This window comes from Lactuca sativa, chromosome 2, assembly GCF_002870075.4.
Source record: "Lactuca sativa cultivar Salinas chromosome 2, Lsat_Salinas_v11, whole genome shotgun sequence".
Taxonomy (NCBI): domain Eukaryota; kingdom Viridiplantae; phylum Streptophyta; class Magnoliopsida; order Asterales; family Asteraceae; genus Lactuca; species Lactuca sativa.
The window spans coordinates 75,383,318-75,455,406 of NC_056624.2; the positions used below are offsets into that span (position 1 = coordinate 75,383,318).

Below are 72,089 nucleotides of genomic sequence, written 5' to 3' on the forward strand. Positions count from 1 at the left end.
TAGCATAAGAATACTATAGGAGTATTCTGTACCACTAAAATATACATATGTGAGAACTAAAAAGGGTCGTTACTAGTGGATCAATAGTTGCTAAATGGATACTTTCCGGTTACCTATGATTAGGTCGTTATAGACTTAGAATCTGTGATCTTTGCTTTACTTCCTGTTCCTTGTTTGGTTGTGGATTTAGAGTTAGGGTCACTTATTCGACGGACTATCCTGCCCCGGTCACATGTAATTAATATGCATTATGCAAGTATTGGTCTAACTCGTGACGATCACATTATAAGTATTTTAGGTTAGTACGTCTATTAATCTTCCTTTCCCCTTTTCTCGCGTAGATATCATGGCTGGCTTCCACCTTCCCGGCGATCCGTACTACCCAAACCAAGGCAATGGAGGATGGCTCAACGAAGAGTCGGACGATGATCACCAGATCCCTCTCGATGACCACCGAGCAGAAGGCTTTTCGGATAGCTCCGACTCTGAGCCAGAAGTTAACAACCTACCTCCTGAAGCTCCGAACCCCAACCCCCGTCCGGCATTTCAGGGTCCCACTCCCCTGTGGGCAATATCCTTGAACCGATGGAGCGAGGAGCAAGGCCAGCCTTTACCTTTCAATGGAGACCAAAGCTTCTACAACATAAGCGAAGGAGGATCAGCGGATCGGGTTCTGCCCATCATGGTCCGAAGGATTGCCAGGAATGTCGAGCAGGGTCAAGCAGCCATTGGTCGAGTTGTAGAAGTGGATGCCAACTCGAATCTCAACACTGTTCGCATCCGCCAACTTGAGGAAGCCATGGACAGGACAAGGAGGACCAACGAGGCTCTGCAGCAACAGCTAGCTGCATCCCGAGCCGAAGTTAGGGAACTCCAAGCACGTCAAAGGGCTCATGAACGACACCTTCAAGAAGTTATGCGTCAGCTAGCGGATCTGAGGATTTGCCCAACAAGTAACCGTCGCCAGTAAAAGACGTCTAGTTACCTCACTCTTTTGTTTAAAGGACTAGCCTTCCCTCTCTATGTTTCGTAGATTACTTGTCTGTAAACATTCCTAGCTTAAAAGTACTCTAATTAAACCTCTAGAATGCCAACATTTTCCTTATGGTTTGATGTAAGACCTACTGTTAGGTCATTTTGATGAACTTGTATTACATCATTAATACCAGTAAATTGGCAGTTAACTACTCTATTACTATGACTCTCATTCTGATCCTTGGATTATGTTGATTTAATCCATGAAACACTCTATTCATATTCGCAATAGACTCTTACTATTTCTATCATTTCTATGATCTTCCAGTGAAAGATGCCTCCACGAAAGCATCCAAACAGAGGAAGACCGGCAACTCAAACCCCTCCTCCGCCACCTCCTCCTCCGCAGTTCGATCCAGTGCTGTTCCAAACGGCTGTGACTGCAGCTGTAACAGCAGCCATGGCTCAAATGAACTCCAATGATGCGAGCGGTGGTAACTCTAGATTTGGTGAAGTCCATCAAAGGGTGCAGGGATGCACTTACAAGGACTTCATGAACTACAAACCTACCTTCTTCGATGGTACCGGAGGAATTCTGGCATTGTCTCAATGGTTCGAAAGAACCGAAGCTGTCTTTGAAATGTGCTCTTGCCCCGAAGAGAGCAAAATCAAGTTCGCTACTGCCACCCTCACTAACAGGGCCTTGACATGGTGGAACAGCCATGTGAGTGCACCCTCCTTGGTAACAGCCAATGCTATGGGCTGGGACACTCTGAAAGACCTCATGAGAGGGGAGTACTGCCCTAGGGGCGAAATTCAGAAACTTTAGGAGGAACTCTGGAACCTCAAGATGAAAGGGACTGACATAATAGCTTACACGGCCAGGTTCTACGACTTGGCGGCTATGTGTCCCAACATGATCCCTTCTGAAAGCAAGAAGATCGAGCGATACATTTGGGGTCTAATGCCTCCGTATCAAGGAAACGTTCTAGCCTCACGCCCTACCACTTTTGACAGCGCCAAAGAATTGGCCTAGAGTCTAATCAATCATGAAGTCTCTTACACTCCAGCAACAACAACCACAACTGCCACTGCACCACCCGATTCATCTGACAAAAAGAGGAAGCGTTGGGATAAGAAAAAGGGCAAGAAAACTCAAACCTCCTCCAAGGATCAACAAATTGTGGCTGTCCATGCTGCCACCACTCCAGCCGCACCTGCACTAGCAAAAACTTATGTTGGGAATCTGCCCAAATGTCCTAAGTGCCCTTACCACTACAACGGCCCCTGCCGTGAATTGCAATGTTCCAACTGCGGCCGAAAGGGCCATACTGTCCGATTTTGTAGGGCCCCGCCCAAACCTATCTCACAAGTTCCAGGTTCGGGTGTGACCCAGACTTGTTATGGCTGCGGTGAAGCTGGTCATTTCAAGAAAAACTGTCCGAAGGCTAGGAATGCTGGGGGAACTGGAAGACTACTCGCTATTGGTCACAATGAAGCAGTGGCGGATCCCACAGTAGTCACGGGTACGTTTCTTCTCAATAACTCTTATGCATGTGTCTTATTCGATAGTGGTGCAGAAAGGAGCTTCATAAACCAAAACTTTAAGCACTTACTTAAACAATCCCCACAACCACTAAAAGAAACATTCGGCGTAGAAATGGCTAACGGGAAGACCAAAAGCTCTAATGAAATCTACATAGGCTGTGCCCTCACGTTAGACGATCACTCATTTCCAATCGATCTTATACCAGTCTCAATCAAGAATTTCGATGTCATTGTGGGTATGGAGTGGTTGAGTCTTCATCGCGCCGATATCCTATGCTTCGACAAAGCCATTCGCCTGAATCTTCCAAATCACGAAACTCTATTGATCTATGATGACAAAACCGGTACGAGCCTTCATATCATCTCCAGTATTCAGGCCCAGAAATATTTGCGTAAGGAATATCGTGTCTTTCTGGCTTACGTCGTCGACACAAGCCGGAAAGCGAAAAATCCAAAAGACATCCCCGTTGTATGTGATTTCCCTGACGTCTTCCCAGAGGATCTTCCAGGTCTACCTCCCAAACGTCAGGTCGAGTTCAGAATCGACCTAGTCCCAGGAGCTACCCCCGTAGCTAAGTCGCCCTATCGTTTAGCGCCTGCCGAGATGCAAGAACTATCCGGTCAACTCAACGAGCTGCTCAGCAAGGGCTTTATAAGACCGAGTTTCTCACCTTGGGGAGCTCCGGTCTTGTTCGTAAAGAAGAAGGACGGATCGTTCCGTATGTGCATCGACTATAGGGAACTCAACAAACTCACAGTCAAAAATTGCTACCCTCTCCCTCGTATCGACGACCTATTTGACCAACTACAAGGGGCGAGTTACTTTTCCAAAATTGATCTTAGGTCCGGGTACCACCAGTTACGAGTACTTGAGGAGGATGTTCCGAAGACAGCCTTCCGAACCCGTTACGGACACTACGAGTTCGTGGTGATGCCCTTTGGACTGACTAACGCACCCGCAGTGTTCATGGACGTGATGAATAGGGTGTGTCGTCCATACTTGGATCAATTCGTCATCGTCTTTATCGACGATATACTCGTCTACTCTCGGAGCGAGGAAGAACACAGGGATCATCTACGACGAGTCCTGGAAACCCTGTGATCAAAGAAGTTATATGCGAAGTTCTCTAAATGCGAATTTTGGATCCGAAGAGTTGAATTCTTAGGACACGTGGTCAGTGAAGAAGGAATCCACGTGGACGCCTCCAAAATTAAAGTTATCGAGAACTGGTCAGCACCAAAGACGCCTACATAAATTCGTCAATTTCTAGGCCTTGCTGGCTACTACAGCAGATTCATTCAAAACTTCTCTCGGATTGCGAAACCTCTCACCATGTTGACACAGAAGGGCGTAACATTCGACTGGGAGGAGAAACAAGAGAAGACATTCCAGACCCTGAAGCGAGCCTTATGCACCACACCAGTATTATCCCTTCCCGAAGGAACAGAAGATTTTGTTGTATACTGCGATGCATCGAATCAGGGGCTCGGTTGTGTCTTGATGCAACGAGGTAAGGTCATCGCCTATGCCTCGAGACAGCTAAAGACACATGAGGTAAACTACACTACTCACGACCTTGAGTTAGGAGCAGTCGTCTTCGCACTAAAAATCTGGAGACATTACTTGTACAACACGAAGAGCATAGTGTACACCGATCATAAAAGCCTCCAACACATATTGAACTAGAAAGAGCTCAACATGAGACAACGCCGGTGGGTCGAACTACTCAACGACTACGAATGCGAAATTCGTTACCACCCGGGAAAAGCCAACGTGGTAGCCGACGCCCTAAGTAGAAAAGAGTATTATGGACGAAGAACCAAGTGGTTAACAATGACTATCCATTCGCACCTATCCGCACAGATCAAGGAGGCTCAGCTTGAAGCCTTAAAGCCTGAGAATGTGACGGGAGAATCCCTGTGCGGAATGGATAAGAGTTTGGAGGTCAAGGGTGAAGGAGCCTACTATCTCATGGACCGAATCTGGACTCCATGCCACGGAGGTTTCAGAGATTTGGTTATGAAGGAAGCACACAACACTCGATACTCCGTCCACCCAGGTTCGGATAAGATGTATTTGGATCTCAAAAAGCTATACTGGTGGCCTAACATGAAAGCAGAGATAGATACCTTCGTGAGTAAGTGCCTTACTTGCGCGAAGGTCAAGGTCGAACACCAGAAGCCATCAGGTCTCCTTCAACAACCGGAGATACCGGAATGGAAGTGGGAGCGGATCACGATGGATTTCATAACCAAGCTGCCCAAGACAACGGGTGGGTTGGATACCATTTGGGTCATCGTCGACAGATTGACCAAGTCTGCACACTTCCTACCCATCAAGGAGACGGACAAGATGGAGAAACTCACAAGAACATACATTAAGGAAATAGTACGGCTGCATGACGTCCCTATATCTATTATCTCAGATAGAGATAGTAGGTTTACCTCGAGATTTTGGCAATCACTACAAAAGGCACTAGGGACAAGGCTGGACATGAGTACAGCCTACCATCCGCAGACTAACGGAAAAAGTGAGAGGACGATCCAAACCTTAGAAGATATGCTGCGAGCCTGTGTGATTGACTTTGGTAAATCGTGGGATACACACTTGCCACTTGTGGAGTTTTCCTACAACAATAGTTATCACACAAGCATCAAAGCAGCTCCATTTGAAGCCCTCTACGGCCGAAAGTGCAGATCCCCTCTGTGCCGGGCTGAGGCGGGTGACACTCAGTTAGCTAAAGGAAGAGTTCCTGACAGCGCTCTCACAGGTCCGGAGATAATCAGAGAAACGACCTAGAAGATTGTACAAATTCGTGAACGATTAAAAGCCGCCCGGGATCGACAGAAAAGCTACGCAGACAAACGAAGAAAACCCTTGGAATTCCAGGTGGGAGACCGAGTCTTTTTGAAGGTCTCACCTTGAAGGGCACGATACGCTTCGGAAAGCATGGAAAGCTGAACCCAAGGTATATAGGGCCTTTTGAGATTCTCGCTAGAATCGGCCCTGTAGCTTACAAACTCAACCTACCCCAAGAGCTAAGTAACATACATCCTACCTTCCACGTCTCAAACTTGAAGAAATGTCTGTCCGACGAGACTCTCGTGATTCCGCTTGACGAGATCGAGGTCAATGAGAGCCTCAACTTCGTGGAAGAGCATGCAGAGATTATGGATCGAGAAGTAAAACGAACGAAACAAAGCCGCATCCCAATTGTGAAGGTTCGGTGGAACGCCAAGCGGGGACCGGAATTCACTTGGGAGCGTGAGGATCAAATGAAACTCAAATATCCCCATCTCTTCGCTTAGTAGTACTGTAATAATTTGACTGTTTGAATTCTAAATTTCGGGACGAAATTCCCCTAACGGGGGGATGATGTGACAACCCAACGTTTAATCCGTTATATAATTCTGTTTCCACTAACGGAATACGTCATTTTATAAAAGTTCCGTAATTTGGAGTTGTCAAATAAATAAATATTTATTTATTTATTTATATTTCATGTGATTATTAGTTTAGTAAAAATAAATATAACTCGTTAATGTTAGTCCCATTTAACGAAATAAAGTTATATTATTTTTCAACCACTTAACCCGGGTAAAAAGTTTAAACCCCGTTAAACTTTAGCATCAGGTAGCCGTGTACCGGGTGCAACACCCGAGACCTATATAAGGAAAGTGAACACCTCTTTGAACTCTTTTACCACTCAAACACTCTCTCTCTCACACTACTTTCTCTCTCTAGACTCGTTTTCGGCTCCAAAACCGCAAATCCCGCCTCCAAAACATAAGATCTTCAACCCTAACTTGTTCTAAACTTGTATCATTGTTATTATAGCTTAAAAATCACATGATTGGAGCATGATAAAGGAGTTTACGGCCTAAGAAGCTCCTTAGGCCGTAAACACCCAAAAAGTTGCCAAAAGTCCCGATTTTCCTTCTATTAAGCTTAGATACTAGTTAGGGGTTTTACCTAGGAGTGTTTGAACGTCAAAACCATAAGTTTTAGGGCATTAAGGAGGGTTTATGGCCCAAGCACATGCTTAGGCCGTAAACACCCTTTCTCCATGTAAAATGCCCCAAAAACCCTTCCAATGCATGTTTAGGCTTGGGATATGATTTTAGGAAATGCCATTTCGAGTTTGGGACCATTAAACATCACATTTTGAGGGGTAATTTAGAGTTTACGGCCCAAGAATAAGCTAGGACCGTAAACTCCCCCAAACCTCACCAAATGAGGGTTTAAACCCCCTAATTAGCCCTAGACCTTCACTAGAAAATTATTGGGATGAATTAAGGACCTTAACATCAAAGATTGGGGAGTAAACAAGAGTTCACGGCCAAGCCATGAGGCTTACAGCCGTAAACTCCCAAGGAGTGGCCTTTGGGCCGTAAACTCCAAGGGAGTAAACTCTTGGACTCCCTAGTACCCCTTTTTGGTCTTGTATAATCCCCGAGAACCACTTCTAACCCGTAAGATCTCGAATCGATTCTAGGATATGTAAATGTTTTAATAAAAAGTATAAGTGACTAATTTCTTGTAAAACGTATATCTCATATGTTAATAGGGTCTTAAAAGGTGTACAAGTCCTTAATTGACACCAAACGCTCAACCGACACTTTCACCCGATTTACCCGACTTCAGGTGAGTTCATACCCCTTAATGAACCTTTCTAATGTTTTCATATGTTTTAGGGGGGGGGGATACAAGTCAAATATACATTTTTATGGAAATCAGTCACATGTGATTTACTATCCGTAGTTCAAATCACATGTGATTTATCACTATGCTTTATAAAAGAACTTTACGCTTTGAAAACTACTTTGGAAAAATAAATTATTTTCTAAATGCTTTCTTTGGTCAAGATTTTTATTGAATTACTTTTCTTATAAAATGTATCTACACTAATATATTTATATAAGTAAGACTTGAAGGACTTAGGGGCTGTTTGGCAGGATCTGAATTTTTAAGATCTGAATTTTTAAGAGGTCTGAATATCTAAGAGGGTCTGAAATTTTAAGAGCTGAATGTTTAACATGCTGTTTGGTTGGGACCTCTGAATTGTTCTGCTGAATTATTAAAATGACCATTTTACCCTTCTGTTTTATTTTTTTAATTAAATTCATCTGTTTATTTAGAAAATAACCTAATAAAAATTCTTAATTATGTATTAAAAAATATATAAACACCATATAAAATTCAAATTTAGCATAAATCAAAATTAAACACAAATCCAAATCAAACATAAATATTTTTAAATCCACAATATCATACTAAAATCCAAATAAAATCCTACAAATCTAATTTCATCCCAATTGATTCGCAATCTGGTCACGTAAATTATCCATGTATTCATTTCCTTGTGAACCCCATTCCATATCGTGTACGTTTTCGACATCATTTTGTCCCCCTTGTGGTTGAGCATTGTTCTCCTCGAACGCCATAAATAACTCATCATGAATATCGCATTTCCTTATGAAATTGTGGACTGCAAAACAAGCAACGACTATATCTCTTTGCACTGAAAAAGGAAAAGGAGCCATTCGCTTTAGAATTGGGAATCTCGCCTTCAAAACACCGTAAGCACGTTCAATAACATTTCTGAGTTGCGCATGTGCATGATTGAATTTTTCTTCCTTAGTTAACGGACGTCGCCGTCGATAGTCGGCTAACCAATACCTCGTGTTGCGATAAGGAGTCATAAATCCACGAGTGTTGGTGTATGCAGCATCGCAAAGGTAATATTTATCTGTACACATCAGTAAAGGAAGTATTATATATAGAAATTTAATATCGTATTTTAGAATAATCTTAAAAAGAATTAAAAACCTGGAGGAGGGAACGGAAAGCCTGAAGTCGGGTTACATGCAACTTCTTTCAAAACTCGCGAATCATGTGTTATACCCTCCCAACCGGCCCATACGAATGTGAACATCATATCAAAATCACAAATTCCTAAAACATTTTGAAAGCATTCACCTTTTCCTCTTCCCCTATAGCGAGTTTGTTGATCAGCAGGCACGACTGCATGTACAAGAGTTCCATCTAGCGCACCTATTGCTCCAGGAAATATTTCTTTTAGCTTACGATGCCTCTCTGAGGAATTCACAGTTGCATTAGAATTCGTTGGCACTATAACTTCTTTTGCAAAAATCATCATTGCATTTAGCACCTCATGAAAGCATCTATGAACTGTTTCTGTAGAGTGTTGAAACCTTCGTTTGATAATCCTGAACCGTTTATTATGTGCTATAGTAGTTAAGAACATAGCCATCTTTTCTTCAACGCTTATATGCCTACTACTTTGCAACCAATTATTTCGTCTAAAATGATTGCATAAAAGTACATATGCTTCACGTGAAAGACGCATCAGGTCTTTACATTGTGTAGAAGTTCCATGTAACAATTCGTGTGTATGTTGATGACCACTCATTTCCGAATCATTATCAATTGCCCTTCCAATTCTGTTGAATGCTAGATTCAACCAATAACAACATAGTAACATGAAAAATGCAATTTCTTCATCCGAATCCATAAGCAATCTGTTATTTTGAAAATACATAACAATTATATTAACAACATATAATATAAAAATTCATCAAGCCATTAATATCAAATAATCCAAAACACCAAGTAATCCAAAACATCAAGTCATTAATGTCAAGTAATCCAAAAAAAAACCATCTAGTTCAAACCAAACATCAAGTTATCCAAACATCTAGTTATCCAAAAAAAACCATCAAAACATTTAAAAAATCTACTTAGCGAAACATTCCGTAATGTGCTCCAACAGTCTTGACCCAATTCTCACAAATAGCTGGATCAATGGTTAACCACACGTGCCTCTTATCCGCACTTTCACCAAAAAGAGCAACAGCAGTAGTGTATCTTGGATCAAATATTCCCCATCCTAATTTCTCCAATTTTTCCATACACGCATCCAAGTTTGAAGAAGAATGCTTTTCCACAAATATTTTAGCAACTGTGGCAATATCTTCACCGATTTCAAGCAATCTTGAGTTGGATGCATCTTTACCCTTATCTTTACCCTTGTCTTTACTTTTATTTTGACTCTTTGCCGTATCTGTAGTCTTTTGTTTTTTTGATTGAGCGGATGACTCGTCACTGAGACCTACAGTTTCTTGTTGAGTGCAATCGATGTCATCAAAGTCATGCAAACTATAGTGGCTTGAGTCTTGAGTAGGACGGGGAAGGGTAGAAGTTGGCCCCCAACTATTCATGCCTGTCGCAGTTGCGCCTTCAAACAACTGTGTGCAAAGGTCGGGGTAGGGTAGTGGCGTGCGTCTCAAAGAATCCACATGTTTGTTTGACTGTTTGGAAAAAATATTTTATTACTTAAATATGATAATATGTTTTTTATAACTAAACAAATACCTTCGATTCTAGTTCCCATTCTTCTTTGGAAAGGTTGAAGGTATTGGTTGTTGAATTGTACACGTTGCCGGTTTTGTTTTTTAACTTCAAAAAAGCACCAAACTTTGACTTTAGATAGTCATAGCGGTTCTTCATTTGTTTTTGGTCCGCAATAAAGTTGTGTTCAATTTTTAATGTTTCAGCTACATTCCTCCAAGATAATGCTTTCAAACTACTCCCTTCCCGCCCATTCACCGTAACTTCACGTAAACAAGCTTCTAGAAACGTTTTTTCTACACCTTCAACCTTCCAGCTAATCCTATCCTTCTTTTCTCCCATTTCTTTGATCAATTCAACAAAAAAATGCATGTTTTAACAAGTTAAACATTGCAAAAATTTAAGATACATAAAAGCACCTTGTCAACAACTATTTCAACAACACAAGTGTACAATTTCATGATATAAGCAAGAATATATATATGATTTCACTGTAATATCAAACACAAATGTGGATATTTCATGATAACAGCAACATAACTAATGCATATTAAAAATCCAACATCAACATTCGATCATATGACATTAAAATTGAACATATTACATCAAAATTTCATTATATTCCTTAAACACAATCAAGCCTACCATCAAAATTGAACATATAGCTTCAAATTTTCATCAACGTTCGATCATATGACATCAAAATTAAACATATAACTTCAAAATTTCATCAACATTGGATCATATGACATAAAAATTGAACATCAAAATCAAGCTTAACGTTAAAAATAGCTTTTGATTGAACAAAGCTATTTAAATCATTATTTCAAGAAAAGCTATGAACAAGTGAACAGAGAGTTATCCTCAACCTTTGCACTTGGACTCATTGTAGCCATTCCTCAAGAAACGGGAACAAACACAAAACACACAAACACAAAACACAAGCACATATTGGAAGAAGCAATATAAGGGGTATTCAATCAAATCGGTATAACAAACACCCTCAATCTATTATCTGTAAAGATCGACACAAACAAGGAGATGGGGCGACGCAAGAGAAAGAAGATGAGGCGGAAGCATACCTGTTGCAGTCGGAGGAGATGGATGAGATGGAGAATCTGTCGATGACGGCGCCGGAGATAAAATCGGTCGACGATTGAGGCCGGAGATGTATCGACCCACAGACAAGTTGTCGATGCGAGATTGGTCGACAATGCTGTCGATGATGGCGCCGGAGATTGGTCGACAATGCTGTCGATGATTGCGCCGGAGATTGGTCGACAATGCTGTCGATGATGGCGCCGGACAACAGCGAAGCGAAGTGAAGACAGAAGAGAAGAGGAGGCGGTAGATTAATCTAGGGCAAAATAGGAAGAGCCCCGTGTTTTTTATTTTTCAGACTTGTTTTGATATCTGAAAAAATAAGAGGCATTTTTTAGTTTAAGAGGTAAAAATTAATACTCAAACAAACAATCTGAATCTGAAATTTTAAGACATTACCTCTTAATTTTGCAATTAAGAGGTAAACAAACGGGGCCTTAGGACCGATAGTTCGCCTTAAATTCCTGTTCTTGTTTGATGTGGGCTTAGGGTATTTGTTATCCGTCCGACTGTCGTTGATTTCTTAGTTATATATCATGTATATTGGTGTTAGATACGATCATTTTCATCTCATTTGATGCCTATATTACTTAATTGCCAGGAACCATACACACTAAGTTAACTATAATAGGTATAGTTAAGGTCACTACTACTTGTTACTGCTACTACTATACATACTATAATTCATACTATTACAAAAGATACACGAATAAGAGAACACACTATGAACTACATAAAAGACTACTACACTATATTACAAGAGAAAGCACTAATCCGGAAGATAACACACTAACTCTCTACAAGATACTCTACGCGCTACATACTGTGATCAGAGCTTTCCGGAAGGAAGGCGACGCTACATGTATAGATCTATACGGGACAGACACTATTAGATCCTGACTGTTAACTTCAGTCCAAGCCGAGCAGGCCCAGGGATGGCACTACTTCACTACACTGTGTATGACCGGGAAGGTCATGGGATCCTCTATTACTCACACTATTGGTCACATAAAAGGAATACACTATATCTACACTAAAATACTAAGACTAAAGTCTCAGTTAATATCCTGAAGTAAATAAGTATCTATTACTAATGGAAGTTCGCATCACTATCACTGTCAACAGGCATAACTTTTCTTCTATCTACACTACATACTGGAGATTTAGTACCACACTTTTACAACAAACAGTTTTCAATGATAAAACGTACATGCAACTTAGAGTTTTTCACTTACGATGTATTTTCTGGAAAATATAGGATTTTCTAGAGTCTTCTACTAATTATAAATGTACATTGCAGCCTTTCACACTATATGTTCTAATACATTTTATACATTAACCACACTAAATTCTTATGAACTCACCAGCTTTATGCTGATACTCGTTTTCAAAATAACTTGTATCCTCAGGTCAAAGATAGACAGGTACAGGTGCAGCATTTTGGAGAAGATGGAGCATACAAGATCCATCTCTTATTTTTGTATTACTTTTGGTGTCTATTAAAACTTTACAGAACACACTTGTAATTAAACTCACTATGTAATGAAACGGTTGTATGTTTCTTGTTTTTACTATTATGCAATTGTGATGATACTGTACATGACGTCCTCCACCCCAAAACGTATTCCGCCGTTATCGGTTTTGGGGTGTGACATTTTGGTCCCTTGTGATTCGACTTCTCCTTCTATAGTTTTAGTATAGTAAGGTGAGCGTTGAAGTGCTATAAGAATCTTTTTAGAAAGATTTGACAACGAAGTTCTGCACCTACAGAGCCCGGCTCCAAGCAAAATCCCCCTTGTAAGTAAGTTATGCTTACCCTATTTTAAATGTAACTTGTATTTAAAATTAGTATTGTTATTACGAACTTATAAATATTTGGGCTTTTATTATGACTTATATAAGTGTCATTATAATATCTTTTTAACTACTAATGATACGTGGATATAATACTATTTGGGCTTTTTTTATGACTTATATAAGTGTCTGGCCTGTCTATATATAGTGGTTGGAAAATATTGTTTAAACGCTTATATAATAATAATAATAATAATAATAATAACAAAAATAATAATAATAATAATAACAATAATAATAATAATAATAATAACAAAAAAAAATAATAATAATACTAATAATAATAATAATAGTAATAATAATAATAATAATAATAATAATAATAATAAGAACTAGAAAGATGACCCCCGCGTTGCGGGGGTCAAAAGGTCTCGCTTTTGTGTGGAAGTATAGTACATTGTTATAATTGGTAGCTAGGGTAAAATATGTTGCTATTGTCTCTGTTTCACCCATTTACAAATACACAAATATGTTGTATTATGCTATAATATAATCACCTCTTTGTGTTGCAAAGTAAGTAAAAAATATAGCATACTGAAAAAATAAAACATATAAGATTAATACCTTCCCATATTTCCACATCTTCAAGTAAATTTTATCAACAGGGGGTAGGGACCATACATAACACACGATTGAGCTCTAACGGATGTTTACCTCCGATAAACATATTCTATTATAATCAAAATATGGAATATACATATAAGTGATTTGGAATTTTCAAATGACCAAGCAAAGCGACCAAAAATATTAACAGTTCAATGTTGTATTCATGGCATGGTAATCAAGTCTTGTTTCATAAGTTATTGAATAAATATCAATACTACAGAGACATTGAAAAAAAAAAAGTTAAAAAGAAAAAAAATTATGTTATGACACAATAAGAGGGCACTTGTTTACAACATTGGAGTTAAAACTGTTTTCTTATTAATGCATTGTACTTTGAAGTAATTCCCTTGTACTTCTTTTCTAGTATAGGATGTGCAGAAGATACTATTCTTATGCGAGATGCAGACGTAGTCACCCCAACACGCCTATCCATCATCGTCATTGGTGCAGTAAAATTGATGAGATTGGTGCAGTAAAATTGTGGGTTGGTTTTACCTCAGATTGGTGCAGTAAAATTGATACAGGGCAATTTGGTCTTTTTTGGTTTAAAGAAGGATATTCCTTAATGCAAAATAACCAAGGTTATTCTGAAAGTACATTAATTTGTGTATTAAATAATAATTTATTTATTTATTTAAAAAAAAGAATATGCAACATTTTTTACCTGTAAAATGCCAACCACAATGCCATGCATTTCTGGAGAACACTGGAGCCATTTCTTCAACAAATCTATAAATCCAAACAACAAATAAAAAACAATTGACAAATTATATTTTTAAGACATGCACTTTAGCTATGAATTGCTTGTAATTTGTGATATGATACTGTATGTAATGTGTTTCCCCTAAGTCAAATTTTTGTCAATGAGACAAAAACTGCAATTTTTTGTTGCAACAAAAAAGGTGGGGCAGAGACTTGCTTTGTAATAGACGTAAATGCCCTTCATATTTTATATGAACAAAGTAAATTACCCTTTGATTCATTTACCTGTGGAATATGTCATCTTTTCCGTAATGTCATCCTATGATGTATATCTAATGATTTTGGATCTAAAGTTGGTTGAGATATCTCCAGTCCTGCTGTATTATTGTACTTAGCCAAGGTATGGGCTAAATACAGGAAATGGCAAGGTACTTTTTTTTTTTTTTTTTTACTTTTAGGTGTAATATATAGAACAAAACAAAATTCTCTCGCTTTCTCTTATGTTAGCCACACGTAGCCCCTCTATCTCACCAACACACTCAACAACCTATAATCGTCTTATTCTTGGTTATCATGTTTTGTAATGTTAATATTTTTAATGAATATAAATCATTCATATATACATATAATTTAACGATGACCAAAAGAGAAGTAATTATCAAATTCAATCCAATGGTTCAAACAGAAACTGTAATCACATAGTATTAATCTCCTTTCAGTCTCTTTGGCTAACTGCACAGAGCTGGAGCAATAAATCCACGTCACATTCTCATTTTTATATATAAACAAAAAATAATATTCATCAAAGTAAGATGCTATAATACAAAAAAAAAAAATTGTAACGTACTTTAGCCACTTCTACAAATATCCCTTTATTGTTGGTATAACAGTGCCTGCAAGAACATAAAATAATGAAAAAACAAATCTAAATTCATTAAAATTGCTTTATTGGAATATACTACAACATGTAAAAAGAAAAAAACGAACCACACTGATAACATTTGTACATGAACAAATGATACGAATATCAGGGGAACCTGGTCTTCCTGTTGATACTTCAGCGAGTATACATCCAATTACCCAAATATGGGTTATATTGTAATCAAGATGGGGAAAAAGTTAGATAACTCATAGGGACAAAAAGGTCTAAATAACAAATAAACTCAGCACAAACCGACTTAAACTGATATAGTTGCCTGAAGAAACATGAAAAAGTGTTTGAAATATAACCTAAATTTTTAACACTGATACATCGAAACATTGCTCATTTATTACAAAGGATGCAATTTTTGACCATGTAGAAGATCAAGTTCAGAACCGGATGATCAAGCACATCAAATGTAGCTTGTGAATCAAAAGCAGACCAAACATCCTGCAATTCACCAAATGAAGTTCACACACATAAAGGAAGCTATAAAGTAAAGAGCTTAATGATGTTTCCACTTTTGTTGGTATTAAATAGTGTTTTAGACATATAATTAATAGTCGAACGTGTGCGTATCAAGTCAAAAATGGCAATTAAGAATATGCATACTGTAAAAACATATATTAAATGTTACCACAAAGCATCTTATAACAAAACATGTAAAGAATATTCATGTCATGGACCCAACCTACGACATTTAGCACAAATCAGACGCTTAGTTGATTGAAGGTAGGGTTAGTTAGGTAATTCCACATTCATCTCAACAATCACCGATCTCGAGAAGTTTCTTGGGTCTTGCTTTAGATTCAATAGGAAACTTCCTTAGCATGACAAATAACCTAATGCAAAATTACAGTTTCAGCCAAAAGGTTGTAGACAGGCTTACTTTCCTTCATATGTCAGAAATCCTATGGATGCGATAAGGGACACAACTGCAAAATAAATGTAAAATAAGATTGCATTATTTTGTCAAGGGTATTTTAGACAATCGAAAAATAGTCGAGAAATTTAGTAAAACTATGTGTGAAACATTAAAACTTTCATGGCATGTAAGGAGGTAGGGAGTGCTTCACTTTTTAAAGAAATGTTGTTTTTTTTTTTTTAACTTTTTGTTTAATAATATGTTGGAAAACCCAAAAATGTGTTTTTTACGTATTTCCTTTTTAATTTAAACTTCTTTTTACCTGCAACAAATATTTTTCCGAAGAATCTCACATGCTGATATCGTTCAACCAAAGGTATATCAAAAGACAACCTTCACTATTCAGCTGGTACTCTATAATGATCGTAAAATAGTGAAAGGGACCTATACTGTTCGTGAGTTGCGCAATGAATTACCATCTGCAAATAGCAAAAACATTTACAGACCATATGTAACTTACCGGAATGATTAGAATCACAATAGGTAATCGATAGAGAAAACTGAAAAGATACATACAACCTAAGTAATTTAGTAAATTAATTGGAATGGTTAGTTGGTTACAATCAGTTTAGATTTGTGTTTTAGTAAAATAAACATAATACAGGGCTATTTTTTGATTAAAAATCAAAAAGTGTTGTCGTTTTTGGTAAAAAAATAAAAAAGAAAGTTTGTAACAGAAAAAAAAAATACACAGGGCCTAAGTAATATAGTAAAGTAATTGGAATGGTTCCAATCATAGTAGAAACGAAAATGTATTTTTTTTTCTCTTTGGCGGCCAATCTAATAATACTATAGAAAGGTGAAAAATGAAATATGTAGAATATTAGAAATTGCAGTCATTCCTATTCCTAGAAACGAAATATATACTAAAACTTGAAACATGGGAAAATAAAAAAGAAAGTTTGTAACAGATAAAGGAATATGGGAAAGAAAAGAAGGTAAAATTACCATGAGATGGAGCTAACCAACAAAAGCAAGCCTTATAAAGTTACCGTGAATCTGTTCCAAAGACCAACAATGGGTAAAAAAAAAAGGCCAATTAACTGGCTAATAAAAGTGAACTCTTTCCTTATTGAAACCCAAATAAACACTTATTAAACGAACTTTAGTATGAGACACAATAAGCAAAAAACTAACATTTTATAATGAGAACTTAAAGAAAATGCAGGCTATTCAGGTAAACAAATTGCATTACCATTTAAATACAATATTTGAAGGTTTGAATCAGTTTAAAACCCATCTGATGGAATCTACAAATGAAGGAAAATGAAATAACAAACTAAAAATGACCAACATACCTTGCAAAAAGTTAGACTGCATAAAGAAGCATTTCAGGAACCTCCTTCTCTGTGTTGTGTACCCCAAATGTCATCTTTTGTAGAAATGACTTCAATCCTCAAATACCTCCTCTGTGGTCTATTTCGCAAACGACTTCATGCTGCAGAGTGCACATAAATTTGATTCATAATTGTTCCACAAAACATGAAAAGAACATCGTTTCATGTGTTGATAGTGTAAGGAACGGGATATGAAAGCTTTTTTTACCCCATAAAACAGAATTACCATTTAGTCTACTATGATCTTTTAGTTTTTTTATTGTTCCACCAACTACAACAATTGCAATCTATAAAGTAATTTGAAAGCCGACATAACAAATGAAATACCAAAGTAATCATTTCAATGACCGAGATGAAACAGCAGAAATCCCAAGTACAAAGTTCAGGAAGATGCTTTTGCTATAAGTTTAACAAAAACATGTACCAATTTCATCTGGTTGTGCCCCAAAACCCAAAATAGAAAAGAAATTATGATTTAATCGATGAAGTAATCAGCTTTTCGCTACATTATAAGAGTTACCATCCAAAGAATCGATTACTACCCCTAATCAGTAGGGAAAGACGGAAGCGGAATTACGTACCACCTGATGAAAGCGAAAAAACCCTTGCAAACCAGTAGCGAAAAAACCCTCGCAAACAAATTCCGTACCACTTGATGAAAGCGTAATCAGTAGGGAAAGCCGGAAGCGGAATCACCTGCGATGATGGTTGGAAGCGTTCCCAGAAGCGGTACGGGTTGGTAGGCGTCGACCTCATCAGTTGATCTTTCCGGCTCATCGATAATCTACGGTGAGGAGGTGGGGTTAATGAATCGGAGCACCAGTTGGAGAAGGCAGGTATCGCTCATCGCAGGGACGTTAGCGATTGAAAGCCCTAATCTTCAGCTTCGCTTTGAGGTCGAGAATCGATTTGTAGTGTCACAACCACCACCACTCCACTGCGATGATACGTAAACCCCAAATTGAATCACATATGATGGTGCGTCGGGTTCTTCTGCACCGGTAACAAAGCCAGAGACAGAGAGAGAGTGAGACCCGATAAAAGCATTGACAATGAGTTTGGGAAAGGAAGAAAGTCGATGTAGAAAGCTCCTGGAAGAGGCGGTGGGCGGTGGGATGAAAGAAACCAGTGAGCAGAAAGAAGGAGAAACGGAGAAGAAAGAAGTCTACCAAAGAAAGAGAATGATCGATCAATTGACACGTAGAACCGAAATTACCATTAAACCATCAGTGTAAGCCACGTTGAAAGCGGTGGAAAGATGTTACAAAACATCCCCTAAAGAAATAAAAAAGTGGAAAAGAAATTGAGGGACCATAAATGGATAGAATTTCAACACTTTACTGTTCTTAATATCTATATATATATATATATATATATATATATATATATATATATATATATATATATATATATATATATATATATATATATATATAATAAAAATAAAAAAAATAATAATAATAGCGATAATGATAATAATAATACTAATAATAATAATAATAACAATAATAAGAAAAATAATAATAACAATAATAATAATAACAATAAGAATAATAACAACAACAATAATAATAATAATAACAATAATAATAATAATAATAACAATAATAATAATAAAAATAATAACAATAATAATAACAACAACAACAACAACAATAATAATAATAATAACAACAACAACAACAACAACAACAACAACAATAATAATAATAATAATAATAATAATAATAAGAATAATAATAACAACAACAACAACAAAAATAATAATAATAATAATAATAATAATAATACTTATAATAATAATAATAATAATAATAATAATAATAATAATAACAACAACAATAATAATAAGAATAATAATAATAACAACAACAACAACAACAACAATAATAATAATAATAATAATAATAATAATAATAATAATAATAATAATAATAATAATAATAATGCTAAGACTAATAGCTAGTCATGGTAAATATTAGACTAAAATCTTGTGGTAATAATATTAGGTTTCGTTGAAGAAAATTATATTGTTAAGAAGCGAAGTGCTGTCCAAGTTTTGAATCATTACTTTAACAAGTGATTGCATAGTCACTTTCATCTTACACATAGATATAAAGTATTCCTTATAAATTATGTGCTATCTGTCATATTATTTGTGTTCTTGATATCTATGTTGGATGAACACAAATATACATGGTTTAATTGTTTTAAATTGTATATGTATTTTATACATATAATTATGATGGGTAAAAGATGAGTAGATTAAAGAGATGAGATGAATGATGAGCGATGAAAGATGAGATGAACGATGAGCAATGATATATGAGTGGTAAAAGATAGTGAGAAGCGATGAGTCAAGCGATGATCCAAGCGATGGCCTCGTCATCTAGCAGAGTATAGATGACAACCACAGACTATTCTAGACAATCTAGTGGAACACTAGTAGGATCGCAACCCATAGGTGTTTTGAACGATGTGTTCACCCGATGTACTCTAAAAAAACCCATTGACATGTATTGTGGGTGGACTCTCTAAAAGAATATTGTCATTAAAGGCAATAAACCTTGGCAGCTATGGACTTAGGGCCTTTTTGATGAACCCTGGAAAGTATGGACTTAGTGCTTGTTATATAAACCCTAGCAATAATGGACTTTGTGCCTATTCCTTAGGAAAATCCTTAGGAATAAATAATGAGGAATATATTATTCTCAGGGAAGATACTTAAGAATAAAGAAGATAATGGGGATGGGTAAGTGGGTTTATTGCTTGATGATTAAACACAATAACTTTATTTGCATCATAGGTGTCGATACGAAGCTACATTACCCACTCAATTTATTTGAATCAAAGGTGTCGATACGAAGCTACATTACACTGAGAAATTAAAGGAGATGTAAATCACTAGTGTAAAAGTATGCAAGGTCTATTTATGCTTATCTTTATGTGTTGACGATTACATCCCAATGTTTTAATATAAACAAATACATTTCTTCGGAAATGCTTTGATAAAACCTTTATCATGTTTTCTGGGAACAAAATTCTGCAACATTGTTCTTTAAAAAGGATACTATGATTTTAAAATAAGCATAAATAAATTTTTTAAAATAACTGTAAATTTAGGGATGTCATTGTTGGTATCAGAGCATTAGTTTAAGCGAACGAGAAATTTTAGGATAATTTCTAGACTTAAATTTAGAATGTTGAGCGATAATTGTGAGATGAGTGTCTGCTATATTTAGGATGTATGCCAAAATAGACATGAGCACTAGTTGATTTTAGGAAAGTTGCCTAAATTCCTTTTATATACTAAATGATTTATGTTATAGTGTTAGATGCTTTATGATACTATTATTTGATCGGATCCATGGTCTATTGCTGACTGGATCTGGAAATTTTTTGTGTTCAGATTTCTAAACGTTTAATTACGGTATTAGAACTAGCATTTAACTTTTTGGAGTAATAAGGCGATTCACACGTCGATCGTAAATAAAAACTTTCCTACCTTAATTCTCATTATTACACACTGAATGTCTGATTTGTTGTATAGATCATAATGGCAAGAACCCGAAGCAGAGTTGGAAACGTGAATGAAAACATGAATCAGCAGCCTCAACCCCAAGTGATTGAGTAGGTACCAGTGGAAGCAACCGCACCTGATTGAATCACGATGGAAGGAGTGTAATAAATGATCCAGATGATGTTGGATCGTCAAATAGAGGTAACAAGGAGGTTACTTCAACAGAATCGAGATGAACCTACCATGCATGTTGAACAGCCCGAACTAAATGATGGACAGTCGGAAGAAGGAAACTACAATAGGATCGTTGGTCAAGTTGAACCACCAATGTTTAGAAGGAATAACCAATATGGAGTAAATGACGGATGTGTGGATTAGGTGTCTAAGCCCATAACTATAATTGGTATGTACTTGACCCGATAGTAGCATGGTCCTTTTGGGTTCCCTTCACTGGAGCGATTTGATTGGATGGACATTTGAGAAAGAGGTTATTTGTGATTTATTAATATATTATATGAATAATATATTAATTGAGAAATCATACTATTTAATTAGTATTGATCAAAGATTTAATTTGGAATTAATTTAGTAATCAAAAGAGACTGATTAAATTTGTAGGGACTGAATAGGTAAATTAGTAATACTGTAGTGGTGTTGATTATGATGGCATGTGCGGAATTAGAAAAAAGATCTAGTGATTCATCATACAAATTCAAAAACACAAGGAGTAAATAAATCTTTGTAAGCTCTTATTAGATCTAGAAAGATTATACAAATGGGTTTGTATACAATTTCTCTCTCTAGTCTAACACTCCAAAATGGACTCTTACATAATGGGAGTCACTCACTTCCTATTTATAGGAAAGACTCAACCCATTTACACATACAAAGAGGAAAGCCTAAACACTACATCCAAGCATGACTTTGCACCCTAACATTCTCCCCCTCAAAGTTAGGATTGGATGTCCGGCTTTAATCTCCAACGAGCTAGCGCGATTAAGACCAAACTCACCCTCGAAGTAACACCAGTCTTCAAATCCACAAATGAATATTCGACAAACCCGAGAAGCTTCGAATACCCATCATTCTCCCCCTTTTTATAATCGAAAGATGATTATAAAACCCACTAAGGATAAGAAGCGCCCGAGGAATAAACTTCACAATACTCCCCCTAAATGTGTACCAAAAATGAATCACCAAAAATCTTGCACGGAAAAACAATCACGAAAAAGCCACAAAAATTTTCAATTTATGAAAAATTTTGACTTTTTGGGTGAAAGTTGCAAGATTTTTCAAAATCCGGGTAGAAATTGTTACTTTCTGAAACTTGTAGGAACCTGTTGCGCCAAAAACAGTCAAATATGCGAAACTCTAGCCCATTTGCGAAACCGGGCATAAAGCGTAAATTCGCACAAACTGTAAGGACCAAAACTGAAAATGTAACAATTTCTCAGCTTTTATTACCCATATGCGAAGTCGAGTATTTGTTGCCAAAAATGTGAAACTCCATGTACTCGTTTTGAAAATTTCTGCATGTTCTTCAAACTTGCGAAGTTGGGCTACTTTTGTCATTTTGTGAAAATATAAGGGGTGCAAACTGAAATTCTTTGTGTTCTTCCCCAAATCTCCATATGCAGTAAAAGACTCCGCACAAAATTTCATTTTGACTTCGCATTTTGACTCTTCGCATATTTGTGAATCATGAATGCGAATGATGTATAAGAAAATTTCATGAATGCGAATCATGGATGAGATGACTTCACATTTTGACTCCAAATGCAAACTCCATTCAAACTTTGAAAAATCAATAATAGCTTCTTGCGAGATCACAGTCGAGAGCTTCTTCCGGATTCCATTAATCGTATCCAATTCTCAATCTAAATTCAACAATCGGTGGAACCATTCACATAAATGCGAACCTGATTTTGATTCACACAAATGCGAATCCAAGATTAATTATCACACATACGAACTCAATCCATAGATGCGAACACTCGATTGTTATATTTTCGCAAAATCAGCGTCGACAACTCCAAAATCTTTCCAATTCATTCCAAAATTCTCACAATCAAACTTGCGAACTCACACAATATCTTCCAAGTCCATTTCCAAACCAACAAATCCAATTCCAAGTTCTTTTCGTTCCCAAACCATCGATGCAAACATCAAAATCCAGCCTGTCGACTTTTGAACGACCACTCAATCAACGAGTCCAATAGTTCTTTATCAGGATAACGAACCTTGCTATTAAACCCAGTCGATCCCAAATCGACCCTTATGCGAACAGAAATACAGTATTTGAACAAAAGTTTGACTTCAATTCATCAAATCGACATCACATTACGAGTATAGTCATCGAACTTTATCCATTGAATCATTCCTTTTTACAAAACAAATTCAACTTCAAAACATTCTATTTTCAAATTTCGTTCAAGATGAAAACAAGAACAAACTTGTGTTCCTCACAGTGTTCGTCATCAAGAACACACTCCCAACCAATTCCAAAATTAAACCAAAATTAAACCCGATTTTGACATTCACAGCCTCTGTTCAACTTGTATCAAGTGATTTCAACTTTCAATTCAACGATTCATCAATTGAACATCGTCATTGACTTTTTCTCAGTTTGACTTTGCAAAGTCAAAGATCAACAAACAAGAAATCGATGATTCAATCAACAAATTTCGGATCAAAACTTGTTGAAACAACTGTTCTTCCCAACAATTTCAAATTTCTTGATCAATTTTATCAAAATCAATGAATCATTTACCGATTTCTGATTCTAAAACCGATATCATCATAAAACGAGTTATATAAACTCGTTTTCCAACAATTGAGAAGAAGAAAAACGCAATCGAGAAGAAAGTGAAATTTCCGATATGAAACAAAAGATCAAGAACAATAACAAAAACGATGAATCTGCTTGGAATATCAGATGTACAACCCTTATATGCGTGGAGTGAAAATCGCATGATTTGATCTTGGGCTGTTGAATTGAGTAATGAGCAAGAATAGAACAGATTGTATGGATTGGGCTGAATTAATCACGAACAGTAACATAAATGTTGACTTAATTTTATGATGAACGCAATCAAGTGAACAGTAACAGATCATATATTTGGGCTCAAACAGATCACGAACATTAATGGACTTCGAATTTTAGGCTTCAATGTAAACTGATGAACAGTAAACAGATCACAATTTGGTTTTAGGCTTGATCTGTTTTTTAAAATAAATTATTGGATCAACAAAGGGGTTTGAAACGGATAAGATCCAAGGAGGCAAATTGATCAAAGATGAAAAACACAAAGCACGAATCGAAATCATGGATGTTTTGGAATCCATTTGAGAATTTGAGATACCTTTTTGACGAATCGAGATCCATTTTCAACGAACGAATCAAATTTGGAAGATCTTGGTTCTTTTGTTGGAATCAGAAAATCTCCAAATCGAACATTGTACCACTCACCATGCGAGATGTACAACTCGTTCTTTGTGTTCTTCGTGTTCTTCAACGATCCAAGAACATCTTCAAAAGAACCACCAACACATTTAAGTTTTGACTTCAAATTCAATGCAACCTTTGGAGATTGTTGCTTTGGAACCTAAATTTGTTTCACGGATTTTGGCTTCACAACATTTGACGATTTTTGTGAGTAAACCCGCTTGTTTTTCCGATTCATCTTCTTCTTCTTTTTCTTTCTCATCTTTTTGCTTCTTGAAGACTTGACTTCATGAACAAACCCACTTTCAACAACATGAACATTTTGAGTTTGAATCAAATCTTTTGGAGTTTGATTCTTGTGATTTTCTTGGATCACCGGCTTCCGATAAGGAATCATTCCTTCAAACGAATCACAAGAACACAAAATATCATCAGTTTAAACTCCAATTGAGCAAAAAACTTTTTCATCATGAGAATCAACTTGAACTCCTTTTTCTTGAACATCATCATCATCAAGAACACCATCCCGAGCTTCACGATAATCTGCATAAAATTCAAGTTTATTGCTTCCATATTTGCATTCAACACGAGAAATTCCTTTTATGACTTCTCCATCTCTTCTATTTCTTCGTCTCTTTTGATATGTTGTAACCAAACGATCAAACAAATGTTTGGTTCGAAAAATTGGACAACTAATTAATTCTCCAACTTCATTCTTTTCTCCATTTACAACAATATCATATTCAGTTTTCTATCCAACAGTTAAGCTATAAAGAAGATATTCAAATGAGCATTCACTTTGAACATCTTCACTACGTATCATCCATTTCTCCATGATTACAAGAACTTGAAATTTTCTAGAGAGAGAAAGTGATTTTGAATGGGTTTTCTAGAAAGAGAAAGTGATACAAACAAGTATTCTAGAGAGAGAAAGTCGAATTATGGATCAAATCAAGGAAAATTCGACTTCTAGAATACAAAAACACTCTCTAAACACGAAGATCAATGAACAATAAGAATCACCAAATCAAAATAGCCATCAAGGATCAATTCTTGATGAAAATCAAGAACACCCGCTCTGATACCAATTGTAGTGGTGTTGATTATGATGACATCTGCGGAATTAGAAAAGATCTAGTGATTCATCATACAAATTCAAAAACACAAGGAGTAAATAAATCTTTGTAAGCTCTTATTATATCTAGAAAGATTATACAAATGGGTTTGTATACAATTTCTCTCTCTAGTCTAACACTCCGAAATGGACTCTTACATAATGGGAGTCACTCAATTCCTATTTATAGGAAAGACTCAACCCATTTACACATACAAAGAGGAAAGCCTAAAACACTACATCCAGGCATGACTTTGGACCCTAACATTCTCCCCCTCAAAGTTAGGATTGGATGTCTGGCTTTAATCTCCAACGAGCTAGCGCGATTAAGACCAAACTCCCCCTCGAAGTAACACCGGTCTTCAAATCCGAAAATGAATATTCGACAAACCCGAGAAGCTTGATCGCGCTAGCTCCTTGGAGATTAAAGCTGGACATCCAATCCTACCTTTGAGGGGGGGGGGGGGGGGAATGTTAGGGTGCAAAGTCATGTTTGGATGTAGTGTTTTAGGCTTTCCTCTTTGTATGTGTAAATGGGTTGAGTCTTTCCTATAAATAGGAAATGAGTGACTCCCATTATGTAAGAGTCCATTTTAGAGTGTTAGACTAGAGATAGAAATTGTATACAAACCCATTTGTATAATCTTTCTAGATCTAATAAGAGCTTACAAAGATTTATTTACTCCTTGTGTTTTTGAATTTGTATGATGAATCACTAGATCTTTTCTAATTCCTCACATGCCATCATAATCAACATCACTACAAATACATATAGTTTGGGCTAATGATCCATGTTGATCAAGGGATGGGCTAAATCTATGTGAGATTCCATGAAAAGTTAGTCTAAAGGGCCTATCATATGGATCACTGGAATACCTAAAGGTTTAGGTAAATTAGGGTTTTATGTATGGAACTCTAGGAATTCCACACCATAAAAGTAACCCCTAGCATCCAAAATTCGACACTTGTGTTATAAGAAGAAACCCTAGCCATTTTTGGTGCTTCCTAACCTCTCTCTCATATTCCTCCATTTGATTTTGGTGTTTGCAAATTATTAGATGTATCACACTTGAGGTACTAAGCTCTTGAAAAACCAAGGATTACAAGTTATAACAAAGAGGTATTCATCTAACTAGTTTTATGTTGTATATCTCTAAATGCATGCTAGCTAGGGTATATGCTTTGGATAAAATGAAATTGCATGTATCACTTGTGAAAATTTAGATCCAAAGCATTAGGGTTGTATGTGTACCATAGGATTCTTATAGCGCTCAAAACCAAAAAGTGGTATCAGAGCCTAGGGTGTTTTCTGTTATATGAAAAAGTTTCACTTTTGCCTCTGACTGCTAGAATCGACGAGTTCCATATGGTAACTCGATGAGTCCATGCTCTGAATCAACGAGTAGGACCACCTGTTGGCAGATTTTTCGTGTTTTTGGCTTGAATTGGATTAGGATCATTACCACAAATTATTTTGAATCATAAAATTTGTTTTTCTGATATGGTAGTGATTATCCTCATCCAATTAAAAGACAATTGTCAAATTTTAAGATAATTATTTGGTTATATGATAAGTTGCATGATTATTTGTATTATTTAATTTGAATTGTATTGCTATATTAGTTGGATTAGGTCAAATTAGTAAAAGATAAAATTATATGATTATTTTATTAGTTTAAAAATTTTGATCAAAAATATTTTAAGAGTTTCCAAATTTTCCCTCAAGTTTTGGAATTTAAAGTTTAATTAAAAGCTTTAATTTTGAAATATTAAATTCTAAAACTCTAGTAATTTGAAAAGGTTCAAAACTACACCTTGTTTTGTAACTTAAAATTTAATTAAATAGCCTTAATTTTGGAATATTAAATTTAGAACCTTGATATTTTGAATAGTTCAAATTACACCCTTATGGTTTTATTAAATTAATTAAGTGTTTAATTAAAAGAGATAATTATTAAATCCATAATGACATGGTTTAAGTTTAATTAAATTATTTATAGAATAAACCACTTAGTATATTAAAAGTGTAAAATACACCCTTATACTATATAAAATTAAAAGTTTAATGTATTATATATGTATATCTGAAAGGTCAGTCTTACTGTTAGTAGGTCTCATTCACGAAGCTGATCTGTAAGGGTGTTTAAGGAAATTGCCTATAAAATGGCGATTGAATGGGTGTCCACTCTCACCTACCGCAGTCTTAACCAGTGGAGGGTCGTTAGCCGAACGGGTTTGATAGGACATTTAAATCATCACTAAAAGTATAATGAAATATAAAGTAACTAAATGTTTTATAAATTCCCAATCTTAGTTACTTAGGAAAAATATGAAATTGATGCTAACCCATGAAATTGCACATTGCACCTTATGGGTCGTTAGTGGAGCGTATATGGTCAACCGACACACTAATATGGGACTAATGAAGGATGTCAGTGGGTAGCTCGCAAGTAATCATAGATCACTGGAGTGTGTGTGGTTAACAGACACATTGATTAGGTGATAAATGACTTCGAGAGTACCAATCTAATTTTCATGGTTGTTCACACCTTGTTTGTGATCCTCCGTATCCCAGTCACAAACTTGAAGGATAATCGACATTAAACATGCCATTGAAAAGTTCAACGAATCACAAAAAGATCTAGGAGTTTCATTTAAAAACCAAATTCTTTTAAAATTTTGTTTTTGTGGTGGAATTGGTAAATCGTCATTTACCTACCGACAAATAGTTTACAATTGGATTACAACATCCCTCTTCCGAATTGTAAATTATTGTGTTGGTTCTTCACCTTAATATATCATTTGGGTGTTATTAAGGATTGAATCAACTAACTTGAATTTCTCCCTTTGTAGATGACTAGTTTTGATAACTATGGTCTTCCTCAATCTTTCGGAAAAAGCTTTCATCATGAAGATGATGTTCCACGTTTTGATCAAGGAACCGGAAATCATACTTCACTTCCTCCACCTCCTCCAATTATTCTTCCTGGCCACGTGTTCATCGACTTGAAAAGTTCAAGGTCACTCAAGCCCTATTGGCAAGAAAACACAAAGATGGAAAATCTGTATGTGCTTACATCTTGGAGATGAAGTTGAATATTGATAGATTGGGAATGATGGGTGTTGTTTCCCCGAGAAAGTTGGTTGCTGTCTTGGTTCTTCAATCACTTCCTGGGTCATATGGTCAGTTCGTTAAAGACTACTATATGATAGATCATGACGTGACTCTTATTGATCTTACATATTTGCTAATTGTTGTTGAATCAGCAATGATTTGGCGCACCGATCAAGCGAATATGACCATAAGATCTACATCCCAAATTGTCATGGGCATAGGCAATAACATAGACACCCTAGAAATGATTCATTCTTATAAAGGAAAGGATCTGGCCATGGTCAAAAGATTTGACCATAAGAGAAAAGTCTGTTCTGAGATAATTTCATATACAAATGCCAAAGAGTTCAATTGTTTCTATTTCCATTTAAAGGGACATTGGAAGCGAAGCTGCCTTAATACCTGAGAGATCTAAGGGAGTGTAAAATCAAATTGTATGGTTCTACTTCAGGTAAGTCCACTATCTGACTCTATTAAGTTCCTATTTATAGATTTTTAATACATAATGTGATAAGATTGCATTTTGATGTTCTGTAGGATCGAAGAAAAGAAAGGAAGCTTAAAAGGAAAAGTGAGCCGAGTCTAGTCGTGAAGAGACGGATTTCGATCGCATCGTTCGATGATCATATTTTTGAGCTGCTATTTAGGAGTTATGATAGATTGCTGAAGAATATTTAGAAACATTGTTTTCATATGTATTTGCATTATAAGGACAAGTTTTCCGCATTTTATAAATAAATAAAGTTTCGATTTTATCTTATTTAAGTTTCCTTGCAATGAAATTTGTGAAAATTGTTGTTTATATGTTTCTATTAATAGGAATGTTGAAAATGGTTTGATTCTTAGTTACATCGATTGTGGTAGTGTTGCAGGTTTCTAAGTAAGGAAAGATTCTCATCGCCCAAGTTTTAATTGGACAGAAACTTGGAATCATGTGATTTGAATTATATGATGTCTGAAAATCTTGGTACATGGGAAAAATGCGACTAATTCCTTGATCACATATTTATGTGAGTCAAGTGAAGGAATAAAGGATCTACACATTGATGTGCACTAATCAGATCCACCACAAAGGACGATAAAGTCTATTCATCATGATTTACTAAAAGCTTAGTAAATATGGTTATTCGTACAAGATTAAGTGTAATTCTGAATCATTGAAATTTTTTTCAATGTATAGCAGAATGAATAAGAAGAATCAATTCGGCAGAAAGATAAAAGCCTCTCCAATCTGAAAGGAAATGAGAGTACTTTAGTATTGTGTTTTATGATCATCCTAATGATTATGGAACCATGTCACAATTGATCCTCAAAGTACATCTTAGAGCATTTACATGACTAAGAAGAGGTATCGAAAATTGTTGAAATGGTAAAATCAAGAAGGTGAGTCATACTTCGTTCCAAAATCAAGTCTTAAAGTTATACTCCGGTATTATATCTTGAGTGACATGTCCTAATTAGGTTTATAACACATCATGAAATGTGGAGTAGAAAGTTTTCTTACTCATACACATTTGAGATTGGTAGTTGTGATGTTTTGGATAAAACAAAGACCAACTAATACCGATTGTATGAAGTGTTTTTCTTGATAAGAATCCACACTAACTCTTGAATATTTGTTTGTCAATGAATGTTTCTTGACTAGATAATCTTATATGTCAAGAGGTTAGCGGGAGTCTTGATGATCTTGAATAAGAACTAATCAAGAATAAACCTATTGTTTATCATTGGCACACAACTTGAGGTTTGAAAACTATTGTACTGGCACATTCTTGTTTCTGTGCCATTCCAGTTAAGTTAAATACGCATATGAGACCTATGAGTTCTCATTTGATTGCGTAAGGCAAAGCACCTTGATCAGTGAAAAGTTCATTGGTTAGCGAGGGTAAGCTGCTCAATAACTTGGAAGCAATGGTAGGCAGTTGGGCTATCAAATGGCAAGAAATTAAGATAAGAAAGTTCAGTCCATATGAGTTTGGATTTGTCATAAACATTGTTTGATGATGGTGATTGGAAATAACAAATTCATATGGATAGGAACACATACACCATAAAAATCTAAGTGGTAAGAGGTTTCTCTGTACTTCATGAAAATGATTGTGAGGAAACACTTACACAAGTAGATTTTAAAAGGATTAGAGAAAATAGTTGTGATAATTGCATTCTGAAATTCGAGTATCATTACGACATCCCTATTCATAGTTCGAATAGTGAGAAACAGAAATAATGTTTGAACATTTAGGACTTATTGCTATAAATTCTAAAATATTTTAGACACACATATGAGCTTTCTAATGAAAGGTGTATGAGCTTGATAAGTCAAGATAAAGATTTTTCAAAGCGCAACGTATTAGAAATCTGAACTTTGGTAAGAAAGTCAATAAGTATTGACTTCTAGAATTCCAATTGGTTTCTAAATACATGCCAAAGCTAGTGGGAGCATAAGTGTAATGCTTGTGAGAATGTAATTATTATGCTAGTGGGAGCACAATTATTACGTTGTGTGTGGCAAGTTAGCAATGCTATATATATATATATATATATATATATATATATATATATATATACACATACATATATATATATATATATATATATATATATATATATATATATATATAGGAAACAAAGTTTTAATTTGCAAAGTTGTAGAGTTTGAAAAGTTGTCTTGCCATAGTAGGATTTAAGGGAGAGGAACTCATACTTCATTTCGAATCTAAAAGCTTAGATTGAAGTTTTAATAGTACTTAGTCATGGATATATATATATATATATATATATATATATATATATATATATATATATATATATATATATATATATGAATGTCATGTTGAAATGTTTCAACTAAGAAATTCTATATATGAAAATATTATAGCAAGAGACTGGTAAGTATCATGTCTTTATGTACGACATTATGAATCATGTTCCATATTCTTCGGGTATAGGATCAGTTGCATGTGTTATAATATTCATGTTTCTAATTTTTCCAAATGTCTAGGGCATTAAGAAGGAATAGGGATTAAAAGTTGATATGACTAAAATAGTTAAACAACTGTCGAGGATAATCTAAGGTTCACTTAGGATTGGTCGCTTGGGAACAGTTGGAAGTATACTAATGGATGGACCATATTGATATAATTCTAAATACATAGGAATCTATTTAGAATGAATAGTAATATGAAAATTATGAAAAAATTTCTATAATGGGAGTTGGATATTGAGAATCTTTGTGTAGTATTAGAAACTTTTATGCAACAAGGATGTTCAAAGGAATGTATTTTGAATCTGACACTTTGTTGTTTCCATGGAATTGTTTAGTAACGAATCTCCATTGGAATGTTTATAATAACAATGGTAAAGTATTGGTCACTTTGGTGCCTTGACATTACAAAAGGGATCATTGCATGATAATGTAGAATCTAACACATTCTAATAGTGACAAGAATTTGGTATTCTTACACTTATAATAAAGGTGAAGCAAGCATGATGCCATGGGAAGATTTCCTGTTGCAATTAAAAATGTAGTAATACTCTGAGCAGGATCTTCTAGAGATCAACAATGAGTTCCAAAACCTGAATAAAGGGAAGGATGAGTGTCACCGAGTATGCTGTAAGTTTTTTGGAGAAGATGAAGCTTGTTACTTACCTAGTTCCAACTAAACTCTCCAAGGTCAACAAGTTTGACAATGGATTACCAACAGACTTTGGTCCAATGGTTAAACAAGAAACCACTTCGAAATCCACCATCTGGGCAGCCAGAAATGTTGAGACCCAGATAAGGTAAAAGGGTTTGGAGAGAGTTGAAGTTGGCGAGAAGAGGAAGTTTGAAGAATCTTCAAAGTCTAACAAGGAGAGCAAATTCTCAAATTCTGGAGGAAGAGGAGGAGGAGGAGGAGGAGGAGGTGAAGCAAGATGTGCGATAAGTGCGATAAGAAACATTTAGGAAAATGTGGCAAAGAGGTGAAATGTTTCAAGTGTGGATAGTCTGGGCATTACGACAATGAGTGCATATTCAACAAGAATGTATGTTTCGGATGTAACAAATAAGGGCATATTTCTAGAGGCTTCCTAAAGAAAAATGAAGCAACAAGGCAAAATGCACCGCCAAAGCAAAGGGCATTCCACATGATCCTTGATGACGCAGATAACAATGCAAGGAATTAGAAGTGAGGACTTTATATCCTAAGATCAAGATATGAAGTAGCCATGCAGATAGTATCCAGTAGTGTAGCCTATTAGAGGCATAGTATAGGTTAAACTTGAGTAGGTGTGAATGGTAGTAGAGGCCTATACTATTAGAAGCACAGGACTCGCATTTGGATCATGGAAAGTCACAAGGTTAGCAAGGCACTAGTAATTTATTAATATTTTTGTTCAAGTATGTCGTTACCATCATTTCGGTAATGACTAAGAAGATGATTGTTATTCTGACCTTAATGGTCATATCAAATCGAGTCTGGCTAAGATGAGTGTCTTACGTGGTTTAGGGAACCAAGTTCGATGTAGTATCCAACTTAAGCAAGAAGATTGAAGGGAAAAATAATCGAAGAGGCCAGTAGAAGTATCGCGATCGTTGTTAAAATAAGAAGCTTGTAGATAGAAGTGCTACATGCTAGAATGTGATTATATCACATTAGAACTTGAAGGAAGGTATATTCCATTCTGGAATTTGACTAAAAAAGACATGAGTCTAAGCATTGCATCATACGATGAGAGTTCATTAGAACATGACCCATCAGTCTATTACGGTAATTGAAGTAAAGACATTGTCGTAAATTAATTATGTTTATGAAGAAGCAGGAGTCTCCAATACGGACTGAGTTTGTAACTCGAAGGCTAACATTGAAAGTCCAACATAAGATAAAGAGCAGGTGCAAGATTGCACACCGCCATCAGTCAAGGAGTCCTAGAGTTAGATACTCATTTGAAAAGACATAATAGTTACGATTAGCACCTAGGATGGAAAGGAAAGGACGAAGTTATTATACAAGCTTTGTTTTGTTGATGATTCCAGGACGTAATCATCCTAAGGGGGAGATAATTGTAACACACGCACATTCGGGCTAGCCAATAATAAACATTAAAAATGATTTTTTTTATCTAGGATAAATAATCTTAACCAAAGTAATAGTTATGGTCAACAATTGTAACCTATTTGATTTAATAAAAGAAGAATTATGTGAATATTAAATGTTTCATGATTATTATAATATAATAAAAAATGAAAAATATGTCGAATCGTCCGTGAATATATAAGTGCGCCAAAACATATATATATATATATATATATATATATATATATATATATATATATATATATAATTTAGAAAGTACATGTCTTCTCGATCCCAAAAATATAAGTTTTGTACAAATCCAACTCCGTATGAATTAGATATGATTTTTATAAGATATATAAGTCAGTCGCGCACAACGAATGTATGACGTAAAAAGCTACGAAGAGAATGGTTGACTTTTAGCAAATGCAACCAGAAAGAAAATCGTAGTACTCCTTAAAATATCAATTTTGATAAAAAGAATGCCAAAAATGGAGTTTGTACGAGAGAGTTATGACTTTAGAAAAATCATTTAATTCTATAAAAATATGGACCAAAATATAAATTCAAAATTAGCCGACGGAGTCTAAACGAAACTTGTAGATCTCGTCGGTAGCTATGTGTAGATATAAAGAACGTCAAAAACGGAGTTGGTATGAATGATTTATAATTTTTAATAGCACATCTAGGTATTAACATAAAGTCTAAATCATATATATATATATATATATATATATATATGTATGTATATATATATATATATATATATATATATATATATATATATATATATATATATATATATATATATATCATTAGAAAGGTATCGACGATGCTGTCGTTATAAGACTAGTGTTGAGTATTTTCCACATTAGTTTAGTACAAATCTCGTTAAATATATTTTAAATAGTATTATAAAGGGGTATTTAGTCATTTAAGTAAATATAAAGGGTGGTTTTTGAAAATTAAATTACTATAAATAAGAGTCACTAGGCTCTCATATTTCTTGCACCATTCTCTTGATTCAAGAGTCTTTTTCTTCTTATCCCCCGAGAATTTCGGTACCTCATGATTCGACTTCTCTTTCTGTTGTTTTAGTATAGTATGGTGAGCAATGAAGCGCTACAAGAATCTTTCTTAGAATGATTCAACAAAGTTCTGCCCCTGCAGTGCCCAACTCCAAGCAAAAGCCCCTTGTAAGTAAATTATGCTTACCATTTTTTTAAATATAGCTTATATTTAAAATTAGTATTGTTACTATGAACTTATAATAAATATTTGGGCTATTATTATGACTTATATAAGTGTCATGATAAAATCTTTGTAACTACTCGCGGTACGGGGAATCTGGTTTAAAGGACCGCATAGGGTTGTTTGATTTCAGAAGTGTTGTATGCCAAAATGGTCCTGCCCTCCGGTGTTTTATGTCCGACCCTGTCTGTACATAGTGGTTGGAAAATATTGTTTAAACGCTTATATAATAATCATAATGCTAAGACTAATAATTAGTCACGGTAAAAATTAGACTAAAATCTAGTTGTAATAATACTAGGTTTCGTCGAAGAAAATTATATTGTTAAGAAGCGAAGCGTTGTCCGAGTTTGGAATCATCACTTTAACAAGTGAGTGCATAGTCACTTTCATCTTACACATAGATATGAAGTAGTTAATATAAATTACCTGCTATGTGTGAATATTATTTGTGCTCCTGATATCTATGTTGGATGAACAAAAATATACATCTTTTAATTTTTTAAACTGTATATATATTTTATACATCTATTTATGATGGGTAAAAGATGGGTAAATTAAAGATGAGATGAATGATGAGTGATGATATATGAGTGGTAAAAGATAGTGTGCAATGATGAGCCAAACGATCTCGTCATCTAGCAGAGTATAGATGACAACCACAGACTATTCTAGACAGTCTAGTGGAACACTACAAGGGTCGCAACCTATAGGTGTTGTGAACAATGTGTTCACCTAGTGTACTCTAAAAAAATCATTGACATGTATTGTAGGTGGATTCCTTAATATAATATTGTCAATCAATCAGATAAATCCTGGCAGCTATGGACTTAGCACTTGTTAGATGATCTCTGGAAACTATGGACTTAGTTCCTGTTATATAAACCATGAAAATGATGGACTTCGTGCCTATTCCTTAGGATAATCCTTAGGAATAAATAATGAGGAATAGATTATTCTTAGGGAAGACACCTAAGAATAAAGAAGATAATGGGGATTGGTAATTGAGTTTACTGTTTGATGATTAAACATAATAACTTTATTAATGTGGGTTGAAAACCCAATGTACTCACCGGGTTTCCCAACCTGACCCACTTAGTTTATATGTATCACAGGTGTGGATACGAAGCTACATTACACTAAGAGATTAAAGAAGATGTAAATCACTAGTGTAAAAGAATGTAAGGACTGTTTGTGGTTTTGTTTTTGTATTGATGATGACATCCCAATGTTTTAATATAAACAAATACATTTCTTTGGAAATGCTTTGATAAACATTTATCATGTTTTCTGGGAACAAAATTCTGCAACATTGTTCTTTAAAAAGGCATAAATAAAAATTTTAAAATGACCGTAAATTTGGGGATGTCACAGATCCCTCCACTAGTGGAACTTTATCGTTGTAGGAACGAGATAATTTTGGGACGAAATTCCTTTAATAGGGAGGTAACGTGACATCCCAAAATTTAGGTTCGAATATGTAAAGGGTTAGTTCACCACAAACCTTTTTGTATCTTGACCGGTTGAATTTTAATGCATATTTTAGCAAAAATATAATGTCATTTCAAATATTATAAGATGTCAAATGGTATCTTATCTCAAATTATGGAAAACGTCGAACGAAACTGAAAGCACGAACTATAACTCCAAATAACGACTAAAAACTGAAATTTGTATTAAGCGTCTGTGAACAAATAAAATATACTAGACTCATAGTACATGTTTCCCTGATTGTGGATATATAAAGAATGTCCAAAAGGGAGTTCATATTCAAAAGATACGTCCGTTTTGAGAAACCAAACTGGTATAACATTGTTTTTACCTGATTTCATAAACTGTTTCGATCCGTTGAGGCACTTGCACACCTCAGATGGAGATTCTGAGAGTGTTTTTGAACTTAGACTACGGTCTAATATTTTATTTACTACATGAAATATTTTTAGTAAAAATATTTGTAAAAGTAAAAAAAAAAACAAAAAAAAAAAAACAAAATAGACGTTTCAGACCAATTAGATGCGAAACTTTAAACGCAAATTCCCAGAGTTCTATAAATCAAAACATTTATCCATTCGGGTTTTTAGAATCCTAGAATTAAAATCTATCGATCGAAACAATCAGACAAATTTCCCGACGTCGAGAATTAGACACGCAAAAAAAGTTATGTTTAAGGTTTATGAGATACTATACTTTGGTAAAACAATGAATATAATTAACAAAAAGGCGGCCCATTTACCTCTCTCTTTTTCTCTCTCTCTCTCTCTTACACTCACTTATTTGGACTTTTCTGAAATTCAACATACACATGGTTAGATAATAGCCAGGTTAGACTTTACTATTTGACAAGAATTGTCACACTCTAATGGTGAAAAACATTGTCTATTTCTTCTTAACCCATTCACCACCTCTACCTCCTTGCTAGGTTTTATGAACCTTAAAAAGAGAGCTCCAATTTCACCCTCATCAAACAATTGTTCAGCCAGATCCTTAAGTTTGAAACACCACCACATATCAACATCTTTTAACCACCACTACCACCACTGCACCGCTTCTACCCCACCGTAGCACCACCTAAAAACCACTCTCTCTTGACCCAAAATTACCACCAAACAACTCTGTTATGTTCAAATTTGTTCCCTGCCCTTTCCTGCTCAACGAACTCGCCAAAAACAAAGCAAAATGAGTGGTCGGAGAAACTCCTGCCGCCACAAGCTCCATTTCGTTGTCGCCATGGTGCCATCGATTTTCTCCCTCCCTACCTCTGATTCCACTGTAAATTGGTCTCTCCATTGTTGACATTCAATTTGCATAACCATTTCGTCAATTGAACACAACCAAGACCCAATTTGCGAACTGTATCCCCCCCCCCCCCCAATTCGTCCTGCAACTCGCGACTGACGCAAAGATGTAGCACTATACAAAGTCTATTATAGTTTAATTAAAATAAACCACCGAATGTTAGAATTACAGAGCTTTACCCCCCCCCCCCCCCCCCACACACACACACGCATGCACACACTGTAATTCCTTACAAATTAAATCTAAACGTCTTTTCAATTTTTATAGTAGTTTCCCTTAACAAGAAAACCTAACAAAATAAGCCCCAAAAGCCAAAGTCAGTCATAAATGCACATGATTAGTCACTGTCTTGAAAATAATTCACAATATCAGCCCTGGAAGCATGATTTTGGCAAATTCAAACCCTACACTTTATTTATTTTAACAAAGACTACCCTATGCTTAATAATTATTACCAAAACTACCATTAGATTATAAGGTGGTATAAATAGACCCAATGGTTCGTTTTAAGAACAAAGCACGTCACGTAACAACTTTCACAACAAGTGTTACACCACAAGCCTTGTTCATACTATGAATGTCAGTGTTACAGAACCTTTTTTAATATACAATTATTTTTTAGGGAGAATACATGTGAAATATATATCTATCAGTTTTGAAATGTGTTTATTAACATGTGAATATATATATATATATATATATATATATATATATATATATATATATATATATACCGGTTATGAAATACACTTATAAAACATATATCTAATTTTAATAATTATTATTGCCAAATAATATATTATAAACCAATTCATTTATGATATGCATGCGTTTAAAAATATTACTGCAAGCAAAGAAACATATTATGTACTTAAGTGAGTATTATACGTTTTTTACGAATTCATCATACGTACTCGTCCTTTATAAGAAAGACTTTATCGTATATCATAGTTATTGGTATTTATAGCGAGATGTTATTCATTGCATAAGTTAATCACTTAGTATACCCACTCGTCTATAACCGTTATTCCTCGGAGCGAGATACATATACATAGATCTATATGACATGACACCTCCACCTATGGTTGCTAGCTACAACATCGACTAATCAATCGAAGTGGGTGATAATTATCTTCAGTCTTTTTCCAAGCTATCTAATGAAGCGTCGTAAGGGGTTATATCTAATCACATAGCTCAGTTATAGGAATAACTATAAGCATTAACTAATTATTTATCTAGAAACCAAAGATTTAGTTTCTCTTTTTATCAAACATTTTCAAAAATGGTTTTAACTACAAAAAAACACTTTCAGATAATTTTTAAAAAGTATATTTATTGCAGTTCGCAGAAAACCTGTAACTCTCACCAAAATTTGTGTTGGCCCTCAAAATTCATGTATACTGAGGAGATCGTTGACCAAGTTTTAGAGAGAGAAGAAATGTTCATGGGTTTTAGGAAACCTAGTATATTCTAGTTTTTATTTTATCAGCCAATTGTTAAGGAAAACTTCTTGAACCTATTATTATTATTTGTATGAACCTTCTATCCGAACTTTAAATTGAAATGTAAATGCTATTTTGTTATCGTTGTAACTTGTGATGTATATTTCATTTTCTTGTGATCCGTGAACTAAGTCTTCAGCCCCGCATATTCGGCCGCCTTGGAAAGGGTTGTGACTTGTAATTATTAAATGTTTCAATATCCCTTTTATTCCAATCAGTTCATACTAGAAGGTTTTGGGGTCAAGTTGTTTTAACTAGTGTTTTCTTTATAAATAGACTTCCTTCTTTGTTTGGAATTGTAAATTTCATTTTGAGCTTGTTTATAAGCATTCTCATATTTTCTTATATAATATGTGGGTGTTTGGTTTTCTTTGCTTTGCAACTAAACTTAATAATTCTGATAAGTTTTCTGAACAATCTGAAGAATGCGTTCTACTTGGTTATTTTAGTGTTAAAAAGGTTATAAATTGTTTAGCCTCGACACTGGACTATTTTCTATTCCAGAGATGTGATGTTCTATGAGTTTGTGTTTCCTTTTGCCCTTTCATCTAGTTCTAAAGATGATACTTTATTTTATGATGTGTATTTATCAAACAAAAATGAACCTTGTGATCCCTTTTCTTATGATGAGTAGATAATACTGATAGTAACGTTGGTAAGAATGACATTAGAGAGTTTAATATTAGTAATTAGGATGATAGGGATGCTGCAAACCCTCCTTTTGTTACAACTAACAATAATTACGATCGTAACAATCAATTTGATGCAACTGATGTGGGTTAGGTTGGTAATGAAGGTGGTATGGTATCGACCATGCAACCTGATCTGGCTATGTCGGACATTCACTTCTCTTATGATGAAAACAATCATTCATCTATCAATCCTGAGCACTAGTCTATAGAAACTAGGACATCTAGTCGTGAGTCTAGGTTGCCATAAAGGTTTAATGACCATATAATGAAAGGCAAGTATAAGTATATATTGAGAAATCTGTGAATAATTCTTTTTTGAATTTTGAAAATAAATGATTATTTCAAATCTTAATAAAACCATTAAGCCTCAATCTTATTATGAGGTTGTTCTTAATACTAATTGGATTAAGACCATGAATGACGGAATGAAGGCTTCGTATAGAAATCAAACATGGGTAATTACTTCTTTACCACCCATTAGGAAACCTATTGAGTGTAAATGGGTGTATAAAATAAAGTATAAATCTAATGGTGAAGTAGAAAGATATAAAGCCAAATTAGTGGATAAATGTTATAATTAGAGGGAATTCATTGATTATGAGGAGACTTTCTCTCCAAATGCAAAAATAGTGACGAATAGGATTATTATTACTTTAGCTAAAAAATTTAATTGGAATTTGGTTCAGCTTGATATTAATAATTCTTTTCTATATGATGAACTTGATAAAAATGTTTATATGAATCTTCCTCCTAGTTATTCAACTTGTTAAAATATCTTTATGGCCTTAAACAAGCGCCTTGGAAGTGGAATGAGAAGCTCTTGCTTCTCTTCTAGAATATGGGTTTGTACAAAGCATAAATAATTTTTCTTTTTTTGTGAAATTTTAAAATGAATCTATTGTTATGTTGTTGGCTTATGTGGATGATATTATTTTAACTAGAAATACCTTTGTATAAATAGAAAATGTTGAAGTTTTTAAAATCAAAGTTTCTTATTAAAGACTTAGGAAAGCTAAATTTTTTTTCTTGGAATAAAGGTAACGGATATTGATAATGGTATTTGTTTGTCTCAAAGAAAATATTGCTTGGAACTTCTACTAGATTTTGGAATGTTAGACTGCAAACCTATAAAAAAAGCCTTTAGATCCTAATGTTGTTATTAGGAATAATGGAGTAGATAAAACTGATTTGTTGTTGCAAAATGTTACTGATGGTTCTAAACCCTTCGTAGATTTGTAGATAGGATACAAACAAGAAAAAAGAATAGAAGAACAAATGGTTATCACAATTATATTTTTCACTAACAAAGGTTTTCACAAAGAGAACGGATATAGAAAGAACGTTGTCAGAAAGCCGTCACAAAGACCTAGAAAGGGTTTAATCCAAATAAATGATTATATACTAAACTAGCCTAGAGAATCCCTTCAATAAAGGGCTTGAATCTAATCTATTCTAAATATGTAAACAAATATGGTATACAAGGAATGGATTAGATCAGATCTTCAAAATACTTCTTCACCAAGTAGATATGTTATTCTCCATATTCGGATATCAACACTAGTACATCATATATTGATTAGAGCATCAGATTTAGGGAGACTTGTTGATCAAGGCATCAACATTAGCATTAAGGAGTCACACTTATCAGCTTTATCTTCAGCAAATAGTACCATCAGTGTGTTCGTGTTCAGTGTATCACCTGATCAGTGTGTCATCAGTATATGACCTTCAGCATAAAGACAAACTGGTCATTCTTTAGTAAATTGTGTCTTCGTGCCTTTGCTGGGGGATGCTCTCTAGTTGTCGAAATATGAATTTCCATTAGCAGATCTTCAAATTATCTAACTAAACAAGCTCTAAAAAATCAACTTGTTTAAGTTGTATAATTTACACTTAGTTCAAAAAGATTATCTGTCTACAATGAGCATATAAACTATAACTAATTAACTGTAATATATAGGTTTTTGCATCATCAAATCTATACAAATATGTGACCCAAAAATCTCCTCCCATTTGATAATGTCAAAGGTAAACTAATAAAGAATTAAATAATAATGAACTAATTACATCTAAAGTAGAATGCTGATATCTGCTCCCCCTTCGATTTTGCTCCCCCTCCAAATATACAACATCTGAGTTTTGATCCCCCTTATACGTATAACCTTATTCTTTTAAGAGATTATGCTATTGAACGAATGATCAAGTAACAATGGAGCAGAACTTAACATTTCTCCCCCTTTATGATAGCATCAATAAGCACTGCCTTTTTTGATGATTTTTTTAAGAAGGCAGCAAGTAAACTGAAATGAAAGAAAACGCCAAATAAAGTTATAAGATATAAGATAATGTGGTGTATTACACTACTACATTGTTTCAATAGTAAATCACTGAAACAGAATTGCGAAGTCTCATAAGCATATGGTTTTATATGGTTAATTAATAACTTCATTTATTAGAAGAATAAAGGATGAGAGTGGAATGATGCTTGTAATACATTCTGGTACATGATGTACCCATCGACATAGGTTTTTCAAATTCTCATCAATGTTTAGCATTTGACTCTAAATCATAAAGCTTTTATGGAGAATTTAAAGGGAATAATAGGATCATGCATGTGATAAACTACTGGTAGATTTCATACCCATCAGCACACACTTTTGAACTTTTATCAGTGTGTGGTTTTACATAGTGAATAATCATGTTCTTATAAAAAAGAATTTAGGGAAATAAGTAGGATGTCTAAATCACACTGAAGTGAAATTAGCATGAATCACCGATAGTTATAACACATCAGGAAGAAGTGGTCTAATCCTTGCATCATAGAGTTAATTGCATTATAGAATCAAAGATTCACCATCCATTTGTTAAATGGTACTATTGCATACCCCAGTCTACGAGGTCAAGGACATAAGAAGAATATTGGCTAGGAGATTAGATATATCCTTGCCTTATAAGAATTTTCATTTGTGACCACACAAATATCTCTTGGTAAATAATAGACCTTGTTATCATTTCCACACGAGAGAAGGATGGTTCATTTAGTTCAATAGATATGAACATGACCTGTTGGCTTAAAGACTTATAAAGTGTAGTCTCATTAGGTCATTGACTACTAGAAGACACAAGACATAAGGCATATGCGACATCATTTGTTCTAGGGACAGTGATTTATCAATAGTTACATACTTGGCTTATGAAATGCCATCGTTAAAACATGAAAGGTATAATGATATTATCACAAGAGATCAAACCAGATGAAGAATAAGTCTCTGCTTTAAAAACCATTTCTACATGCATATCATCTTTTAGCTCATTTTCCTTTGTCAAATAAGAATGCTACCCCTACGCTTGGAATTAATTGTTTGAGACACCTTATAAGCACAGTGTATTATCATGACATTTCTTTTCGGTTTCATTAAAATGTGCAATGAAATTGCAAATCTTGAACCAAATGTGTATTGACACATTGGGTACACAGTCACCAAGACCCATTTGAAACTATCTAAAAACATAATATGATCAAACATTCATGTTATCTCTTGTTTAACTTCAAATCAGTGCCAGAAACTAATGAAATTGAAGACACAATGAATACATAACTTCTAGGAGCTTTAAGGGGTAAATTAGTTCTATTGTTCATAGATAACTTGAAGAACAGACAAAATGTTAAATTTGTCCCCCGTAGTTGCAGATTTGACCTCATTTTATTACTTCATGCATGATAGAAGGTATAAACCTGAAAAGCATTCCTGGGAAGACATGGATAACACTTGTTTCTGAATTTTTAGATTTAAATTATAAAAATAAATATAAAAGACAAAACAAAAATCAAATACTTTTAACAACTATGAATGAAAATATACAAACTAAAATGAATATAGACAATCATATTCAAATGCAACATCATTTGTCCCTATGATTTGGTTAAATTACATGTTTAGTCCCTAACTTTTATTTTTTGCACTCAGATTGTCCCTGTGATTTGATTTTGTTGCATTTTTGTACATATGGTTTGGTTAAGGTTGCATTTTCCCCCTAATTTTAAGTATGTAAGGGATGTAAACACAACAAAATCAAACTACGGGGACGATCCAAGTACAAAAGAATGTTTGAGACTAAACATTCAATTTTGACCAAACCACATGGACGATTTTAGTAATTTACTCATATACTTATCTTAAAAGAAACTAAATAAAAACATTTGTTGAAAATCAATTTTTTTATATATTTATCTAAAAACGATTTTATATGTGAATATAAATATATTTTATTTAGGTTGGAACCTCTTGACTTTTTGGCATTATGAATCATTAGAAAGTGAGCAAAATGCTTTTGTAACCCCTCATTCCCGCTTGAAAGGAAGGAAGAATCCTGGGAATTCGAGTTGGTGCTTGTAGATCCAAAGATCTTATTCCATCTTCAGCTCAATCAAGGTAAATGGCCCCTGTTTTGGTCTTCCATTTTGTTGTTCATCTTTAGGGCTAAGATTTTGGGTGCATTTAGGGTTTCCCAAGCCATTTTCGGATTTGTGAAGTGATTCATGGGGTTCTATTTTCAGATCTGAGTCATTGGAGGGGTCTCATGGCATAAAGGTGCCAACTTTATGGCCATGAGAGCCTTATGCACATTGTACAACACCTTTTATGGATTTTTGAGCCAAAAACCCTATGCATGTGCACCAAGTTTGGAACTTTACGTATAAAATGGACATTAGGAGGCCAGATCTATGGTTTTGATGTGTTAAGACCCATTTAAATCTGCTGTATAGTAAGGGTCAAGAAGGGACTCGACGAGTTTTTCTTGGAACTTGGCGAGTCGGTGTGTATTGAGCACCGAATCCTTTATGTGGATGGACCAGTTTTTTGGGAAGAAAGTCTCGTAGATGCTTACACACGTAAAGGGACCTAGGAATCATTGGACTCGGCGAGTATATGAACAGACTCGGCGAGTCCAAGGCAATCTCCCAACCATTGAAGACGGACTCGACGAGTTGTTCATATAACTCGGCGAGTCATAGACTGGACATGTTTTTATGAGGGAGATGAACTCGCCGAGTTGAAGGAAGAACTCAGCGAGTCGGATGAAGATGGTCCCGATGGGTTGAATGAAGGAGAACTCGACGAGTTCTTGCTAGACTTGACGAGTGGAGTCGGGTTGGATCGGGTTAGTGGAGCATGGACTCGACGAGTTGGTAGACCAACTCGGTGAGTCAGGTCAACTAGGTGTTGACTTTGACCAATGTTGACTTTGACCAATGTTGACTTTGACTAGTTATGGTATTGACCCTGGTTAGGGTCATATGTTCTGTTTGATGACTTGAGGATTGTCATGTAGGGATTAAGGAGTCGAGGAGAGTCGATCTTCACAGAGAGGACGGTTCATACACTACACAACATCGAGGTGAGTTACCTTCCAGTAGGGGTGGGTCTAAGGCCACAATGCCGACCCACTAACAGGGGTATTTAGTAGATAATTCTCTTTGTGATAATTATCTTGGTTTGGTTGTGTGATTTGGTCATGAGATATGCCTACGTGATATGATATTTGTGTCAGTGTTAGTGACAGGGAATAGTCTTTCCCTGGCATAGGTCATTAGGACCAAGGGGTAGGTCAGTACGCCAATATGCCTGACTGTATGTTTATATCTTGCTACTGTATGCTATTGGTAGGGGTGAAATAGTCCCTAAATACCGGTTGAAAGATACCGATGACAGTTACCGGTTGAAAGATACCGATGGCAATTACCGTTTGAAAGATACCGATTACGGTTACCGGTTGAAAGATACCGATGATAGTTACCGGTTGAAAGATACCGATGGCAGTTAGCGGTTGAAAGATACCGACGATATTATATGGTATGCAGTATGATGGGGGAACTCACTAAGATTTGTGCTTAAAATTTTTGGTTTTGGTTTCAGGTACCTCTTCGTCGAAGGGGAAGGAGTCGGCGGTGTAGCAGCGCATCACACACACACATGGTTTCCGTTTTGGGTTTTTGGGATTGTACTCTGATTTTTCATTACTTTTGATGTCATGGTATTGAGACATGACACTACGGTTTAATGTGTTGACATAATTTTAGCAATGTCTTGATAAGTTATTTTACAAACCAATTAATTAAAAATGAAATTTTTGGCCTTCGTTTTTGGGATGTTACAGCTTTTGATTCATTTCCCTTAGTACATAAATATCTCCTGACTATGTGCATTTGAATATGCTTCTCCATAGCAGCACCCTTTGATTTTTGACGTGTTGTCAACATCTCTTAATGTGAGATACAGGCACATAGGTTGACAGATGTGCAAGTCACATAAACCAAAAGAAATCTCTTTTGTCTTTAAGTTCCATGTGGATTTGACAAAAAAAAAACAAGAAAGAAAAACATAAGCAGCATACTGTGATGAAAGTGTCCTTGCTTTAAGTTAATTCCCGGAAGTGGCTATTGTTCAAACCTGAAGCTGTTGCCGATATGTGCATATTTAACCATATATTTTATATGCTATCTTAATACTTTTAGCTACACTTGTGTTCATTTTAGGAAAAAAGGGACTTAATATGTTTAAATTTTATTTTGTAGCAGGAAAGACACTCTCAGGATGAAATGGAAGAAAATAAGGAGCTGGAAGTAGGAAAGAGTGGGCATAAACGATTAAAGTAAAAAAGGTCAAGATATTTGAAGCCTATGGCATGAGGATATCGTGCCATGCCGTGGTGATTAGAAGATTCACGATCGTTGGAGATGACTTGGAGAATACGCGTGGAAAAAGATCGTCACGCCGTACAACCTATTCGCCATGGTGTGGGAGGCAAATTTTAGGAAAGTATAAGTAATCAGTTTTAATTCGAATTAAGAGACTTCTTGCCGATTTTCTAGAGAATGATTGCAACAAAAACCCTCTGGAAAACCTGAGAAATATCAGGAATCTTTTGGAGATCAACATTTGAAGAGATCTAAAAGAATACAACATTGAACTATTCGATTTGCTAGCTTAAATCATGTTTAGTCTTTAACTGCATCGATTTAGTGTTCCTTTCTGTTATAATGAGAGGCTAAAAACACATTTTACTGTCGTTGGTAAAGATGAACCCTTTGAACTATATGTTGATTTAAACTTTATGATAACTTATTGTTGGTTTTTCTAGTGTTGATGAATCGAATCCTTACATATTTTAGTTCTGGTATTTTATTGCCTTGATTCAAGTTTAGTGTAGTAGATGATAATTCTAGTTACATGAACTTATTAACCTATTGGTTTATGATCATTGAATTTCTAGACCTAGGGTTGAACAAATCTTAGATAGGCTAATTAAAGCTAGTAACTTAAACTGTGTTGGAGATCATAATTGATCTATAATTTGTGCGTGGTTGGTTTACTTCATTATAAGAAGTTAACTATTAGATTTATTGTACATAACCGAATTTATCTTAATATCAATTTTGTGTTTACTTGTGTTTATTAAAACATAGTATTTCATAAATTGGTGAAGTTGGCATTTGATAATAATAACTAGTTCCATAATAATTTGGTAACTAATAATAGGAATTTAACAAGAACTCCACCATAGGGAAAAGCAGGGATTTGGACCCAAATATCCTTGCATATCATTGAGCATAACCCAAGCAATATGCTATTCGTCCGTACTTGCAACCTAAAATATAGATACTAATACTGCCCAAAACATTGGAACCATATGAAGCAGTACGCTACTACAAAGCTACTTCCTAAAATCTATCGAGAACTTTTTGGTCTTAATTCATCCATCAGTCATCTGAAATATCGGGTTTCTGCCCGGCTGAAGAGCCAAAGGACTCCCACTTAGTTGTCTCACTCGACTCCTGATCGAAATCCTTCTCTGTAACTAGTTGCCACTAGTTATCATGCCACTATGGCTCTAACCACTTCTTGATCCAGCCGATCGGGACCATACGTCGAATCTTGTCATCATCAAGTCCAGGCTAAAATTGATTGCTACTTAACCAATGGTAGACTAATATACTAAATGACCTTACGCAGTCCATTACTTCCCTGATCTCATAATTGTAAGGGCGATCCTACAGGCTTATCACTGGCTCAAGCAGATCTAATCCGTCTAGGTAATTCTAAAATCCAATCCGTGGATTTTCATATCCTTACTGCTACACCCGAACTGGTGGGTACCACTGTTCCTTCCGCGTTCCAACAACACGCTCATGCCATCTACCAACCTAGTGAATGCTACGGCTACACCCACATACTTACAACACTCTAACACTATTTGGATGCTAGTGAATGCTATGGCTGCACCCGCAGACTTACAACACTCTAACATTATCTGGCTGCTAGTGAATGCTATGGGTACACCCACAGAGTTACAACACTCTATCTCTATCTGACTGCTAGTGAACGCCATGGCTACACCTGTAGACTTATAACACTTCCCATACTAACTGATCACTATCGAATGCTACGGTTACACCCGCAGTCATACAACACTTTCCAAACCAGGTCGAACATGTACTCAACGTAACACACACTAAACTTGAGTCCTAACTGGAAACTCTAACCTGGTTCCCACAACCTGCTATCACATGATCCTACTGTATCAATACCGTACCCATTCTCGTGATAAAAGCGTCACAATAGCCCACAAAATCATATACACCCTCTGGCAAGGTGAGAATCGGTGCCTCACACAACCGCTGTCTGAGAGTCTCGAAGGTTTCCTGCTGCTCAGGCCCCTAGTAAAAGGCCACCGACTTCTTGGTCAGTCGAGTCGAAGGAACCACAATCTTGGAGAAGTCCCGTATAAATCTCCGGTAATAACCTGCTAGACCTAGGAAACTCGGAATCTCAGATGGAGACATCGGAATCTCCCACTACATCACGACCGCTATCTTGGCCAGATCAACTAGAATACCCTTCTGGTTAACAAGGTGCCCAAGAGATTGCACCCCACGCAACCAGAACTCACATTTGGAGGACTTTATAAGAAGTCTCTCCCCCACTTAGATTCAACTAAGTCTTCGCGGCACGCGAGAATTGAAGGATTCCCAATCCTTCTCGCTTTCTAGTATCCCATTGTTGACAACTTGTGTTCACCAATGCTAGCGATCAATCATTAGTTAAACCCTAAGATCCGCCATACTCAGAAATCTTGATGAGTACTCTTGAAATCTGGTCTAGTCTGACACCTCAATCCGTACATATCCCATGCGAAAATACAATTCTCTTGAACATCCGATGACTAACCACGTATGCATCTAACACCCACAACTGACATCACCATATTCGTGCTACTAATCCAATATTAGTAATAGTAGTGCCTTGAGCTCTAAGGTTCTTTCATACAAAATTTCGACCATATACAAACCAATGAAAGAATCACTGAACTCTGACTTCACTGAAGAACCATCCCACTAATTGCCGACTAGGGATCTCCCATATAATACTCCTGCACAAATCTCAACAAAAATCCAAAATGATAACGGTACAAGCAGAACCTACTTCACAAAATATGTCCCTCTGTGGGTTCATCAAGGACTTTGCGGCATGTAGGATGGCATACATGATCCTTGATAACCCAAACACTAGCAGAAAACCATCCCGAGATCTGACTCATCCAAAATGACTCACAATCCTAAAGTGATATGTATCCCTAACATTCATCTATTAGCAGAAGAAGATGACATACCCGCAATATCTAGAGGATTACTGATCACCTTCAGTTGACATGATCAACCCCGCCACACCTGCAGCAGTCTAAACCCTTGGAGTGACAAACTCCCTTGTGCACTTTCTCGTACGTGTTGCATTGACTTCGGCCCTGCTGGCCTTTCACCCGATGATCGGAGGTCATGGGTCTCTTCCCGGGACCTTCTACTATACACATCTGGCACGGCCCTCTCTTTCCAGGGTGCTCCAAATCGATCTCGCATTTGCAACTCTTGGAAATCATATACTTCAGGGTCTGACACCCTGTCATGCCCACTAGCTCGCTTGCCAAAAGTTAAGCTGCAACAACTGGAACATCCTCTATCCCCAAACTAGGTCACAAACTTCTCCCCGAAGCTTCTCAGATTCTCCAAGACTCTCACCGATTCGAGTATGGATCCTGTGCTTTCAGTAGTACGGGCCCAATACTACCTTCCACACCTATCCATACTTTCCTCAGCAATCCTCCCGAATCCTCCAAGTCACTTTATCAAAATGATGCACCCAGTCTCACTAAACCTCACTACTAACCCATTGAAACATATCCTAGGCTTTCCTAGGTTCTCGTACCAACCCAGTCCTCAGCTGCTGAAAGATTCCCAGTAATGTCAACTAGCTACCTCATGAATATAGTCACATGTAACAGAGATCAGATAATCCTTCGAGTAAAAAACTCATCCCTAGAATGGTTGGAGTCAAACAAGAGTTGCGCAATAAGGTCAAATCTATCACTTTGATATTATCTGACATGTGCCACATGTGACTTAGCATATTCCCTTAATAGCTAACTCACATCACTAAAAGTCCCACAAAGCACAAAGAAAGCAGCATTTAGACAATGGAAAATCTAACCATCATATTCCAATCAAATCATTCTATCATCTAATCAGGAATCTATACATGCAATTCAAAGGCTCATACAATCGGTCATAACCTAAACAGGTTATCCTATTACTGACTGATAAGTACTAGCTTGCAAATCTACAAGCACATACAATAGGCATATAAGGCATCTTCCTAGATCCTTAGCACTACTCTAGCATGCAGTTCTCATGATCATATCATAACATATCATATCATAACATGTATGGGTATCTTGGGGAAAACTTACTTGAGCTCGGCTGATTGCACGCATCACACACCTTGTTCTTTTTAAACTTTTTTTTATCTTTTAAAACTTCTTTTTATAAAAGTGTTTTACTTTTGAAAATTTTCATACAAATTGAGTTCAGACACACCCAAGAGTGTGCCTGAATCCCTCAAACCAAGGCTTTGATACCAACTTGTAACATCCCAAAAATACAGGCCAAAAATTTCATTTTAGTTAAGTTATTACATAAAACCATTTGTATGAAAACATTCATAACAATATCTCATGTCAAAACCAGAGTGTCAATAATCAAAACATAGTATCATAAAACCATATCAAAGTGTAATCCCAAGGATCCCGTGTGCGGAAAACATAGTGTGATGCGCTGCGACCAAGCCAGCTCCTTTTCCATTAAACAAAGTACCTGAAACAAAACTGAAAATTGTAAGCATGAAGCTTACTGAGTTGCCCATCATACCACATACCATACAAACATAAAACATATATACTGCCAGGCATATCTGGGTGCCCGACCTACCCCTTCGGTCCTTTTGACCGGACATTGCCTAGCATATCTAGGTGCTGGCCTCCCCTTCGGTTCTTTCGACCTGACATCGGGGACTATTTCACCCCTCTACTACTACCACATAACATATATCACATAATCATAATCTATCTATCATAACTGGGTATTACTACCTCTTCGGCCCTATCGACAATCTTGGGGACTATCTCCCCTACTGCTACTATCACATAACATCATAACATACTAGCACATAAACATATCAGGTAGTAGCAAACCTAGATGAATATCACAAAGACAATCATCTAACATACAACTCCTACTGATGGGTCGGCATTGTAGCCGTAGACCCACCGCTACTGGAAGGTAACTCACCTCACACTGCTGAAGTCCTGCAGACTCATCCCCACACTGCTAATGTCCCGTAGGCTCAACCCCAACTGCTGAATGACAGATTCCCAAACTGTCAACACCAAAACAACACCCAATTAATAATTGGGTCCCAACACATAACCATTATACATACTTGTATAATTACTATATTACCCTAGGCTTGGCTTATTTAAGCATAAGGCCCAATCCATAGGCCCAAAGCCAACTAGGAATCAAAGCCCAACATATAGCCCAATTTTCCAAATTTGGCGCAAGCCTATACATGGTCTTATTCTGAGGCCCAACATCATATGGTCATTAAGGCCCAAACTATAGCCCATATACGCCCCATATTTCCAAATTGGGCCCAACTCCTCATATGGGCCTTACCTTGAAACCCACTAATTATTCTAGTCCATTTGCTTGATTCTGGATGGCCCATTAATTACCCAATCATCAAGGCCCAAAAGAAAGGCCCAACAATAAACCCAAGTGGAATTAGGGTTTCACATAAAATGACTATTAGGGTTAAGTGTTTCTTACTTCACCCATTAAGGACTTAACCCACTAAGGACTTAATCCATTAAGTCCAATATTACTTAGATTAATTTTGTCATTGATTATTATTTAATATCTCAAGTTATTAAATAATTATCGTGTGTGTTCAGGAATTTCTCAAAATTAGGGTTCTATTGGCATTAGGGTTTTCCAAACCCTAATTAGGGTTTCCAACCGATCTACTAGCCCATTTATCAATTTTTTGGGCATTTAGGTCAATTAGGGCTTTATTGGGCCTATTAGGCCCACTAGAATATCATTAAACCCATTGGGGTTTTATTGGGTCAATTAGAGTCCATTAGACCCATTAGGGTTTTCATTAAGCCCATTAGGCACCATTGGGCCCATTAGGGCTTACAAGGCCCACTATGGTTTTAGTCCCTTGTCCAAACAACCCAAACTAGTCAATATCCAACAAAGCACACCGCCACCCGACACGACGGCCGGTGGCGGCAGGAGGCGGCACCCCCACCCTATGGTGGTGGTTTTCAATTTCTTTTATTATTCCAAGATGTAATTTACATTTTACAATGCTAAATATCAAAATAACACACACTAAACAAATAAACACACACACACACAACCACCTTATGGTGTCGCTGGCGGCAGATGGTGGCAGTGGCTTTTCTTGGGTTTTTCGGCCAACGAATACTCCACCCTTCACTCCATCGGAACAAACACGCACATACCCAAAATGTATCCCACAACCGCCCACACACGGTGGTTGATGGTGGTAGAGAACAATACGGAGGTAGGAAGCAACACCTAATGAAAGGAGATCATCGTGAGCCCTTTTTCCGGTGACAATAAGGTATCACACGCACTCCATCGTCGCCTGAGATCCTGAAGCACGTCAGCGAGAGTGACAGCAGTAAGGGCTAGCAACAGTGGTGTCGAGATGGCTAGAAGGTGGATGAGAACATGACAGTCCGACCGGTCCATGGGAGCAGCAGGTCGCCGATCTTGTAGTTACAACTTTGTCGTCGGACTTGGCGGAAGAAGAAGAGGAAACACTGAGAGGCGTCCCCGACCAAACGACGCACGGAATCACCGGCAGCAGTGGTCCAGACGGTCTTTGGTTGATCGGAACAAGAAGAGCCGATGGGAGTGGCGGCTACGCAAAGAAGGTGGTGGTTGGAGGATTAGGGCACTTAGGGTTAGGGTTTGCTGGTTGCTAACACCATATATACCGGCTCCCTTAAAACTTTGAACCATAATGACAGAATTAGTCCTTTCCCTTCAATTCTCTTTCAAATGAAATCCAAAACATACATTTTAGCCCTCCCGTCCATAATTCCTTACAAAATAAAACCCCTAATTTACAATACAGCCCCTAAGTCTCTAAAATCCCTTCAAATTAAGTCCCAGAAGTTACAATTTAGTCCCCGCCCTCATTAATACTTACAAATTAAGTCTGTATTTTACATTTTTAACCCCCAGTCTCTTGAAGTGTGACAGTTAGCTCTACGAGACCATCATTTGATATATAATTATTTATTTTAGGGCTCCTGTTTGCTCATTAATTTATTTATTTCTCTATTAAATAAACCAATATTACATCAAGAGTCGGAACAAAAGAAATTCATGATACAACTCGTATCCCTCTCGATCAATACTCCATTTTTAAAATACATGGTTAAAATTCCAAATTTTTCTAAGATATGATGACTAACTGAAAAAGAATTGGAAATAGTATCCAATTTTGTGCTAAATGAGTTGTGTTGTCCTACAATCATTGATGGGTTGCCAATTAATATGAGAAATCCAAGCCAAAAACTTTGCCTTGTGAATTTGGCAATTCTACTTCAATAAATGCTTTAGCCGATTCAGCGGCTAGCATAAATCTCATGTCATATTCTTGTTATGAGAAGCTCGCTCTATCAAGGCTACAAAACAAAATAATGACAATTCGAATGGCGGATCACTCCATAACTCTCCCACACAGCATTATTGAAGACTTGTTGGTAAAAGTTGGGAATTTCATTTTCCAGTTGATTTGGTGGTGTTATACATGAAAGAAGATGAAGACCTTCCCATAATCTTCGGAATACCATTTTTGAGCACTGCAAGAGCTCTCGTTGATACCCATGACACTTTCAATAGAACAAGAAGAAATATCATTTGAAATGAACCAAGAAGTGAGTTATGAAAATCCATTCAATGAGGTGTTAGGGGTCAATAATTTGGAACATAAAGAATAGAAGAAGGTCTCACTGATTTAAATGAAATAGAGAAGTTGATGGAGGAGGAGTTGAAAGCCTGGGTGAAGCCTCAAGTTGAAGAAGTAAAACCTTCTAAGCCAAGAGATTCAATTCCTATAACCTTTGAAGTATTCACATTCACTACACCCAAGGTTAAAGTGGTGGAGGTCGATAAAGTAGAAAAGGTTGATTCGGGTATTGAAGAGGAGATAAGCAAAAAAAGAGTGAAAAAGATGTAAACAAGCCAATCATTAATAAGATGGAAGTGGAAGAAAAAGAAGAACATACAAAGACGTTATGTGTTGGAAAGAGTAAAGGGTTGAAATGCAAGCATGAGGAAAACATCAACACAAGGAAGAAGGAAAACACGAAGAAGGTGTACACAAGAAGGGTAGAAGATTAAAAAAAAATAAGTGGATTGAGAAAAAGGAGAAAACAGAGATCCTACTCCCAACTGCAACAACATACAGTGGGAAGGATTCCGGCTCACAACTCCTTAATAAGAAGTGTTTATTGGGAGGCAACCTAACGTGTTAAGAGTTTTCATTTTCTTTTCTTTTTTATTTCTTTTTAGTTTTAGTTTTTGTTATTAGTTCTATTTTTGGTTACCCAAATCATGATGTTTTTTTAATCCTTTGATCTTATTTTTGTAGTGTTGAAAGAAAGTGCAGCATTGAAAAAACTTAATTAGAAAACCCACGAGATTTTGGAAGATTATAATCAAAGACCACAATTTTGAATTAGTGCGGGGTACCAACAAGATGATGAGCAGAGAAGAATTTTACAGAAAAGAAGAAGTTTGGAATGGTCTTAAGTCATTAAGAAGTGAAAATGCATTATATTTTGGCTCTAAAAGACCTTCTGTGAAGTCACCACGTTGTGGCCATAATCACCACACCATGTCATTTGTGTTTATCATGATCAGTATTTTGTCAAACTCATCTCCACGACGTGGCGACTATTCCCCATGTTGTGGCACAACACATCACACTTTTTGAAGATGGGTTTTTGGTTTATTTTATTCCAGTACATTTACATTCCCAAGAAGAGAGCCAAGTAGTATTGTTTCCAACTATTATATAAGATGTTGACCACACAAACTTTCAAATTTGATCATGCAACTACTACCCCAGAGGAGTCTATTCCATTTTCTCGTCTTTATTTTTATGTGCTTTTGAATGTTTTAATCATGTAATGAGGAGATTGCATGAATTAAATGTGGGGTAGGGGGTCGAATAAAGGATTCTAAGCATACTGATAAAAGGATTAAAAATGATTAGGATTTTTTTTAACACGAAAAATCGAGTATATAAAGACTTGGAATAATGATCTAAAATTGAATCTAGTTAATAAATATCTATATTGTTGTGTTGAGACATAGGTTACTAGTGTTGTATGGGATGATCAGATGCGAGATTTGATGCTTAATTAAGCCAATATATTTTCTAGTGTATTTGTCGCTTCCCCATCCTAGTGAAATCATGGGACAAAAACATAACCTTGTTTAGTTCAAGAGACATAATATGTTTAGAATCGTGTACCTGACATGTATCCAAGAGTGATTGTGTAGTCATTGTACCTTAAACTAATACCTTTAACCAATAAGGGTTGAAGTTAAGTTCCAAACATTTTAGGTTTTTAGCTTGAGCATATGTTTTTATTTTTAGGTTTTTAGTTTTGAGTGAAAAGGGTGAAAAGGTTTTTAAAAAAGTGAAAAAGAAAAAAAAAAGAAAAAAAAGTTGCAAACATTTTAGTGAATAAGAGTCTACAATGTTATGAAGAACAACAAATATCGTGAAGAAAAGTTCAAAAGTTCAAATATATTGAAGGCTCAAGTTGAAGACTTAAGAATAAGGCAATTTGGCACGTTATTATTTACTATAAATTTTCTTTCTATGTTATTTTTTCATATGTATGCTTGCGGGCTAACCAAAAATACCTTGACGTTAGGAAATATTTCTAAAGATATATTCAGAGGGATGCATAAAATGAATGTGTTCAAAATAGTAGGAAGTATTTATGAGCATTGTGAGTATTTAGGGTTGGGGAGGTTTTTAGGAAATTAGACACAAATATATGCATAGCGGTCTAAAGCCAAGTGTGGCGTTTTTATACGATGATATGATAATAAAATTAGTTTTGTGTGGGGGCAAGCAAAAGCCAAGTATGAGGTATTTTGATATATTCATATTTAATCATATATTTTATACACTTTCTTAATACATTTAGCTACAATAGTCTTCAATTTAGGACAAAAGTTAGTTAATATGTTCAAAAAAAATTGTAGCAAGAAAGACATTCTCCGGATGAAAAGGAGGCAAATGAGGAGCCGGAAGCAGGAAAGAGTGAGTGGAAACAATTAAAGTCAAGGAGGTTAAGATATATGAAGCCCACGATGTGGGGTTTTCCTACCATGCCGTGGTGATTGGAAGATTTGCGATCATTGGAGATGACTTGGAGAATATGCAGGGAAAAAGATCACCACGCCGTGGAGCCTATTCGCCATGGCGTGGGAGGCAAATTTTAGGAAGACTTGAGAAAGATTAGAAGTCAAATGGAGCTCAAGAGTTGAAGATATCTAAAATAAACAAGATTGAACTATTCGATTTGCTAGCTTAAATCATGTTTATTCTTAATTGCATAGATTTAGTGTGCCTTTCTATTATGATGAGAGGCTAAAAAAATATTTTACTTTCATTAGTGAAGGTGAACACTTTGAACTATGTGTTGATTTCAACTTTATGATAAATTATTGTTGGTATTTCTAGTTTTGATGTATCAAATCCTTACATGTTTTAGTTCACGTATTTGATTTCCTTGATTCAAGTTTAGTGTAGTAGATGATCATTCTATTTACCTGAGCTTATTTACCTAGTGGTTTATGATCATTGAATTGCTAGAGCTAGGTTTGAAAAATCTTAGATAGAGTAATTAAAGCTAGTAACTTTAATTTTTTAGAGAGCATAATTGATCTATAATTTGTTATTGGTTCCTTGACTTGATCATAGGAAAGTAACTATTACACTTATCGTACATAGCCAAATTCATCTTAATATCAATTTTGTGTTTACTTGTGTTTAATGATAATATAGTAATCCATAAATGGGTAAACTAGGTATTTGATCATAAGAATTAGTTTCATAATAATTTGGTAACCAATAATAGGGATTTAACAAGAAATCAAGCATAGGTAAAAGGGGGGATTCGGATTAACAAAAGTATCTTTTAATATTAAATTTGTTTAGTTGTTTGATTTAAGCTCCTATGAACTTGAAAAATCACTAAGAAACCCCATTAAAGTTTGTTTATTAGTTTAGTTTTTAGTAGTTATTTTATTAATTAAATTGCGTTCCCTGTTTTCAACTCCCGACTTACCTAATCTATTTTATAATCTGACTAGGTACACTACCTATAGGTGCAAAAATTAGTTAGTTTACTTTGGTTTATAAATTTAAAAGTTGATAGGTATAATTTTGCAATCCGACTAGGTACACTACCAATAGGTGCATATATTAGTTAATTTAGTTTGATTTATAAATTTAAAAGTTGATAGGTATAATCTTGCACACATCACCTGCCTTGTCCTTACCTTAATTACTTTTTGTTGAGTTTTGTAGTTGACAACCTTTATTTTATTTGAATAATAAACAAAGTACCTCTTTCATGAGAAATCATACACATAAATAATACATAGAATCCCTCCTTTGAATTAATCATAATGCCCTTGACATTGTTTTTGTCATTATCCAGCTGAACACACTTTAATCAATCAAATTATCTTCTTTTCACCCTTTCTGATACTTTGTAAGATGTTGTCGATGTTCCCTTTGAGCTAACAATAGTCAACTCAACATTAGTACCTACTGGAACATGCTTTCAATCAATACCTTTTGCAAGTCACTATTTCTGAATTACATTTATGGGTTGCTGCACTTTTCCACCTTTTCTCTAAATTAAAGAAACAAAAAGATGAATCGGAGGGATATGTGACATGGAAGAACTCTAGATGACAACCAAGCTACTTACGTAATCATACTAGTGGACAAGGTCTAACATAGGACATCAAGACACTTCAGCTACAACATGAATTTGATATCAACATCTACACTCGTTGATGACTGAGTCATTGAGAGTTGGTGACTGTAATGTTTGCTTTAGAACATACACATGCTGGATTAGTGTCTAAGTCCATAACTATTTTGGTATGTACTTGACCCGATGGTGCATGGTCCTTTTGGATTGCCTTCACCAAAGCAACTTGATAGGATGAATTATGAAGAGAAAGGATTAAATATGATTTATTAATATATTATGAGAATAATATATTAAAGGAGAAATCATATTGTTTAATTAATATTAGTCAAGAATTAATTAGTAATTAGTTTTGTGACTAAAAGAGATTAATTAAACTTAAGGGACTGGAATTGTAATTATAAGATAATTGCAACTTGGGTTATGGATTGCCTTATATTAAGGAGTGGACGAATTCTACGGGGAAACCCATTAGAAATCGTCCAAGGCCTTTAAGGAAAGGAGTCCATGGGTTGCTTAGGGCTTAAGCATCCAAATTAGGGTTTCCTTGTTAGATAACCCTTATAGCCTCACTATATATAGAGCCCTTATGCCCCAAAAACGTGGACAAGCTTTCTTCTAGGGTTTACACATGTTTTGGGCAGCCTCCTTCTCTTCTCCTCTTCATCTTTTTGCTCTTGGTGTTTGTGAGCCATTAGAGGAGTGACATTTGTGACTCTAAGCTTTCTAAAGTGAATACAAGAAGGATTTGAGATTGTTATTGCTATATAACAATCAAGGTATGATCTAAACCCTAATTATATGTTATATTGATTATCATATGCTAGATCTAGGGTTTATAGTCTTGGATAAATTGCATGTACAATAGAGAAACCTAGATCCAAGCATTAGGGTTTGTATGAGCACATAGGATGTTCTTATGACTAAAACCCATTAGTGGTATCAGAGCCTAGATTGGTTTCTATTGTATTGATGTCTTGTTGATATGTTCATGCTTGAAAAATTCGTTTTTTGTGAGCGTGCCTGATGGACTCGGCGAGTCCCATTGTGGACTCGGCGAGTAGGCCCCTACTCAGCGAGTCCATATGGGTACTCGGCGAGTTCGAGCATCAGAAAGAGCATATGTCGGGATTTCTTGCTGTTTATCTTTGAGATACTTGCCTTTATCATATTAGATCATTATAAATCCAATTTTATGATATATATGAGTATATTCTTGATCTAATTGAAGATATTTATCAATTAATAAAATATTTACTTCCTTATATGATTAAAGTTAATTATTTGTATTAATTGGGTAACTTATTTTGCAAGAAATTGAAATTAGGTCAAATATAGATAATGACAAAATTAATTGTTTAATTTATATTATTTGTTATTTGATCCTTGTGATATGAAAAGTTTCAATTTTTCCCCTTTAGGTTTTATAGTTTAAATTTAAACTCAAAAAGTTTAGTTTTGAAATTTAAATAGTTGAAACCCTAATGTTTTGAAAAGGTTTCAAAACTTGTCCTCAAGTTTTGGAATTTAAATTTTGATTAAATGTTTAATTTTGATGTATATTTAAACTCTAAACCTTATGTTTTGAAATGTTTCAAAAACTTGCCCTCAAGTTTTGGAATTTAAAAGTTGATTAAAAAGGTTTAATTTAGGAATGTTAAATTCTAAAAATTTAGTATTGTTTTGAAAAGTTCAAATCACACCCTTATGGTTTTATTAATTAATTAAGGTGTATAATTAAAAGAGGTTTAATAAATCCATAAAAGTTTAGGTTTACAATTTAATTGAATTAAAAGTATAATTGTTAAATTTGACCTCCTAGTATTTTAAAAGTGTAAAGTACACCCTATACTATATATAACATTAAAAGTCTAACAGAATATATATATATATATATATATGACTAAAAGTCACTCTTACCGTTAGTAGGCCTCATTCACGAAGCTGGTCTATAAGGGGTGTTTAAGGAAATTGCCTATAAAATGGCGATTGAATGGGTATCCACTCTTACCCACCGCACTCTTGACTAGTGGAGGGTCGTTAGCCGAACGGGTAGGATAGGAGAAAAACCTTCCATTATAAGTATAATGAAGTACAAAAGTAACTAAATGTTTTTACAAATTCCCAATCTTAGTTACTTAGGCAAAAGTGAATTGATGCAATTCCATGAAATTACACTTTGTGCCCTTGCGAAGACGTTAGTGGAGCGTGTGTGGTTAACTGGCACACTAAATGGTTCTAAGCAAAGGTACCAAAGGGTGACTCAATGTTTTTCATAGTTCGGTGGAGCATGTGTGGTTTACCGGCACATCGAATAGGTGACTGTAACATGTGAGGGCACCATGTAAGTTTGCATGATTATTCACACCCGCTTTGTGATCCTCGGCATCCCAGTCACAAACTAGAGGGGCATATCGAGATTTAAACATGTCATTGAAATGTTCAATGAATCTCAAAGGATCTAGGAGTTTTCATGGATTTAAAACTTAAATTTCTTTTACGTTTTTCATGGTGGAAATTAGTGAATCGTCATTCACTTACCTTCAAATATTCTGCAACTAGATTACGACATCCCTTTTCTAGGTTGTAGAGTATTGTGTTGGGTCCTAGCCTTAGTATCTCATTTGGGTGATTTACTAAGGACTCAATTAATCAACTAACTTGAATTCGTTTTCTCCCGTTTTGTAGATGTCAAAGTTCGACAACTATGGTCTTCCTAAATCCCGTGGAACAAGCTTTCCGCATGAAGATGATAATCCACGATTCGATCGAGGAACAAGAGATCATGCTTCACTTCCTCCACCTCCTCCAATTATTCTCCCTAACCCACAAGTTCGAAGGCTTGAAAAGTTCAAACTCACTCAATCCCTTTTGGCTAGTAAACATAAAGAAGGAAAGTCAGTGTGTGCACACGTCCTAGAGATGAAGTCACACATTGATAGGTTAAGAATGTTGGGATCTGTTGTCTGTGAGGAGATGGTTGTTGATTGGGTTCTTCAGTCACTTCCTAACTCATATAGTAATTTCGTAAGAGAGTACTATATGATGAACTACGACGTGACCCTCATAGATCTCACCTATATGCTTATTGTTGCTGAATCAGCAATGGTTTGGCGCAATAGAAAAACAAAGTTGATTGGTGAATCTGCCTTCAAGACCTCTATGGATATACACAATGGCAACGAAAGACATGCTATGATCGAAAAGTTTGATCATAAGAGAAAGGCGATGTCTGAACTAGTTCCATGTCCTGTTCAAAAAGAGTCAATTTGCTTTTATTGCCAAGAAAAGGGGCATTGGAGACGAAGCTGCCCTATTTACCTAAGAGATCTAAGAGATGGGATTGTCAAAACGTATGGCTCTGCTTTAGGTAAAATCAATTGACTAACTCTTTTAAGCTCTTATTCTAGATTCTTAATACATAATGTGATAAGATTACAATTGATGTTTTGTAGGATCGAAGAAAAGAGAGGAAGCTTAAGGGAAGAAGTGAGCAGATTCTAACCGTGAAGAAATGGATTTCGATCGCATTACTTGAAGATTAGATTCTTAAGCTACTACTTAAAGTTAGAATTAGATTGCTAAGAGAGATGTATTAGCATAGTTTTTCAATGAATTGCATTGTAAGGACAAAATTTTTCCGCACTAAAATAAATTTTGATTTTATATTATTTATTTATCCTTGCAATGGCGTATATGAAAAATTGATTATTAGCAATAATGGATTTGATTCTTAATTATGTTGTTTCTGGAAATGTCGAGAATTTACCAAATAGGGAGAGTTTCTCATCGTCCAAGTTTCAATTGGACAGAAACTTGGAATCATGCAACTTGGTTGCACGATGAATGAGAAATTTCATATTTGGAAATTAGACTAATTCATTGACAAAGTGTCAAGTGAAGGACTAGGAGATCGAGTACACAAAGTTGCGTGTTGATCAAGTCCACCATAATAGTAACAAGATATTCGTCATGATTTACTAAAGGTTTAGTAAATATTATTATACTTATAAGATTAAGTGTAATTCTGAATTGATTGAAAAGTTTATATCAATAGCGGAACGAATAGGAAGAATCAAGTAGGCAGAAAGATAAACGTTTCTCCATTCTAAGAAGATGGGAGAGTACCTTTTATGTTTTATGATTGATCTTAATGATTAAGAACCATATCTCAATTGATCCTCTACGTGAGTCTTAGTACAATTGTATGTCTAAGAAGAGGAATCAAGAATTGAAGAAATGGTTAAATCAAGAAGTCAATCGTACTTCGTTCCAAAACAAGTCATAGAGTTAAGATTCTGAAATTGAGTGATAAGTATTAGGAAGGTTTATAACATTCATCAAATGTGGGAAGTTGTGATGTCTAGGATAAGACAAAGACCAACTAGGACCAATTTATGAAGTGTTTTGAAAAAAAACTACACTAACTCTTGAATATTTGTTTGTCAAGAAATGTTTATTGACAAGAGAATCTTATATGTCAAGGAGTCAGTGGGACTCTTAATGGTCTTGAAAGGTTTCAAGAACAAATCAAAATAAACCTTATCGATCATCACTAGCACACGAGTTGAGGTTTACAACCTATCGTGTTGACACTATTTTGTTTCTGTGCCATTCCAATTGAGTTAATTATGCATGTGAGTTCTATGAGTTCTCATTTAAACGCATAAAAGGCAAGGACCTTGATCAATGAAAGGTACATTAATAGGAAAGGGTGAGCTGCTTAACTACTTGGAAGACATGGTGGGCAGCCATGCTACCATAAGGCAAGAAGTCAAGATTAAGAAAGTTCGGTCCATATGAGTTTGAATTTGTCGTAAGCTATGGTTTTAACAAATTCACATGGATAGGAACACATACACCATTAAAATCAAAGTTTCATAAGATTCCCTCCTTCATGAAAATGACTGTGAGGAAATGCTTTCACTAAGAAAGATTTTAAAAGGATAGTGATTGTGAAAAAATTGTATTCTCGAATTCGATTATGGTTACGGTATCCCTTTCCATGATTTGAATTGTGAGGTTTGGCAATTAGTATGAATTGTTTAGACACACATATGAGCTATCTAAAGGAAATGTGTATAAGATTAGATAAAGGATTATCAAAGCATTAGGTATTAGAAACATGAACTTAAGAAATTCAATAAGTATTGTTTTTCTAGAAGTTAAGCTGGTTTCTGAATACATGTCAAAGCTAGTAGGAGCATAAGTGTTATGTTTATAATAATCATGATAGTGGGAGCATAAATGTTATGATTGTATGATTATTATGGCAAGTATTGCAAGTTAGCAATATTAATTATAGAAAAACAAGAGTTACACCTTACAAAGTCGTAAGGCTTGTAATGTTATTTTGCTATAATTAAGAGAGAGAATATTATGCTTCATTTCAAATCTAAAGGCTTAGGTTGTGGAATGTTAATAATTTAGTCAAGGAAACATAGTGCATTCTTAAAAAAATCCGATTATGATTACGGCATTCCTCATTATAGTTCGAATTTTGAGAACGTAGCACATAAAATATTATCGCAGAAGATTTATAAAGTATTGAATCTTCATGTAAGACATTATGCATCGTGTCCCATACGCTTCGGGTATAGGAATGATTGCAAATGCTGTAATATTTGACCATTCTAAAATTTTCCAAATGTCTAGCGCATTTAGCGGGAAAAAGGACAAGAATCGGTTTTGACTAAGATAATTAAACAACTATCAAAGGACAATCCAAAGTTCGCCTAGGATTGGTCGCTTGTGAGTAGTTGGAAGTATAGTATTGGATGGACCATATCGACATTATTATGAATAGATAAGATTCTATTGAGAATGAGTTGTCATATGGTAAGTATGGAAAGTTGTCCATATTGGGAATTGAATATTGAAAATACATGTGTAGATTAGAAACTTTTATGCAAAAGGATGTTCAAAATGTACTTTGAGTGAGAGACATCATATCTAAGGAATTGTATTGTAACAATCTCCGATAGAGGACTTTGTAATATCGTTGGCAATAGTCTTTGTGACTTTTTGTGCTATGACATTACGGAAAGGATCATTGCATAAAATGTTAGAATCTAGCATATTCTATAAGTGGCAAGAATTTGATATTCTTTCACTTATGAAAAAGGATTTGGAGTTGTGAAATCAGTATGATTGGAAATGTGTTCATTTGATCTATTTCACAAAGTAAGAACCATAGGTAAACATTGTGTGCATGCTAGGAGCATGGGACAAGTGTAGTATTAATTCAAGTAAGAAGTTGATTGCCCGAAACAACAAATAATGAGTAATCGATATGGTGATAAATAAAAGGTCTTTTATTTATGCTCAAAGGTTTGAGGCCATATGGGAGTAGTATTATTCTTGTGTTTCACTTTGCATGTTTTGACTTCCTGAATAATTTAATTTGTTTAGAACAGTCAAATTATTTGAACGGGCCGCAGTCGTTCATATGTTGGAAGTAGGTATGAATAAAGACTGTCGTGAATTGGTGTGTGGATTGTCTAAAGAGTATTAGACATAAGCAAATGTTTGCTGCAACGTTCATGAGTGCTTATGAATATGATTTGAGCATTGGATTAAACCCACTTGGATCACTCCATGAACTGTATCACGAGTGATTGGTGAGATGATAACATCTTATATTCTTGAAACCGAGATGTGTGAGTTGTATCTTGCAAATCGGTTGCACATTGATGATATGTAAACGCACCAGTAACTTGGTGTTATAAAACATATTGTTGTGTGTAATTCGGTGAGTAAGTGCAAGCGAGCATTGAATCAAAGTTTATCCGTTCCTTTTATTCAAAGTAGGATAAAAGCGATATCTTTGGGCCCCTCGATGATTTAGTGATGACAAACGTAAATGCTCGGTCGGGCTAGGGCTAATTTGATTTGTTCAATTAGTCAGTCGTCATAAATCGGAAGTCGAGAAATAGTACAGAGAGAATGAATTGAAATCATGTCTCATACGATATCTAGAATGGAGGAATATATGATCCCTTTTCTAAAGGACACGCGTATCTGATAGGATCAGAGTTGACAGCGGCTTTGGAAAGCTACGATTGCAGATCAGGATCTGAAGTCATACGCAGAATAGTTATTAGACTTATCCAAGTGGGAGACTGTTGGATTAGTGTCTAAGTCCATAACTATTTTGGTATGTACTTGACCCGATGGTGCATGGTCCTTTTGGGTTGCCTTCACCAAAGCAACTTGATAGGATGAATTATGAAGAGAACGGATTAAATATGATTTATTAATATATTATGAGAATAATATATTAAAGGAGAAATCATATTGTTTAATTAATATTAGTCAAGAATTAATTAGTAATTAGTTTTGTGATTAAAAGAGATTAATTAAACTTAATGGACTGGAATTGTAATTATAAGATAACTGCAATTTGGGCTATGGATTGCCTTATATTAAGGAGTGGACGAATTCTATGGGGAAACCCATTAAAAATCGTCCATGGCCTTTAAGGAAAGGAGTCCATGGGTTGCTTAGGCCTTAAGCATCCAAATTAGGGCTTCCTTGTTAGATAACCCTAATAGCCTCACTATATCTAGAGCCCTTATGCCCCAAAAACGTGGACAAGCTTTCTTCTAGGGTTTCCACATGTTTTGGGCAGCCTCCTTCTCTTTTCCTCTTCATCCTTTTGCTCTTGGTGTTTGTGAGCCATTAGAGGAGTGATATTTGTGACTCTAAGCTTTCTAAAGTCAATACAAGAAGGATTTGAGATTGTTATTGCTATATAACAATCAAGGTATGATCTAAACCCTAATTATATGTTATATTGATTATCATATGCTAGATCTAGGGTTTATAGTCTTGGATAAATTGCATGTACAATAGAGAAACCTAGATCCAAGCATTAGGGTTTGTATGCACACATAGGATGTTCTTATTACTAAAACTCATCAACACATTGACTAAGGTTGAAAAACATTGATGGAATACTAGCTTTACTTTCCAAATGTGTGTGGCCATGCATTTGTTTGATGAAAATGTCCTTCCTACACTCCATGCTTCTTTTACTTTTCTTTTTCTTTCCATTGATTCCATTCCTAGAATAAGTGAAAAACAAAAAAATCCTTCCATTTGTTTCATGCACCCATGCAGCAAAATGTTTCTTTTAAGCATCAAGGATCAAAGTAGAGGCCATTTACGAACTAGACTAAACTACTCCTAACACTACTAGAAAAAAGGTTTTCCTTGAAAGACAATGTCTATCATAAATGCCTATATATGACACACAAATGTATATCATTGAAGCCATGTCATAAAGGAAAATGACAGACATTAGATCTGTCATAAAGTTTACGACAAACTTTCATAACCAACAATTACGACATGTTTACACGACATTCATTTTCGACATACATTTACAACTGACTTTGTCATAATTCGTAACTTGTTTGTATTTATGATGGACATTTACGACTTCAAATTACGACATGTTTTGTACAATATGATTTTTGACATATTTTTACGACATGCTTTGTATGTCATGGTTTTATAGTTTTTTTTTTTAAATTATACACACACACACACACACACACACACACATATATATATATATATATATATATATATATATATATATGTATGTATTCTACCAAATCTTAATCAAACTAAATTACAAATTTATTGTCTAAATTACACAAACTATAGTGTCAAATTCAAAAATACATTCCAAATTCATCAAAAAGTAGTTGTCAAATACATATCACTCATAAATTAAGTTTATGACATAAGTATCCCATTTTCACGCACCCTATCAAGCTCGACATCTGTATATTCATTCTTCCCACAAACCTATACAAAAAAAATTGAACTCAAAACTAAAATATTCATTAAATTCCTTCCAAAAGCCTCCCCATCAAAACCTATAATTAAAAAAACACTTGAATCTTTTCATAGAAACTTGAATTAATAGAAACAAATGTAGCATATGTATGTTATATTCTTATTGTACACACCTTCCATCAACTATAAGATGTAAAGCCCTTAAAAGCCATGATTTATGTTTGTAAACCTCCCCTGCCCGATATATTTGGAGTCTGAAGGGCAAAAATGGAATTAGGAGAAGATAACCCTGCATTAAGAAAAGAGATTAAGATTAAATAAAGTTTTAACCGTTAGCAATGTTAAAACTTTATTTTTTTAATATATGAGAGAGAGAGAGAGAGGATGTAACTGAAAGTTTATTTCAGTATAGAAGTCAAATAATAAAAAAAAATAAACAAATGGCCTAGTTGAAAGCTTACATAGACCAATATGAGACAAGTTAAGACCTTACCTTACAAACTGGTTAGGGATATCTAATCACATATTAAGTATTGTACTTAAACTGCCAAAAGAACAATTGAAATATCTTGGTTGGTCAGAGTTGAAATCATCACCCAATATGCAATCTTGCCAATAATAAAAGAAAAACCCAATAGACTAATTCATAATTTTAGAAGGATTAAAGGCAGTTCTAGAAGCACCTTCAGCTATCAGACATGAAATTCTGCTAATAATGTGTAGCTCCATGTTTTTATTAAAGAAGAAACAACTTAACAAAGGCTTATTTTAGAGGAACAGGAAGGATTAGTAACCCTACAACTTATTATCATTTTCAGGTGTATTTATGTATACCATCGCTGCACCTACGTGAAGCACAACTTCTATGGCCGGATGCAAAATAGACACTCTTGTTTCAATCGGTTGTTGTTCTGTTCCAACAAAGGTAGTAAATTCATTATTGTTATCTGTTTGGGTTTTTCAATCTGTCAAATAACCGGAATGTGAATAAATTTAAATAACCAAAATACCCTTAATATTTATTCTAGGCTCGTAAAGGTCAATGGAGGTATTTGGACACTAGGAAAGTGTTGATTGAGAGTGCATGTTCAGTCGAGCGAGTTTAGGAAGCTTTGAGCACATTGTTGCCAATGATTCCTGAAATAAACTAATTTCAACTCACAATTCATTTCCAACTCCATGGTTATTAAGCCAGGTCAACTGAAAGATTAAGCAGAATAATCAGTCTGTGAAGAAGATAGAAAGAAAGCTGAGAGAAAGTATAAAATCAGGAAGAATGTAGGGTAGAAAAGTATCACACAACTTCTGTCTCTGTGAGAAAACAACCCAAAAAGGGTAGAATTCTGGTAAAAGCAATGTTTTTGAATCTTCAACTGTCATTCTCGCAAAAGCCGTAATCATTGTTGTCTTCATCACATAATTTAACCCAAATTTCAATAAATTCATGAATATTCAGAGCATACACTCAATTCAAATCATGTTTTAGGTCACACAATAAGGAAGATGCATATTGTGTGTGTTGTTAAATCAAACAATTCACACAAACTATTACACATAATGGAGACTGGAGTGTTTGTGCTGTGCGTAATCCAAATCCTTTTAAACTAACTCATAGAGAGATGCAGATAGAAGTGTGTTATGAAATGAAAGATACAATAAAGCTAGATACATAACTTTTGGTTTCTTCCTCTTCGGGGGTGGTACGACGACCGGAGCAGCGGATAGTGGATGGGAGGGCTGTACAAGCGGTGGCGGCGACATCTAGGGACAGAAAGAATGCAAGGGGCATTCGGAGCAGCATCGACAACTGCCGTGTTGCGGTTGCATATGACGAGAAGAAGAAGAAGAAGAAGAAGAAGAAGAAGAAGAAAAGAAGAAGAATATGGAGGAATGGTGGCAACTGACGCACTCACAGTGGCCACTTGTTGTCGCCGGAAGGGAAGGTAGCCGTGATTGTTGGCGGTTAGGTGCAACAAGGAATGGAGGTGGTGGCAGCGGTTGTTCACAGCAGCAGGCCGGTGGCGGCTGGGATGCCCGGGATTAAGGGGGTGTTTGGATAGGGGAAAAATAGGCTGCTTATTCCTTATTGCTTAATCCCACCGCAATAAGCAAATTTAAGTGTTTGGATAGGAGTATTTAAAAATCAGCTTATTGCGGTAGGAATAAGCAAAATAAGTTGATTTTAATAAGCGAGGAAGGAAATGCTTATTGCTTATTGGTCATTTTACTCATATAAGCTGTTTTATTTTGCCAAATACTTAAATGCTTATTGCTTATTGCTTATTCCCACTGCAATAAGCTAATCCAAACACATTTTAAAAAAATGCTTATTCTCACCACAATAAGCAAATAAGAAATAAGCTAATAAGCTAAAAATTATTTATCCAAACACCCCCTAAGGTGGCGGCTGAAAGAGTGTTGTCAGGGTTTTCAGATGTTGCACTCTAAAAACAGGGGGTATGGAATCACGGGTTCAAGTCCGTGTTTGACCAAACTTGGATGTAATTTAACGTGATTGGTCCCTGACTCTACAATTCCTTTACAATTTAAATCCAATAATTACTAATAACCTATGCTTCAAAAATCTTTTACATTTCAAGTCCTAATATTACAATATAGACTTCAAGTTCTGGAAATTATACCATTTAACTTCTTATGGCTAAAGCTGATAAATTATTACGGATTTAGGGATAAAATAAAATAAAATATAAAATATATTTCGGGGTTTTAGGGTTTATTATTGATTTATTTATCTATTTTATTTTATTCATTTTATCTCATTTATTTTGTTTTATTTATTTTATTTTAAAACAAAATGTTACACAATCAGGTGCCGGAAACTTAACATCAACTGTAATCCAGCGTCCGAATCAGATTTGGGGCATTCGGGTATGTGGTTTAGGGTTGACCCATTTAGTGGAATTTGGATATGTGGTTTAGGCGATCAATTTAGGATTTTTTATTTCCTCATAGGTTTTTATATTGTCAATGTTAAAAAGGTAGGGAGTGGTTGTAAGAGAAATTTAATAGGTTTTGTTTTGAAAAATAAATAAATAAATAAAAACAACCCCAACCAACGACAGTCAATCTTTTCCTTCTCTCTCTTCTCGTTGCTATATTTGCAATTCGTCACTAGCGATTCCCTTAGCGAATCATACAAGATGGAGTAAATATTGGTAGCGAGTTTTTGGCGAGAGAGGTGGCGACTGTAGCTTAATACTGCAAATTAACAAAACGTGATGCTCTTAGGAGGTAATACTTTAAAAAACGCCTCATTTTATTGAAATTGGAATCCACATGATTGAAATAGCCTTGCATTCTTCTTTGTTATTCACAAATCATCCAAGTTGTAGAAATGGTCCTTCAACTCTTTTAGTTTTTTTTGTTACAGAAATGATCCTTCAACTCTTTTTTTTTTAATTTCTTTTTACAAACCATCCAAACACTTATTTCATTTAAATTTTGGTGTTTTGGTAGCTATTATCACGCATAATTTTCCTTTTTGTAAATGAGATTTTCTACCATGCATCATTTTTTATATATAATAACTATTATTTGTAGGTTAGCAAACAAAAAAAAATGTTAACCTACCGATTAGAAAGGTCATTCTTCAAGGTTTTTTTTAGAGTTTTCACCAAAATATAATTTTTTTTCCAAACACTCATCTTTTTGTTTTTTTCCTCACACCAAAGTGAAGCTTTTTCAAATTGGTTCGCCGTTTTGGGTTTTTTTCCCTGCTTTGTAATTAGTTTTTTTTTGCACTAATCTAATGGTTTATTTGTTTTAATATTTAACTCATATCCTTTAAACCTGATTTAATTTTTTTTATACTATATAGTGCTCGTGTAGTTGTCGAGATAGCATCATTGTATTATTGTTTGTGATTACTAACTTTTCCTTATAATATTAACAGATAAGAATCATTCTGATTTACTCTTTAAAATATGACATAAAGTTACGACATAAATGTTTATCTGTCGTAAATTATTGATGTTTTACGATATATGACATAAACTTTATGACAGACTTTTATTAATTTCAAAAAAGTGTTGTATATCGTAATTCGTCTTCTAAGGAAAGCCTTTTTCTAGTAGTGTGATATCCATGCAACGTCGTAGCCCCATTTAATAGACATGTATCGTGAATGAGATGGAGAATGAATAAGGTGAATATATCAAATTTTCTTTGAAGAGACGTTGAGTAATACTTATTAACGCGAAAAATAAGATCTACCATAAAAGAGACCAAAATCAGTGAAAAATATAAGTGTGTAGACCATAGGCTTTGACCAAATGAATGTTGACTCTACTAGTCTGAAGAACTGAGGTTAATAAAGCTGGTGACAAGTACGAACTGCAATTTTGAGAATTTATCCCCCATGTCCAGTAGAGAGAATGACATAACATCCCTCACAATTATTGTTCCTATAGCTAAAAAGTTTATTCATTACAATGACTTCACATGTATGTGTGCCAGCAGCTGTAATCCTTATTAGACCTGGCGACAACATACTAAGGCTTGAGGGAGTGGTGCGGTAGAGGGAGCGCGGTTTTGCCACATAAGCAGTGAACACCGCCCCCACGGTGCGGTTTGGGTGCGGTTCGAACCGCAGTGCAGCAAAAAACGACCGCAGCTTGTGATTGGGTGGGGATAATTTGACTAGCTTGTGATTGGTTGGGGAGAAATTAATGTTTTTATTTAAATTAATTTTTTTTTAAATAAAGTGTGACACCACTCCTTGGGTGTGACAAGGAACCGCACTTTTGTGGTAAAATGACGTGATGTTTACGTGACAACGAAGGGAGTGCGGTTTCGGTGACACCACACCCTCCAACCTAACATGACATGCTTTTACTCAACAAATAGATAACACAAAAAGATTATTTTAGCAACATTTATTTGTTTTCGAGAACCCATGCAACAAAAAAAAAGACAACAAAGATAAAAGCATGAGCCTATTTTACCAAAATACCCTAACA

At 35.3% G+C, this 72,089-nt stretch overlaps 1 long non-coding RNA gene across 2 annotated transcripts; it reads right to left on the reverse strand.

Annotated features, from left to right (window-relative positions):
• Nucleotides 1-13,595: 13,595 nt before the first annotated feature.
• On the reverse strand, nucleotides 13,596-18,654 carry LOC111880100 (uncharacterized). 2 transcript variants are annotated; one of them, XR_008230194.1, is made up of 9 exons: nucleotides 17,924-18,654; nucleotides 17,304-17,443; nucleotides 16,954-17,004; nucleotides 16,268-16,424; nucleotides 15,772-16,015; nucleotides 15,146-15,530; nucleotides 15,006-15,051; nucleotides 14,121-14,900; nucleotides 13,596-14,043 (listed from the first exon to the last, which is right to left on the reverse strand). It is a non-coding gene; the product is annotated as an uncharacterized LOC111880100 (long non-coding RNA). The 2 variants fall into 2 exon arrangements; XR_008230193.1 differs by having other exon boundaries at nucleotides 14,121-15,051.
• Nucleotides 18,655-72,089: the final 53,435 nt, after the last annotated feature.